The sequence below is a fragment of the Ruditapes philippinarum genome, unplaced genomic scaffold (assembly GCF_026571515.1).
Source record: "Ruditapes philippinarum isolate M1 unplaced genomic scaffold, ASM2657151v2 ctg609_1_1_1_1, whole genome shotgun sequence".
NCBI classification, from domain to species: Eukaryota; Metazoa; Mollusca; class Bivalvia; order Venerida; family Veneridae; genus Ruditapes; species Ruditapes philippinarum.
Genome location: NW_026853899.1, coordinates 182795 through 254883, shown reverse-complemented (window position 1 = coordinate 254883; position 72089 = coordinate 182795). Strand labels below are relative to the sequence as shown.

The following is a 72089-nucleotide window of genomic DNA, read 5'->3' as shown; positions in this document are numbered from 1 at the left end:
CGAAATACTCGTAAAATTAATAAAAGTGTAACAAGAGTTGCTTGATTTATTAGAATGAGGGATTCATCTTAATATTGTACCAAGTCATTTTCTAGCAGAATAATAATTAGAGTTATATTTTTTATTTAACCAAAATTGTTTGAAATATACACACATTGTCTCATTTAACAATCACACTTCTGTTGATAAGGATGTAATTGTTTATTGCATTGTGAACCAACACAAATCTCTTGATGGAAATATACTGATATTGTCTAATTTAACCAACACTCTTCCATTGATTACGAAATATTAGTTTTTTAGATTTTGTTGAACCAACACAGTACATGTTGTCCATTAATAAACAATGAGATATATATTGTATAAATATTAAATAAAACATGGCTGAATATTTATAGCCCGGCTTATGGTACAATAGCTTGGGGGAATATGCTGGTTGCGGGTGACAGTCAATCAGAACATAATAAAGGTCTATGAGATTTTATTATTTAAGGCTACATTGAGATATAAAAATATCGTTTCTACACAAATGAAACAAAAAACAATGAACTGATCAGACGTTATCTGATTGAGATCATTAACTTGCTCTCATTTTATGATATATCTTAATTGCAACAACGTGCAATGCTTGATTAAAAGAACATATTATATTTTTGTTGAATACTGAATCAAAATCGAAAATGGATGTTATAACCATTAGAAAATTACCTAGTTTCAAGTTGAGTGTCCGTACCACCGCTATATTATACCTCAGTGTGAGGTAGTTTATTAAAAAGCAAAAGCAAAATTTTGCTCCATAAACGACATTAAATGTATCGGTTGTTGTTAAATAAATAACATTCATTTACCGCATAGTTAAAAATAATCACTGCAAGAACAAGAAAAATCAAAATTTTATTGATACAATGATATTTTATATATCAGAGGTTTCCTTTGTAACCAAACGGTAGGAAACAAGTCATTTTATACATAAAAAATATATTTAAGCTGTTCATGCTCACATGGACTAAATGTCAATAAATGATTCACATTGACGTCATCTTGACTCCGATTATGTAAATCGCATGCGTATATTATACGGATTATTACCAAACCATTAGATAATCTTCGGGCTAAATTACATAAAGATCATTTTACATTTAACCTTATCTATGATATGCATACTATTAAAGGAAAATATAGTAAATTATGGATTTTTTCTGATATTATTTCCATTTGTAGTAGAAAATTTGAAAAGTATTTAATGCAAAAAATGGATATCACCTATTTTAAAATGACGAAATTTGATCCAAATTTTTTTTACTACCGAAACTTTTTCATTCCCAAGACCCCGGTATTTTAAGCTTAGTAAAATAACTCGAGGTTCTCGTGCATTGACTTCGTTGCGAATACTCTGAATGAAACTATGCATAGAATATTTCATCAAATTCGGTGACTGATATCTGTACACAAACAGGGAAACAACTCCAAATATATAAATCCTAATAATGACTTATTTCTAATGAATTATTTACTTATCCATGTATGTTTTTGTTAAAAATCTAAAATTGTGAATCATATTTTTTGATAAAATGTAAAAAAAAAGATGTTAATCAAAATTTTTAAAAAGTACTTTGATTATTTGCTGCAGCCGCAAGATAAATATTGCCCCATGTTTACATACTTCCAATCCGATTGTTTGTGCAGAAAGACAATTGTGTCTTTGTTTTTAATTTAAAACCAATATATGTTTCATCTGATTTTTTGAGACATTTTAATTTTCCTTAGAAATGTCTCTGAACGTTATGATAAAGTCGAAATCAACATTTACATTAATTTTACTATGATCAACCTATCTTATATAAAGGCTTGGTTTTACCAAGTGTAATATTAAATCTGTTTTTTTAATGATTTTTATATTGGTTTCTATTAAACAGAGTAAACTCTATTATTCAACTGCAATTTAAATTGTTATCGTTTTGTAAGATGTTCAATGTACTATCAAGATGAATTGATATTACAAATAATATCATCAGGTACTTTGTGTTACTTATAAATTATTTGTGTAAAGTTAACTGCTTTAAAATGAAAGACAATTTAATAACAACAGTTATTTGAAGTTACCCTTATACATTACATGGCACATTACACCATAACGTCAGTCTTTTTTAACGAACCTTACATTTTAACACTTACCCAGCTCAATATCTTAAAATTTATTATTCCATCTTTCAATTTTGACAAAGCGATAAATCACTTTAAGGAAATCTTTCAAAATAAGTAGTGACTTAATAGCAGACAGTGTTGACCCAGATCAGACGGGACGGATGGACTGGCTGATCTTGGCTTGCACTGGTCACTGGGTACAAACAGTTACCAAACAGCAGAATTAGGCTCAATCAAACCGAGCCTCCAACATTTTCAATTCTGACGTGTTGGGCTTTCTTTAGAGTTTCTGTTTTGCTCTATCTTAATACATAAAATGGATACAGTATCAGAAAGTGACATACGCACTTTTCACTTGAAGTGAGAAGATTTAATCAATATTATTCAGAGCATAATATACACTATCTAGTTACATATCAATGTGATGTAATGCATTTGTTTGTTTTATGTGAAATAGAGAGTAATAAGAATCCCTAAAGGACAATTCAAATGAAAACATTATTCCTCATTTGTTCAAAATGATGACCTAGAAAAACATTCACTCACAATCATCAATTAACTTGAATGAAAACACCTGCTTAGTATCAGATTACGCATACATGTAATAATTTCTTTCCGGCATTAAGTAGCACTATAAGTCTTGTATTTTCTTGAAAATTGGTTAAAGATTTGATTTTGACTTCTTGTTTTTGGCAATTGAACGAATAATTTCCATAATTATGTTGAAGTTTTTATTTTATTTTTTGCAACGTTATGCTCAACCGTCAGATTTACAACGAATTCCTTTACAAACATAGTTTCCTATGGTCATAATTACTGTAACATGTTAAGTCCACTTGTTCCCCAAGAGATTTAAAAACATATTTGCTGAAAGATAAATGAATAGCTGTTTCTTTAAAGACTTTTACATGTTATTTTTCATGTTTTTAACTTGGTTATATTTGGTCATTATCTATAATATGGTTTTACAAAATCAACTGCGCTCACAAAATGCTTCAATTCAAAAGTCATATCGAAATTCTCACGAATGATCTTGGAAAATAAACATTGTCATGGGAATACAATAGCATCTTACTGGGCATTTTAAATAGAGAACAAAACATCTTCTCAAAAACCTTCTTGTACTTCTTGTCGCAACAATCGCATTAATAGTTCTATTCTTTTTTGTAATAATTATACCCGTTGTATCAACATCCTAAAGATCTTTTTTACCGAAATTCTTTTACATTCCTTGCCTATATCATTTTTGGTCCCTTTGAAACCATAGAGCTATCTCCTTAGCGACATGACTACCTCCTTTACGACAGAGCTGTCTCCCAGAACAAATATACTATATTTTCTTTATTAACTAATGTTTTGATCTGATTTCAATCTTACCGGTATTTCATTTCTAGACCTAATATCTTCTTGAAAAATATTTGTTTTTAATCTGATCCGCTGTTTAGATGAAAATTGGAGGAAAATTAATTTGTTTGATGATAAAACGCTGAATTCGCTAACTGGGAAACGCCGCCACAACTACATTGTAAACACAATTAAAACATCTTTACGCTTTCTGGAAACTTTAATTAAATCTACATGGCATAGCATTCTCCGAATTTCGATATTTGGTGCAGAGTTTACAAAATATATAAAAAATGAAAACACGTGACACTTGATTTTAGCGACATGCACCAGCTCGGAAGTAGTGATAGAGCAATTTACCGTATACCTCCAAAAGAGGTAGCTCTATCATTTACCAGACGTGATTTTAACAGAATTGTTATATGTGCAAACATATTGTATTGATTTGTCACATGTTCCGATATTCGTCCATTATAACGGAAAAGATGTGATAAGTAGAGCTGAAGTCCTATTACTTTTTAACCACCCTCTTTTAAATTTCCCAATATGTCGTTTTTTTCTAGAAAAAAAGGATTTATGTATTATAAATAAAACATTATGTAATTTCTGCTATTTACAGCTTTCATGGCCATTTTAAAATATTATTTATTTTTGCGTTGAAAAATTTTTTAAAAATATAAATTGAATTAAAAATATTCTCTTTTAAAGTTTTCCGTGGTTTTTTTCATTTGCAATGTATCCACAAATATTCTACAGACATATTATTATGCAAAGCATGAAGACAACTTATTAATCATTTTCTACTTGCATTTAGCCTACATATAGCTTAAACAACATCAAATGTTACTTTATGCGTCATTTAGAATAAGTAATGTTCATGGTTATAATATAAGGTTGAATCTCGACGATTTGTCTAAAGAATTTTAAATTGCATGATTTAACATTTGAAGCCACTTGCTGTGATTCCTTAAAATTCCATTACATTTAAGGTTTCAAAATTTTAAAGTAATTACTAAACACTTTTGAATACGTTTTGTCCTATTTGCCTGGTTCGCCTTAATGGAAGTTTTGTTGGATGCTCAGTGTCGCAGAAGGTTTGTGGCCTGATGATTATACAGCGAACTCGACCAGATTGACTTACTTAAGCGACAGATATCCCTCCGAGAACATTTAAAGTATTTTTCTTTTGAAGACACTGCAAATCGCTATTACTTTAGTAATTATGAAAAAGAGAAAGATGTCAAGCTATATTGCCAGTGAGAGTCTTTATAGAAATTTTAAAAGAACATCACCGTTTTCAGGCTTTTGACAAATGACAAGAAAGGCTTTTTTTTATCTAAATCAGCTTTTACCTTGTAAAATGTGGAAATAGCCTGAATTTTTAGGCAGTCAATGTTACCAACGGACGATAGCCCGCTCTAAAAACAAATTGTATGCCTTTATAAATGGTCTCCATGCATGGATATAATACTGTCTACTTACCATTTTGATATTATACACATTTAAAATTCTATTTTCATCAACTCAATTCCGGTTGGGAAGGGCTGTTGCTAATGTTGTAATCACTTGTAGTGCGAACCCTTTGCACTATACTTATATGTTCATTTGTTCTGGTGCAATGAAATGTTATTAAACTAAAAAATATCCATTTTATAACAGGTTCTTGTGAAAAAAGCGTTATTAAATTCATCAAAATCTTTTTCAGAAGTACGTGCATTGGTTAATTGCGGTTATTGCATTATCATTATAACTAAATACAAATATAACGGTTAATCATTTCAAAGTCACTCTGTTTATATCATGTTAACAATACTGTTATCGAACATGTGCTCAAATCAAGGTTTGGCAGTGTAAGTTAATTTTTTGAAACTCTTTCAAAGTCACCAAACTGAATAATGAAGGTTCCATTATTGCCGCCGTATGAACACGTCTATAGATGTTTCGAAATTTAAAATTTCACAATCATATGTTTTAATATTGAATTCTGCTTAAGCTGGTGCTAGGCATCGTAGTCGGTACCTTGTATTTACCAATACCGTCCATAAACAAGCTCAATCAAACTAATCCTGTTCAATGCTGACACTTTGGGGCATTCTTTAGGGTTCCATGTTTTCTCTGATTAATAGAGATTTCATTGTTTTAACCGAACATTTCATGATCAGAAAGTCAGTTCATCTTTACTGTGTCAGTTAGAACAATGACAGGAGAATTGACATTAACAACATGTTTAACCTTAATCATCTAATACAAAGTGATTTAATCAAGTCAAAGGAATTTAGACAAATGCGAACAGGGATAACGAATCCCAGATCTATAATTTTTATACCTAGCCAAGTTTCCTAACCATACTAACGTGAGAACAGAACGCTTGTTAAAAACAAACGAGTATTGTGAAATAGACAAACCAGGATGTCCATTATCAGATTTTAAAAAGATTACAGTCTGAAAAAAATTTCGGGGTGTGTTTCTTCAATAGGTCAAAACTAATTAACAACTATCTAGCGGCAATATTGACATAAGTATTTCAACGAGCCAGACCTCAGCTTGGCCGCACTTTATACTGTCTATATCACTAACTCGTGACAGTTCCTAGATAGATTGTAGCAAGGTAAAAAGCGGTATCTATTATATATGAATATTTTGTTTGCATTAATATACATTTGATATTACTATTGTGCCCGCTTAAATTGAAGTATGGCCTTTTTGTTTTGTTTGTATGTTTTACTCTTTTTCTGGCGGGGGGAGGGGTAGTGTAAATTTATAAATCTACTGAAATATTCAAATGTTTATATAATCTTATTTTGATTTTTTATTTAAGGCTATACTGAGGAATAATAATTCCAATTATATACACAGTAAAAATATAAAACAATGAACTGATCAGACGTTATCTGATTTAAATAATTGACTTGCTCAATGCAACGAACGCTTTTTAGCTGTTGTATGTTAAATACGGCTTAAGTTGGTGCTAGGGGGCGTGGACGATAGCTTGCATTTCACAGTACCGTCAATGAACAGGCTCAATCAAAGCAAGCCTGCAACATTTTCAATTTTACCGTGTTGGGCTTTCTTTAGGGATTCTTATTTTCTCTATTTCATTATATTATATATCGTAGTTGCATTAACATGCAATGATTGATTATAAGAGCATTTCATATTTTTGTCGAATACTCAATCAAAATCGAAAATGTTAAGTGTTCACACCACCACTATACTATGCCTCAGTGCTAGGTGTGCTAAGTTTTTTATTCAAAAGCAATAGTAAAGATTTTAAGATAAAATTTCGCTGCAATATAACTTGTCTTTTAAACAATATGAAATGTATAACTTATCGTTATATATATTACATACATTTACCACATAGTTAAAAATAGTCACTGCAAGAACAAAAAAAAATCAAAATTTCTATTGATACAATAATATTTTATACATCAGAGGTTTCCTTTGTAACCAAAAGGTGGGAAACAAGTCATTTTATACATAAAAATTATATTTAAGCTGTTCATACTCACATTGACTAAATGTCAATATATGATTCTAATTGACGTCATCTTGACTCCGATTATGTAAATCGCATGCGTATATTATACGGATTATTACCGAACCATTAGATAATCTTCGGGCTAAATTACATAAAGATCATTTTACATTTAACCTTATCGATGATATGCATACTATTAAATGATAATACAGTAAAGTTATGAGATATTTCTGATATTATTCTACCATTTGTAAGTAGATAATTGCTAAGTCTTTAATGCAAAAATCGGATATTCAACTGTAGTATAAGACGAAATATTGACTACCACATTTTGACGTACTCGAAACATATTTCATATCCAATGATGTTGTAAGATGTAAGCTATATTAAATAGCTCGGAGCACTCGTGCGATGATAACGTTGAGAATACCCTGAATGAGACTATGCATGGAATATTTCATCGAATTCGGTGAAGGATATCTCTACTCAAAAGGGGAAACAACTCCAAATGTATAAATCCTAACTATGACTTATTTCTATTGATTTTTTTTACTTATACATGTAGATCTATGTTTTTGCTAAATATCGAAAATTGTGAAGATTATTTTTTAGACAAAATATAAAAAAGATGTCAATCAAAATAAAAAAGTACTTAGATTTATATGCTGCAACCGCATGATAAATAGTGCTCCATGTTAACTTTGATTTCCAATCCCATTCTTTGTGCAGAAAGACAATTGTTTCTTTGTTCTTGATTTAAAACCCATACTTGTTTCATATGATTTCTTGTGACATTTTAATTTTCCTTTGATAAAGTCGAAATCAACATCTATATTAGTTATACTATGGTAAACCTATTCTATTTAAATCTGTGTTATTTAATTGGTTTCTATTCGGCAGAGTAAATCTATCATTCAACTGCAATATATACTGTTATTATTCTGTAAGATGTTCAATGTACGTAGATGAATGGATTTTACAATAATTTCATCAGGGACTTTCCATTACTTATACCATTATATGTGTAAAGTTAACTGCTTTAAAATGGAAGTAATGGGAATATAATAACAACAGTAATTTGAAGTTACACCTGTACATAACATGGCACATTACACCCTAACGTCAGTCCTTTTTAACGAACCTTACATTTTAACACTTATCCCGCTGAATATCTTAAATTAACTTTTCCATCTTTCTTTCAATTTTGAGTAGATCACTTTTAGGAAATCTATCAAAATACGTAAACTAGCAGACAATGTTGACCATGATCAGATAAGACGGGTGTACTTGCTGGTCTTGGAGTGCACTGATCGCTCGGTACAAACAGTTGCCGAAAAGCAGAATTAGGCTCAATCAAACCAAGACTCCAACATTTTATATTCTGACGTGTTGGGCTTTCTGTAAGGGTTCTGAATTTCTCTATCTTAATACATAGAATGGATACAGTATCAGAAAGAGACATTGGCACTATATCATAGGAAGTGAGAAGATTCAATCAATATTATTCACAGCATATAATACACTATCTAATTACATATCAATGTGATGTAATGTATTTGTTTGTTTTTATGCGAAATAGGGAGAAAAGAGAAAAAAGAATCACTTAAGGACACTTCAAGTAAAAATATATTGCTTCGTCATATGTTCTAAATGATGACATAGAAAAACATTCAGTCACAATCGTAAGTTAACGTGAAGGAAATGACTGCCTAGTATCAGAATATGCTTGCATTGAATAATTTTTCTCATAGGCTTTGGATAGTTTCCATACTGCTGATGAAAGCTAGAATCAAAAATATTCTGTCTTCATTAGGACGCATAAAATATGAAAAAGTAAATTTGTTTAATGGAGATGTAGACTTATTTAACAAATCCCAAAAAATTTAAAGTAAATTATTTTGAAGGATTAAGACAGAGATACAGGCATAGTATAATACAATTGTCATGCTACTACAATGTTTTAGAAGTCGTTATTTGAAATTCATTTTAAACGAAAAAAAAAAGGAATAAATATCTTGCTCTTTTGTGTATATAACTCGCACAAAGAAGGCCTCGTAACAAAAATTGCGTTAAATTTTATGTCCAATTAAAATGTTTCATACATGCTTTAAGTCATGAAATAAGATATTTGTTACAGATTTACAGTTTTGTTACAGAACAAAATATTTGAAACCCTTTTTTTAGGGGGAATTTTATAAGTTTTATTAAAGACTAATAAATAATTAATATTTTTTAAAAAATGAAATAAATTGATAAGGTTCAAAAAATGTTTTAATGACCAAAATCTAAAGAGTTGCTGTCCTTTGATCGAATATTTTAACGATAAGTTCACTAGATGATAAATGTGCGCAATAAATAACATAACTTTTAGTTTTAAATTTTTTTTTAGAAAGGAAAAAGACAGGGAATAATTAGATATAGGAGAGAAGAGATCTACCTAATTCAATTAAATAACATTAGTCCTTTATTATCGATATAAGAAGCTGTACTATATTCGTGATTTTCATTAAAATTATGTTTAAAAATTAAATTTGACTTTAATAGATTGGATATTATATGTAGTTTTTATTTTTGGAAAATTTTATAAAAAGAGTCAGATTGAAACGAAGATCCTTGAAAATAGGGTTTCTTTTCGGTCATTATTACTGTAAAATGCTAAGTCCTCTGATTTCCTAAGAGAACTAAACACAAAATTCGCTGAAAGATTAATTAATAGCTGTTGCTTTTTTTTGTTGTTTTTTTTTTCCTCATATTTTTATGTCATGATACTTTAATATAGACACATAATCATAGAGGAGAGAATGTCAAAGCATTTTGTCCGCGCAGTTGATTTTGTAGAACCGTAATATAGATAATAACCACATTTAAACAAGTTAAAACAACCAATAAAATATTGTAAACTAGTCCTGGTATTCACAAATCGCGTTATGTTGAAAATATATTATGCAATGTATGCAAAAAAAGAACAAAGTCTGGCGTCTTTATTTTCCATAAAATTTAGAATATTTATTATTATCATTATCTTTATTATTATGTATTTATGATTATGTATTTATTATTATTATTATTTTTATTATTATAATTATTATTATTATTATTATTATTATGCGATCGTAGTTATTTTTTACAAATTGTGCGTGATGTGATTTTTTGAAAAACATGGTAACATGGTGCTTGTTCAGAGCATCTAAAATGTTTAAAGAAGTTTCAGTTTTCATAATTAGCTCGACTATTCGAAGAATATGAGAGCTATTGTAGTCGCCCCGGCGTCGGCGTCGGCGTCAGCGTCCGCGTCGGCGTCTGCGTTGGTTAAAGTTTTTTGTAAATTCAAATATCTCAATTATTGCTTGAGATATTCAATTGAAACTTACAATACTTATTTATAGTAACAAATATATATCAGATTGACAAAGTTGGATAACTCTGCTACAATATTGACAGAATTATGCCCCTTTTTAACTTAGAAATTTTGGTTAAAGTTTTTTTGTAAATTCAAATATCTCAATTATTGCTTGAGATATTCAATTGAAACTTACAATTACTTATTTATAGTAACAATATACATCAGATTGACAAGTTTGATAACTCTGCCTACAATATTTACAGAATTATGCCCCTTTTTAACTTTGAAATTTTTGGTTAAAGTTTTGTAAATTCAAATATCTCAATTATTGCTTGAGATATTCTATTGAAACTTACAATACTTATTTATAGTAAACAATGCTCATCATATTGACAAGTTGAATAACTCTGCCTATAATATTTACAGAATATGCCCCTTTATAACTTAAGAAATTTGGTTAAAGTTTTTGTAAATTCAAATATCTCAATTATTGCTTGAGGATATTTCAATTGAAATTAACAATACTTTTTTATAGTAACAATGTACATCAGTTTGCAAAATTGCATATATCTGACTGCAATATTTGCAGAATTATTTGCCCCTTTGAAACTCTAAGAATTTTGGTTAAAGGTTAAAGTTCTTCAAAGATATTTACTAACCTTACACATGTGCTTAGGGTCATAATTGGAGAGTCAAAGTTCTATGTCACTGACCAAGTTCCATAACTCTACTCGCATTTAGGCTGATTCATCTCCCCTTTTCTACTTAGTCTATTGGTTAATGTTTACATGCAAGTATTACATATCTCAATAACTATTAAAGATATGTATTTAAAACTTCACATATGCATTTAGAATCATAATTGTAGGTCACTGACCAAGATCCATAATTCTATCTTGCATTTAGGCTGATTTTTCTCCCCTTTTTCAACTTAAAAATTTATAGTAAAATTTTGCTTGTCATAACTACTGAAGAGTTTGTGCCTTTTTGGGGACATTTTTATGCATTCATAATAATAAAGCAGTGATTTACTTGATAAAACATCTTTATAACAAGCCTGTGTACCTTTTCAGTCAATTTTATGTATTCATAGGTAACTAGCATTATTATACTCAATAAACACTCTTGTGACAACATTTTGAATAGTCGAGCCAATACTGTCCTCCGACAGTTCTTGTTTGCTGTCTTGTTTTCTCAATATACTCCACTAAACGTGGTGGCGTTATTTCCAAATATGACATTATTCAAACATGAAATGGCTAAATAATCAAGTTTTGAAAAGCAGTGATCATAGCGTTAAATTAAAAAATAACTGGAAATATATGCTATCTTTAGATTTTGCTAACAGATTGGCGATACTCCTTCCGCTTCATACGAACAGATACAATTAACAAATGCCAATTAATCAACTAGCAGGGCACTCGTTTTTATCTGGTGCAAGCACTTAAAGGAAAGCTAATACGGCTCACAAGGAAGAAAGCGGAAAATTGGCAGGGCGTTAGTGACGCCAGTTGCAAAAGCTTTACGAAGGGATCGACGCTCATTTGTTTGCAAACTGATTGGCATGTTCGATAAATGCATCGGGTCTCTTTCAATTCCGACCATGGAACTGAATATGAGACATGTGTTTAAAACGCTAATTTATTATTAGATCTGCATGAATGTGTGAAGGTAATAATGATACATGCTAATTATCAGTATTGTTATCCTATATTGTGTTCAAAAATGACAGCCTTTGTTCAAGAGAACAGACTTCTTTTCAATTGATAAATATTTTTAATTTTACTGCAAATGATCATATTGTTTTAAGAACCTACGACGACGTGTGTAAATAAATTAATACTGTAAATTGCTATTTCATTTATATTTGAAATCTTTACCCGTTTATTATCCCCCGCCGAAAGGCGGCGGGGATATTGAAATAGTCTCTGTCCGTCCGTCCTTCCGCCCAACATGTTTGTCCGAAGCATATCTCAAAAAGTATTTAAGGTATCAACATGAAACGTCATAGGTGGATAGATCATATTGTGGAGGAGTGCAGTGCACAAGCATGATAACTCTTCCTGCATAATTTTTCAGTTCCTGCCCTTTGTTATTTTTCATACTTAATTTTTCACCTGAGTGGAGCATAACTCTAAAAGTCTTTGAGATGTCAACATGAAACTTCATAATTGGATAGATCTTATTGAGGAGGAATGCTTTGCGTAAGAATAATAAATCTACCCTTTATGAGTTTTGAGTTACTGCCCTTTGTTATTTTTCATATTTTTTGTCCGGAGCTTATCTCAAAAAGTGTTAAAGGTATCAACTTGAAACTTCAAAGGTGGATAGATCTCATTGAGGAGGAATGCAGCACACAAGAATGATAACCTACCCTGCATTATTTTTCAGTTATTGCCCTTTTTTTATTTTTTAGCCACCAGTATCCACATACGTTTCAAATCTGTAATCACTTCAGCCATCAGTTTTCATTCCCAAAAGACCTCTTAAAGTTGAAATATTCTGCTCTGCTACATATACATTCTCCAATGAGCAAACACATCCGGCGGGGGATGGCCATGTTAACATGACTCTTGTTGCCCTGGTTACAAAAAATACGAGAAACAAACAGAGATTGCCCACTCCCAGACTATTTCATTTTAGAGAGTAGAACAAGAATGTGATCACTTTCATTCTCACTTTATTTCGTAAAAGGAGGCCTGGTTATAGTTTCTTGATTTCAGAGACCTGAAGTACTTTGGCGAATACATCCAGAAAGAATGGCCGCTTGTTAAATTTTGTTTTGTGATGGTACCATTTTCACAGAATCGTATTGAATCTTCACTGTATATAGAGGACATGTTCCGATTTTCGTCATTTATAAATAAAAAAGATGTGAAATTACTTTTTAACAACCGTCTTATATAATTGCCAACATATCTGTTTTGTTTCTAGCAGAATAAGGATTCTATGTATATGCTACAGGGAATATGTGTAACCAGGGATTTCACGTAATCCCTGAAATTTAGGGATTTTATTTAATCCCCAGCTACGTAAAATTCTGTCAAAGAATACATGTAAACCCTGGAATTTTCTAGGGATTTCACGTACTCTCAATTTTTACCACAAAATTATCATATTTTAAATGTAAAATATGATTCATTGTTTTGTAAAGTATTACTAGTTAAATGTTTTAATTTGATATTTTGATATGCGTATGCAATTAAAGTATTATAGCTTGGGTTTCCAAAGCATCGGTATAATCCTTTTTGTTTGTTTTGCCTACAAATGGGAGATCGTATTATACACTAAGATAATTGCTGTTGGTTTGAATTCACAGATTGAACCTCTGTTAATGTGCACACACGGGGAAAAAACCATGGATTCTAATGAAGTCAAATTTATTGATGAATTGAATAAGAGGCATGGTAAAAAAAAGAAAAATTGTTGCTACCCAAACTAAAACTCGATAATAAACATCATCGACTGAATGTCTTCGATACTTTATGTCAATTGAAGAGACATTCGACATCGTGAAAAAGTGTCTTTCTGCACTTAACAATGCTGGACGTGACAAAATACTAAAAGAACTGAAAAAGTAGTACATTAACATAACTCAAAACTCAGTAAAACTATTCAAGATCAGTTTGAGGAATGTCAATTAAGACAGCGCAATCCAAACAAGAGTGTTGTAGTAAGGCCCATTGTTAGTAAAGACTTCAACTCAGGTGGCCATTTGCATAAAACTTTTGTTGTAAATAATTAGAGTTTTAATAGAGTTGTTTACTTGATGGCTATTGAATGTAAGAATTTCATCGCTAATCAACATGATCTGTACGTATCAGCAATCGGGTCACGGAATTTGTGTAAAAATGAAATAATATTTTAGGGATTCCATGTAATTCCTAGCGAAATTAGGGATTTCACTTACGGTATTCCCTAAAATCACTAGGGATTACGTGAATTACCTGATTATGTTAGGGATTACGTGAAACCCCTGGTAACACACATTCCCTGTTACATATACATTATGAACATTTTGTGATTTCTGCTGATATTACATGCTTTCAGCTGGTTCATTTAATAAATATTATGTTACTATTTTGAACGTTGTCGAACGTTTCGTTATTATATATATGAATTTAAAGTCATTCTGCTATAAAATTACATCAAGCTTTGCAGTGGTTTCTTTATACATTTGCAATGTATCTACAATTATTTAACAGACAAAACATTATGTCATTAATCACTTTTCTATTTGCATTTCATTTCGTCATGTTGCAGCGTTTGGATACGGCGTTATAGCTTAAACAACATCAAATGTTACTTTATGCGTCATTTAGAAGGTAATAATATAAGATAGAATCACGACGATTTCTCTAAAGAATTTTAAATTGCATGATTTAACATTTGAAGCCACATGCTGTGATTTGAAAATTTTATTTTCCTTAAAATTCCATTAAATTCAAGGTTGCAAAAATTTAAAGTAATTACTAAAAGATTGCATAACAAGAATCATTCAATGCCGTACTTTGTTCAATTAAAATGGTATTATGGTGATTTCGTTGTTGCCGTATTTTGTTCGACATGTCATTATGTTTGCACGTAACACCATTACCCCATCTCGTTATTACATCATCTCCCTGAACACCGACGGCTTTTAATAACAGTGTGATGTTTGTTTGTCATATTCCCTTACAGATACTTTCCTTTGGTACATTACGTAATAGTTTCAACATGTGTCTATTTACAGAAAAGTCACAGAGCAGAGGAGCATTAACACATTTAAGTATCTTTAGGCATATTCGACTGGTAAACCTTTATAGGTATTTCGTCGAATGCTTATTGTCGCGAAAGGATGGTGGCCTGATGTCATTTGCTGAAGCTTATATAGCAAACTGGGCCAGATAATAGACACATTACTATCTTCTGTGATAGATATCCCTCTTATATTAGTCCGAAATTACATGATTTATCAATAAACGTTTTTGATGTGGGTATAGGAATAAAGAAAAGCAGTATCCCTAAAGAAAGCCCAACATGGCAAAATTGAAAATGTTGTAGGCTCGGCTTAATTGAGCCAGTTCACTGGATAGTGCAAATTACCGTCCAAGCCCCCTAGCACCGACTCAAGCAGAATACAACATTTAAACATGAAATGGCAAAATTTTGAATTTAGAAACATCCGCAGATTATCTGGAAGCCTATAGCATGTTTGAAATAGTCCTTAAATTGTATCGTCTATAACTGTGTCAGATTCAACACCTTTTTATTTTCTCCATAAAGCCTGTAATTGTACCACAATCAGAACCTTTAACGCCTATGTAAATGCATTCAATATAATAGTTAAGTGTTATCACTGCGACACATCTTACATCTTCACCACTCTCATTAAATGTATATTGGCAGTGTAATATAATATTCTACCGTGGCACTACTTGCTCCTTAAAAAAATGTTACATTTTGTGTGATAAACAATTACGAAACCAGCAATAGTTACCATTAGTAACCCCCAAGGGCTACTCTAAACATAATTGTTAGTATTTCTTATCAAGGAAAGTGCAAAGAATACAGAAATTATTTCTTGCTAGGGAAACAACAGTTCTTTTCAAAGGCATAATCACCCTCAGAAATAAGTACAATATGCCTTGTGAACAAATTGCAAACCCGTGTAGCTATGGATTTTGGCCGGTTACTTGCTCACCTTACAGGGGTGAACCCCATATGAATCTCAAAATTAAGCATCGGTACAAAAATGTATGTGCATTTCCGCTGATGTGAAGTACAACACCATATGTTGGTTTATAGGTTTATCAATGGCTAAGATTTCAACTTTTATAACATTTATGTAAAATTTAAAGCCATTTTAAGAAATTACAAATCGTTAAAACTTCAGTTATTATATAAAAGAGAAAGATGGTCATGCTATATTGCCAGTGAGTGTCGTTTTGGAAATTGTCAGAACACTAAAATTTTCAGGCTTTTGCGAAATAACGAAAACAGCTTTTTTTTATATCTTAATCAGCTTTTACCTTGTATAATGTGAAAATCATTTATCGCACGGGACCTTGATTCTCAAAGTATAACGTGCGATGTCTTAAAATATGATAACCTATGTTGGATTGAACATTTATTTGGATAAGTGAACTAGTGAATCTTTCATTTTTATGCAGTCAGTGTTGCCCGCTCTTAAGAAATTGTATGCCTTTATAAATGGTTATTATAGTGTCCGCTAACCATATTATACACATTTTAAATTCTACTTTTATCAAATCAATACAGCTTGGGAAGGGCTGTTGCTGATGTTGTTAAAACTTGTAGCCCAAACCACTTGCCATATATTTATATGTAGATTTGTTTTGGTGCAATGAAATATAATCAAACTAACTCAGTACAGCTCATTATCCTATCCATTTTATAACATAGCAGGTACTTGTGAAAAAAGCTTTATTGAATTCATCAAAAGTTTATTCAGAAGTACATGTATTGGTTTATTGTGGCTATTGCATCATCATTATAACTAAATACTTATATAACAGTTATGCATTGCCATGTAACTCTATTTGTATCATATTAACAACACTGTTATCACACTTCTGCTGAAATCAAGGTTTGACAAGTCTATTTTTTAAAGTGAACAAACCGAATAATGAAGATTCCATGATTACCGCCGTTTGAACACGTCTATTGGTATTTTTAAATACAAACTTTCACCATCATATGTTTAAATATTGAATAGAGTTTAAGCCGATGCTAGGGATCTTGAACGGCAACTTGCAGTTACCATTACCGTCCATGAACAGTGTCAATAAAACCGGGTCTGGAACATGTTCAATTTTCCGGTTTAGGGTATTCTTTAGGATTCCGTTTTTCTCCATTTTATAGATACTTTATTTTCATACAGTAAAATATACATACATTTCATGATCAGAAAGTCATAGCCTCTTTCCTGTGTCAGTTAGAACAATGACACGAAAATTGGCATGTTAACACCAAATGTAACCTTAAATCATCTAGTACACAGTGATTTAATCAAGTCAAAGGAATTTAGACATATGCGAACAAGGATAACGAATCCCAGATCTATAATTTTCATGCCAAGCTAAGTTATCATTATTATACATGAGTTAACAACAAACGAGTATTGTGAAATAGACAAACCAGGATGTTCATTATCAGATTTTAAAAGATTACAGTCTGAAAGAATTTTTGGGGTGTGTTTCTAAAATAAGTCAAAGATAATTAATAACTATTTAGCGGCAATATTTACATTCATATACCACTTGTAACGAGTCAGACCAACACTAACTTAAGCTCAGCTTGGCCCCACTTTATATTGTCAATATCAGTAAAAACTGACAGTTCCTAAATAGATCGAAATTCTAGCAGGGTAAAATATCTATATAATTTTATTATGTATATTCTGTTTGCGTTAATATACATTTGTTATTTTTCTTGTGCTCGCTTAAATCAAAGTATTTTATTTATCTTCTTTCTTTTTCCCATTTATTTAATAATAAAGAAAAATTAAAACCGGCTCTGATGAACATAATTATTATTTTATATTAAATGCAATGTCGGCAAGCAGTGATATTACATGTAAATCATTCGCTTTTTCGTTCGTTCTTGATCTGTTAACTAATTACTATACATTGTTTGTGCCAATAAAATGAATTTCTTATAACAATCTTTTGTTCATCACTCCTCATCTACAGAAATTAAAATGTATATGATTTCATGGGATCTCATTTCAATCTTGATGCATTCCAGGAGGCACTCCGTAAAATATAAATAAAACGTATAAGTGCTAGGGATATGACTTAGATTAGGAAAGTTGTTAATAAATCAAAAATGAAATTACTTTCACTTTTATGTAGTATGTTTAGTCAACTGCTGTCAACTGTGATGCGCGTGACGTAAAGCTCGACTGTCAATTAATGTAGTGGCGTTTCCAATACGAATGTACACGTACTTGCACTATTTATAATCATTATTTCAAGAAATGAAGACCAAATTCACATTAAATGTCTCAGCTTTACTGTAATTTTTTTAACGGATATGACCGTTGCATTCATACTGCGTGTTTTTTATAACAATAACTGTTTCACTACAATTACATCGCGTGAGAAAATATGACACCAGTATGACATCAGTGACATCAATGAATTGTATGACAATTAATGACTCATGATTCATGTACAATGTAATACATTTGATACAAACGCATGATTTGTATACAACAGCTTTTTTTATTAATAGAGTTATCGTATGTGTACAAAACCATAACATTTAATTAAGTATTCACTTCTTACATTTAAAGACCCATTAAGTTTCTTAAAAATGATATACTATCATTTTTTCAAAAGCTTTTATTTTGGTGTATTTTAACAGTTTTGAAATAGTTCTTATTTGCCAATGCTTCAATTTCAATTCATCATTTGCTTCCATTAGTATAGAAGAAGTGATTTAGTATTTTGTATGTCAGTCGAAATACCACGTTTCCCTAATTCAATGACAAATTATTTCACTTCCGGTGTTACTCTGTCTATCTAATAAACTACCATCATTGCAGCATTATAAAACAAATGCTTGCTTTTTCTAAAGAAGAGTATATTTATTTATTTTGATTTACTGTCTAAATGCAGTTTTTCCACTCAGGTACTTGAATAAATGCAGTTCTAGAAAATATGATGACGGTTTTACAACATTACAACGAATAACATAATAGAAATTCTTAAGTCGTATACAAACTAATAACATTAAAGCGTGTTACTTCAAGTGACGTCAATACTTTTTTATCATTATTCTACTTTATTATTGCTGACTTATATTATAGTATATTGATATATATTTACATTAGTATTATATGTCGTAAAGACACAAATAATCTGTTTTAATAACATATAGGTATAAATATTAAAAGACTAACTGTATAAAAAGTACATTTTCGTTGATATTTGATTAAATATGTTGGTTTAAAATATCAATATCTGATAGTTTCCAGTCTTTTTTTTTCTGTTTTGCAAAGCAAGTGCATATTTCACAAAAAACAGACGACAACAACAACAAAAACAACAAACAAACGAAAAAACAAACGTGAAAACATGCAAAGATATGGAAACTTGCTGTCCTTTTTATTCTCGGTAGTGTAGTGCTATAAAAAAGAAACATAAAATAAACAAATTTAGAAGATTAAGAGTTCTGTTTAAACAAAAAATGCAGATTGAATAATAAAAATTGTCAAACAGGTCAAATGAAATAAATGCTATACAATATCAAAGCTATCTGATTATACTGGTTGCTTGTAATTAAATTTTATTACCGCATTTTACAAGCATTTATAGTGTACATAATTTATAGTAAAGGATCTCGTGCGTCAATTACACTTATTTGTGAAGTGGTTCAGGGGTGTTATTGCTTAGTGCTACAGCTATGTCAGTTTTACAAGGGGATTTGAACATCAAACACAATATAGAGGTATCAATAATGAAATGTTAAGATCCAATCTGATTGTTGAAAAGTTTAAAGAAAGGCCTGCATAAATAGATGTATTGTATCTATGAAACATCTCGGAACAGATAGGACGTAACGAAATGCTTAAGGCATTAAGGTGATTGTGCATAAAACTAATTTTTCATCTTTAATTTATCATTCATCGACAAGCGGTTCTGAATGCGCGTCTGTGTTCTATCTGTATAAAAGGTTAGACCTGGAGATTTTTTTTCCAATCGCTACACTATAACATTCTCTTACAGAGAGAGTGAGAGTGATAGAGGGGATGTATTAGAAGGGGAGTTATTAAAGATTTCATAGAGATAAAGGAAGGAATTCTTCACGGTTATATGTATTGATGTTTATAAAGCTGCAGCGAGAGGATCTAAAACATTCGTAACAATATCCAAACTGTTTAGAGTGTTAACTTGGGGAAATTACAAATTAACGTTATATCTTGCAATCGTTTTTACTCATGCGCTGCGTTTGTATGCAGCGAAAATAAATTGTTCATTTGATAAATGAATTGTTCCTAGCCAGTGTGTAAATGTAAAATGTACGAGGATTTAACAGACCACAAAGTTATCTTGTTTTATCAGTTTTGTGGCGAATAAAAAAACGTTAATGAAACACAGTGTGAGCTCATTGATTTTTCTAGGATATTACTCGTAAAAACCTTTGTTTGACACACACTGAAAAATAACACAGGTATATATAAATATACTCTATTTTGCATTATGTTTAAACAGTGTAGTTTTGTATTCATAACTTAGTTCAACACGCTCGTGATAAAACTTACCAGTGTTCATTCACTATATAAAAAATAATGTGTGTTTAATAAGATAGATCAATCACGTCACGGTTATTCTATTCTGGAGTTTACCTGATTTATTATCTACATCAAAACAGAAATTTGAAACTATTCCGAATATCGTAGTATTTATCACGGAAGTGCATGTAATGTTATAGCGTATAACAAGTTATATATCACGTTTTAAACCTGTATAAAATGCTTACATTGTTTTAATACATTACTAACAACCTTCAGGTTTAAATAATTGTCCATAACATATTTATAGGTATGGGATTTATTCTAATGTACTATATTGAGTTTACAGCTATTTAAAATCGATTTTGTTTGCTTCGTTTCGGTTAATTGCCTATTCAAATATACTATCTATAGAAATACGGTTTACTAGTTGTAGTTCGTCAAACTGGAGCCTACACAGCACCGCGGAAGGCCGCGTAGACCGTATCCACCGAGGCTTCTTTTTAAAAGATCCCAAAGTAAAGGGACAAATGTTGGAATGGCGGAGGGGGCTCATGATAGGGACCCCCTCCCCCCGGACACAAGGGAGGAGTACGATAAAACAGAGAAATGGCTAGACGAGCACCCGGATTTTGTGCATGATTATTTTGCGCGAAAAGCGAAAAGGAGTATGGTGGATGGATGGCTTATATCTCACGCAATCAAACACACCGCCGGACTACTTCAGTCCGACGGTAATTCGTCGGCGGGGTCAAAAAATAATTCCAAAAGTAATTCCGGGGCTAATACACCTGTTCGCAAAATATCGGCACAAGAGTTTGAAAAAGGAGGAATTCTTAATCCTATGATAAGCAGTGTTGATGGTGTCCCTACGTTCCTAAGTCCGTCGCCGACGGCTCAGTCTCCTTCCCAAGGACGGTTGCAGAGCAGATCACGAAGTGAACTTAAAGAGCTCGACGAAAAGGAACTCATGTATGAGTTAGTAATGGATATATGCAATGATTTGGATGTAACGAATCTGTGTTTCAAGATATTAAACAACTGTTGTACACTGTTGAACGCTGACAGATGCTCCATGTTCCTAGTGCAGGGCAAGGGTACAAATGAAAAATACCTAGTTGCTAAATTATTTGATGTGAATGGCCAGACCTCCCTTGAGGAAATATCTAATGTGAAAGAGGAAATTCGAGTACCCTGGGGTACGGGTATTATAGGAAACGTAGCAAAGACTGGAGAGGTGCTCAATATCCCGGATGCATATAAGGTGAGCTTATTATCTTAGTACTTGAACTTCTCATTCACAAAAACGTATTATATTTTCATTAGACAAAAAATGCAAGTCATACACAATAAAACGATGAAGGAAAATTGAACGACTCTGATAAGACAAAGACAAAAATGTCATGACTGATATAAAACAAATAGATTTTTACGTAAAAAGTGTTTTAAAACCACCATTTATCAACATTTGACATCTAAACGAATTATTTAGGCTTATTATACAAATTCCCTTGAAGCAGAAAATAGCATTGTGATGTTGGCCTATTTCATTACATTTTCCGCTCCAATTTTCTTATTAACACTAGCAATTCTATAGAAGGCTTCCTTTTATTCTAAAATGCCTACGAGAAAAGAGAAGACAGATTTTCCATTTTATTAGACAGGTCAGTAATTACACCGCGTAATAACTGGGCAATATTTGTACTATTACAGCTGTCTTTACCTAAGTTTTTTGCCAATGATAATTTAAGATTTCACCATAAAAGTAGATTGATATATTACATCAATTTCCGTTCTAGATATAGGGTGAATGTAAATAGGAGACTGATCCTAGGTGATTTATATTGGTCTCTTTCATACTGTTTATCTAGATAGACCCTTAATCCATGTAAACATTAGTTCTCAAACTAAACAAATTAATATAAAAATCTAGATCAAGCAAAGACTTTGGTGTATTTTAAGCTGAATGCTTTAACTAAAAATACATGATTTATGATAAGTTTCTTACGATACCAGCGTTAAATAAAACTTCCTTCTTATATCAAAGCAGATGACCTCAAAATTAATTTCTTTTTTTATTTTGTTATCGAATTTGACATAGATTTCGCTCAAAATATGTCATTTCGTCCCAATATTTTATCATATACATAAATACATGACGGAAAGTAGCTTAATCGCACCTGATACTAGTATTCTGTTAGGGAAAAAAATAGAGATAAAGTATGATGTTTTATTATTAATCATCTATATATGGCCTTTCTAATTAGATTGAGTTTTATGATTTACAGAATATATTAAATTCATATGTTTCATTTTTATTCTACCACACCTTAACTAGAAACATTCAATATTGTATGGTTTTGCGGCAGATATTATGCGGATTAAATTACACGCACACCGGATTTTTATGATATTTAATCTGGAGTAGATATTTTATAACACAGGCTAAGGATTAATTTTATGACGTACGAACGGTGCCCTAAAAGTGAAATATATATGTACATGTATAAGAACGATATTTGAATATATTTACCCCTCGCTGTTAGCATATAGATTTAAGCACAGAAAACCGCTTAAGGTAATTTAAAATAAATCCTTTACCAGTAGTTTGAGAAAAGGTTTTGTAATGAAATGTAACAGACTGTAAATTTAACATCTTACTCACTATTTAGCGACTAAAAATGATTAATATCTGTGTGTGTTTTAAATATTATCAAGTAACAAATATATGTTCACTTCATTTTTCGCAAAGCTATATCTCAAACATGAAATATGAGACAGATGTATTCAAATATCTTAAGCATGTATATATGATAAATGTATCTCCTTATGATGAATAGTTTTTTGCTCACTTTAGCCTTCCTTTTGCCACGCTAAGATCAAAAGAACAGTCAATGACTTAAAACGGTAAACCTCCCTTCAATGCTGGACGAGTGTGTTAATGACCTATAATGTTTAAAAAATTGTTTATATTTTACTATCTTCATTTATCTAAGTCTTGCTGAATAAGTATTGCACACATATTTGATGAATTTAAAGCACCCTTAGTGCTATTTTTGGCTGTACGTGATTTAAGATAACTGCTATAACTGTGCGCGTGCGCGTTATTTTAGTTCGCGTGCCATGTTTATTCTTAATGCTGCTGTTTTGTTTTCCTCTTTGCAATATAAAGAAAATGAAGAGTCATACTCTTTAATTATAGTACTCAGATTTGATTGGTTGGTCGCGCTTACGTAAACGAACCACTTTAAAGACCCCCAGCAATGTTTACACGGATTACTCGCCCATGTCCCCTACATTGTCTTAATATACCCTTACTATTTACAGAACGCATTCTTCAGATATGATATCAAGATAGTAGACGATAGCGTCCTTCAAACCGACACTTTATTTATCAAGCATGTCAGCATATTTAAGCGGGTAGCAGCAAAAACAAGCTTCTGTATAAATATTCATATTTCACATCGATTCCCACTCATAACAATTCACAATCAATGAAGTAAAATGACCTTTTGATGTTGTAGATTAAACCGCGTTTGTTAAGCTGACGTTTCCGCTCTGTGTTTCGACCTGAAATTGTATCATCGCTTTTTGTAACAAGAATACCGCGCTTTCATCGTGCAATTAATATTAATTTAGTTGATTGGTGTGCAATGTTGTTGTATTGATCTAAACATATAGCGTTTAAGGGCATCACCGTATTTTAAGTAATACAATATTTTCCTGAGCATGTTTAGTTAAATAATATCAATATATTCTGAATATTTTAATCATATTGATTTTTTTAATTTTTAATTCTGCAAATCGCAAATTAACTTATGTCGTGATATTATTTGACTTATGTTTACAAAATCAATATCAGTTTGAAGCCAGGATATTTTTTACCACAAAAGCTTCAGCAGTTAAATTTAAAAAAGAACTATGAAAAGATTCAAAATCGAATAAATGTTATTTTGTGTGTCAATTTACATTGGAACCTAAACATATAATCTGTCCAGACAGATGAAAGAAACTGTAAATTGTTAAAATTGTTAATACATGTAAAACCATCATCGATTTTACAAAGTTTTCAAATATTCTTACAACTAATGCCTTTCCCACAAAAGAACACATAGAGAGATATAATATAAGCATTATATAATTTCTATTGCATAATTTAATTATAAAGCTATGCACGTGTTGGCTAACGACCCTTTTTTATACAATTTTGATGATGTTTACAAACATGTTAATGATACTGGCTATAAAAAGGAATGATGTTTAACTAAGCTCATCCGGTAATAAGTTCTGTTTTACTTCAACCTGCGTGCCTGTAGTTTGTTACTTTTCATTCATACGTCTATGGTTTTAGACGAAATGAAAATGATATCTTGATAATAAAAACGTTAAGTACTCTTCAAATAGTGTGCCTAGTTTTCATTGATTCTATTCAACAGTTAGATAGGATCATAAATTAAATTATTAGTTTTAAGGTTTAATAAATGTAACGAATATAAAGTACATGAATTCGTGAATATTTCGCTTTAATTACTACTTTGATGTATGCATAAATGAATGAATGAATGAATGAATGAATGAATGGTTGTATGTATGTATGTATGTATGTACGTACGTACGTACGTACGTATTCTTAGCGTTATTAGGTTCCACCTGCCAACTGTATGGCATATGTATAATTTGTTCTAAGAACGTGCTTTTCATACCGATTACTGTCTTTATTATAAAATGAAATTCATCATCATTTAGTTTTCCACTTTAAGTTTATATTATAGTTCAGTTTTTATATTGTCACAACTCCGGTCATCTATTTTCAACAAGTTTGACGTTTGTAAATTAGATGTAAAACGAGCATACATTTATTTCTGCAGAATTTAAATTACGCATGTAATTATTCTCTCAATTTAAAGTATTTCTGTCTCAGATACAGTTTAAACTATGCTACTTATTTGTTGTATATGTATTTATACACTACAACACTTTCCTTTAAAAACACCATGAATTTTCAAAACTAAGTGCGTAGTGATAAATGATCGTTCATTATATACAATGTACGTATACCTTAAAAATACGCTTACGAAAAATGTATTCATTTTCAACATTTTTGTAAATGTGTTATTTCTTTTTTCAAAACTATACATTACTAAATAGTGTATTGCATATTACACACAATGAAAACTTTACACTTTTTTCCACATACCAAGTCACAAATATATAATTACGTTATTGCGACAAGGCGTTGATGTATGTCAAATTTTAATGGCATTATTAAACCAGCTAGATAATGATAGATAACGTGTCAGGTTACCTCTTTACTTATAAAATAACAAGATGTATATCTCGTCGCTGACATATTTCAATAATTTACGTAAAATATAAACACATGTATGCGGAAGATTTGTGTATTTATTTAAGTGAATTTATATGTTCCGTTAACCAACGAAAATGGAATTGAAATTTATTTCGTGTTATTTTAAGACAAATTTACTATATGCGTTAAACTTATAATTTATGTCAGTTCAATTAAAATACAAATTTAAATCGTAGTATGTTACGATGAAAATCATTTAATTGACAATACATACATGTCTGTTTTCACAAATGTTTTACTGGAGATGTATTTGACGAATAGTAAGCAGCAATAAGATAAATAAACAATGCGTCATTATTGGACATTCAGATTACTGTCTGATGTATTGAGACCATCAGATTGTTATCACAAAGATCTTAAGAGATCGATATTTTAACCTATTTAAATTTCATTGACAAATTCTTTCAGCAGAGCCGGCTTATCTCCATAAAGACACGTTAAGGACATGTCATGACCACTAATTCGTTTTTATCAAACATTAGCATGTAGCCCGGTGTAAACAAAATTTCATATCATCAAATCCTCTTTTATTACTGTCACTCTTGTAATTCAAGTAAAATGATGTCAGTGGTACAATAAAATGACAAACAGCTTTACCTCTTAAAGATTTGATTACCATTGCAGAAATGAAAAAAAGCTGTATTACACATGGTGTTTTAACGTATTACAACAATTACTTATTTACATGGTACAAGGCTTTATTCACGTTTGGGATGCCGGGGGGGGGGGCAAAATTGGGGTAGGGGAGTAAGCAGCGCGCTTTAAAACGAAGGGAGGGTCTAAACTCTGTTTATTTTTTAAATATCTTTTTTTCATATACGAGTATTGCATAAAACGATAACAACATTTTAAAACAGATTGTTTAAGACTTTAATATTTAAAAAATACACAAAAACAAACAAAAGAAGACACACACGCGTCCGCGCACGGACACAATATAAACAAAAATATTAAAATAAAATAATGATAAAAAGTAGTAATAAAAATAACACTTATAAATCACATACGTAATTTTTTACCCTTTTTCTTCAAAATTGCACAAAAAATATGATCATTTATGATAACATTACGTAAGAGATAAACATCCGAGACTGTTTTTAAAAGGTAATTTAGATTAATTGGCTCCTCATTTATAGGGAAGAAACAATGCGAGCAATCATTACACACTATTTTCATTAAATTCGAATTATCTGCGCGTCATGGTAACGGTTGTGATTTTAATTATTTAGAGATTTGAAATTCTTGTGATCTAATCTATCAGATAATTGTATCATGACGTCAATGAAATATCACGCGAGACTTGAAACGCTTAAGGCGATTTTGAACGCAGATGGAGACTTGGACAGCCTTCCTAATAATCTGGTAATATCAATGGTTTGTTGATTCGAATCAATCGCTTGAATGTATAAACGCGATTTGGCAGACACTCATTAACGAAATAATAATACAATCAATGTTTTTCATAAGCTATATGTTTTACATTTAAGCCTTAAGCATTATTTGGTGAAAAAAGATCTCGTTAGTATATATATTAGAAGGATTACAGGATCATTATAAACTAAAATGAAACCTTGTTACATAAAATGTACTTATACAGTTTGGTTATTAATTTATGGTTGTGTTTTTCATGTTTATAAAATGTTCTTGTTATAATGAATCAGGCGAAATTGTGTTTGTTTGTTTGTATCTTTCTTTCTTTCTTTCGTTGAATAGCGGACCATACTTTCATATGGAAATCTTAATTCCTTCCAGGAACATTTCACCAAAACTTCTCTTTATTCAGTAATTGAACACTACAACATTACCATCCATAAAAAGCTGTTCATTTGATTGATCTTCAAATGGTACTGCTGTCTTGTTATTGACGTCATCATCATTTGGATTGTCTCTGCCCTAGTTACCCTGTCAGGAAATATAAATAATTGGCCTTATTTGTGCAAATAATGAAAACATGTTTCACTTAGATCGTTTCCGTAGAATACCTCTCCAAATTAGATTCATTGATCAGGGCTTTAATTGGCTGCATTCTTTAGTGTCATAATATTGTTGTCCATACAAACACAGAAGATAGACACCTGAACGAAGCTGTGAAATTGATTTGTTTTGCGTGACCTTATAGTAATGCCCCGTTTAATCAATGTCTCGTCAATAATCGATTACTAATTATTGAAGACATGTGAACTTGGTCCGTCCGGAAGAAGGGTTAATTCCCTAACATTGTCAAAATGTTTTTTAATCAAGTAGCCTTTTTCTTCAGTATATATTCAATTGGCGACGTTTGGACCTATTAGTTTCTGAAAACAACATTAGCAAAACATGCTTTACATAAATCCAATGAATATGGATAATGTTAAATTTAGAATTTCAACGCTATCTTACGATAGCCTTAACCCGTTGCATTTCTTGAATTGACTTGTTCAGCTGCAATGTTTTGGTTGTCCTTCAATAATTATGGTGATATCTAGGTAGTCATCAAACAGTATAGAGCTTGACCAGATTGCACGGATGTCCAGGCTAGCCTGGGTATATAATGGTGACAAAGACCAATCAGTGGTGGTTCCATCTGGGTAAAAGTTAAAATATTAAATGAATTTCTAAAGAAAAACTTACTCTAGCTGTTGAAAAATATTATTTCTCTAGTTGTATAAACATGTGTGGTATTTAAATTTATATCATCTTGTGTCGTGAAATGGAGTACTTTTTTCATTTTAATTTTTGTCTTTATAATTCTTATATATTTTTCTTGCTACACCCAGTTACATACGTTCACCTATAACATATAAAGAATTCCCAACTATCGTTTATATGTTTGTTTATCTCCACCAACCATCTGTATTCAACAAAGAACGTTTTGTTGTGAAATTTGCTTAAAGAGTATTTAGCGTATAAAGTTCAAGAAAACAAAAATTATCAGACTCTTTTATCGGTTTACATTGAAGAAGTATAAATATATGTTCCCAGAAGCTGTTGACCTACATTTGACTTTACTTCATTGTGAACCTTAATGATTTATTGTAACAGGAACAAAATCAGATCATTGTTAATATCATGTTATCATTTGATTTAAGGATGAAACTACATGCATGTTGTAATGAGAAATATTGAGCATGTGCAAAAGCTATGTTCTATGATATTATTTTTATATGATTAAAATAATGTATGGTCTATGCCAATCTAAAATTGCTGATAAAATATAGTCACCAACTTCCTTGTAACTAATTTTTAAAACATCGAATTATTATTTATAAGACCTAGGCTATCTCTTTGTTGTATATCGCAAGGTCAGATCTGCGTCATAAAAAGATGTTCATGAAACATTTCCAGTAAGTAAAGAATAATTGCACTTTTCCAGTCTGGCACGTAAGGTAAATTACTCGTGTATTCAATATCAAGATGGAAACAGATCACCTCCTGAAGACAGGATATACGTTTCCCCCAAATATTTAAATCACTTACGATGTGTCTGGTCTGAACAATAAGAAAATGATGTCAGAAATTCGCATATTGTTTCCAATCAGTTAACTCTAAGACTTCCCTATTGTCCGGTCTCTGACCTTATGTTTTTCATTTTTTCTCCTATGTCTGCTTGTTCCGCCAGTGCGCTAGGAAACTTGAGCTAGTGTTTTCTTGTTCAGAGAAATATTATTTAATTTCATCATATTACAAAATACCTTTTTTATTTCTCAAACTATAAACCGTTAAAACATATGATTCCCGACAAAGCGGCATTTTTCACTGAGGTGATCTTGCTCCTTTTGCACATGAAAATATTATACAATTTTTACCCTAACAAAATCGTTGTTACAAACTTCAATTTCAAGTTCATTTTTTGTCTATTTTATTATTGCAAAAGTTTGTTAATGACCAACATGATGCTAAATGTAGGTTCGGATTTTATGATAAAATCTTTGCGGGTGATACATGTCTAAATTTCGTACTGTGATTACCCTTGAAATATCCGTTCACAAATCTAGGAATTTAAATAACAAACTGAATGAATGAATATAAAATAGAGAAAAACAGAATCAACACGGCAAAATGGAAAATGTTGCAGGCCCAGTTTGATTGAGCCTGTACATGGACGGTATTGGAAAGTGCAAGTTATCGACTGAACAGATGACACCACACTCAACATGCTGTATAGGCACATGTTTTCATAAGATCATAACATCATTTTACTCTGTTCAGGGAAAACCATTTCATAAACAAAATACCAATTGCATACGTTCTATGAATAATTCCTGTATCCTTTGATTAAGGAAATTTATGGTAGCTTACAGTTGTAAAATTGATGAACTTCAAAAGGATAACAATGATTTTCGTAATGTCTATAATCTTTGACAAAAGTTAATTTATTTCAAAAAGTTTTGTTTTGTATGTCAAGGGCGAATGCGATTGTGTACTGCTTGTAGATTGATTTAATTTCAGCCTATTTGTTTTTTTAGCATTTTGATATCAAAATGCACTTACATTGCCACCGGACAATGTGGCATATGAACACTTTACCAAATGAACGTAGTTAGATTTAAAGAAATGCGTTCAAATTTTTATAAATCTTCAAAAGCAGAATAATGGGGTTAATCGGCACGAGTTATATGCTCACCGTATTCTTCACATACTACAAAAAGAGTTTTAAAAAGATATTATTAGCCACCCACATTTGTTAAAAGTTCACGTAAATTTAATCTGTACTTAAATGATATTTATTGTATGAATGCCGTTGTCTGGGATAGCGCAATGAGTATTGAGGACGAAACAAAAGCTTTAAAGGCTACGAATTATTTATGCTGGCGTAAATAGGGCTTGCTGCGAGATACAGTTAAATTCGTGTTAGGAATGTTAAAAAGATGTTATATACTGTCATATAGCCAGAATAAATAATGTTACATATAATGTTTTGATGTCAAAATGTCATTACAAGATTGATCGAATTCCAAATAGAAAAATTCAAACGTGATGTACACGTGAATGTATACAAACAGTTTGGAATTATTTTGCTCTATTTCAGTGCATTTATTTATGCACATTTCAAAATTCACACAAATTATATCATGCCATTAGAATCAAAGGCATTATAACTGTATAGTCGGTGCGTTCTTACATTTATGTATCTTTCCTTCATTTTTTGCATTTTCTTTCATTTATGTATAACTCTTAAAAAACAAAACGTTTGTTCCTGATTAAAATACCATCTGCCTTGCCAGGCTTACTTCCGTTCATTTCTTTTTATATCTTAGGTCATGCAATGAAACGATTTATACCACACGCAGCATTCTTTAATTAATTTGAAAACAAGGTGTGATTTAACTTAGAACCATATGAAAAAGCCTTTCATATAATCATGTTCAAAGCTTGTTCTTTCGTGACATTCTCTATCATGCTGTCTTTTGACTTCTGATACAGAATATAGGAGAACATATTACATTCAATTTACTAACTAAACGTGCTTATTTCATCTTTTTTTAAACTGCCTATGTAATTTTGTAAGAGATTTAGTGAGATGTTTTTAGTAATTATGTTGACTTCAAACGTTGCATTAGGACATACAAATTCTGCTTGATAATTTTAAAGAAGCTCGAATGAGGAGAACATTAAGTCGAAATTCCGGCATGGGACTCTACTGGCTCAGCGGCACTCAAAGATAAAATATGAATGAATATAAAGTAATATATTCAGGATAAAATTAAAAATTACTTTATGCGATCCTGAGCCATATTTAGTTGAAACTTTTAACGTTGGGTTTCACTTCTAGATCATTTTACACAATTAGAATAATTATTCTGATAAAGTAAAGAAAACAAAATTAAACGGATTGAGCGAATGAACTGAAATTTAGCATACAAGTTATTGGGCCATCTTTATTAAATGGTACACTGGTAATTCTAACAGATATATTGATCCCAGTCTCGTCATGTCTTAAACTATCAGTAAAGTCCCTTTAACCCCTACCTACTGAATTAATTGTACAAAGAAATGTTCAGCTCCCTTGAAATTGTTATGATCTATTATTTATCACTATATAATGTGGAGAAAACTTAACATCACTAGCAACCAGTATAAAACATGTTGGTGAAGCTGGTTTGAACTTAAAATTCCACCAGGTTAAATGTTAAAAAGATGTTTTTGTGTTTCAAAAAAAAGAAGAAAATATTAATAATGTTTTATATTAGCACCTGATCTTTCGTTTTCCCGCATAATATGATACAGCATCGGGTTTGGAAATACAATTTATCAGAATTGAATGACAAAATAGAAGAAAATTAATTATAAAAATTCAATAGAATATGGTTGTTGACTAAACTGTATTCTTTGAATATTTTCATAGAATATTTCATCTTTTCACCAGATATTGAATATTGTCCATCATTTCTACATCACCATTGTTTTTCTGTGCAAATACAAGGTGTTTTATATGTAAATTATTTCTCCCGGGTGGGCTATTTCAATTAATGCCGATTATCTGTCATAAACGGAACATCTAGATATCATAAATATTTGATGTTTCTATTGTTGATCGATATAGTATGTGAATGTCACATAAATGAATGGCTCCATTAGATGATATGTGAAAATATACCAGATAAGACACAGTGTCGGGCAACCAACAGTATATTTGATATAACTTAAAACGCTCAAAGGTCAAAATTGACTTTTTATAAGCAAATGTATTGTTGTAAAGATATGCCCTAAAAGTACGATTATTATATTTGAAATATTTATTCCACGTATTTGCATCAGTATTAAACGCTTGGTAGTCAATGTTTTATTACATGTACAATCTTTATCTATAGTATTTCCCTTTTCATTTCGAATAATTATTGAATATATACATTTATTGTATTAGCTGCCAGTTGTAAATTTCCATTTCTGCTATTAAGTATTTTGAAACAGCATGTATTTAATGAACCAATTAAATGGAAATAGACTTAAAGAACTATACAGTGACCAGTGTATTGTTTGAAATATACCTCATTTAGTGCTATGTCATTCACAAAGGATTGGTTTGTAACATCACTAAATGGCTATTATTTGAACTTTATGCAGCAGATTATTATGAATAATAATTGTATTAGTTAATTCATCGTCTATAAAACTATGGTAATTTGTATTCATTGGAGAATACTAGCGACGTTAATACACAATTATAACCAGTTCATGGTCCTAGATTAAGTCACGGTTTCAAATAACACGCACTAACCTCATTTAGAGACACAGAATAACTTAATAAGACATGGTTAATTCATTTTCAATAAACCGTTACATAATTCCGACTACCGTAATAATTTGGTACGTTAAATATGTACAAGGTTATTACCAACTTTCTACACAGCTCTTCTTGTATCTTGTATATTGACCGATCAAAATAATTTGAAATTATTGTCATCGTGAATATCATACAACAATTATGGACTGTAACTGTTATTTAATATACATGTATATAACCTAGCTTTATTTTATATGTTAGAGATGGTCATGATATCATAAACACAATAATTTCAAACATATTTCTTAGAATTCAATGTGACTTTTATAGACTGTATGTTCCAAAAATGGACGCGTTTTTTACATGTAATATCACGTGGTTAATGAAATAGATATTATTTATGGAACATATATTTTGGCCGTCGAGAATAGTTTTGTAGGAATGATACTTTTTAAAATGGCATTGAAATTTCATTGTACATTTCTATGTACAACAAAGTCACGTTAATATATTGTGGAAAGGGAGAACAAGCTTCTATCATCACTCCGTCTGATTATTTTTGCCTGAATATACCTCTCTAATATTGAGCATATTCCACAGTTCAAATAATGATGTTTATCTAAAGGTGTTCTGTTTGAACAAATCAATTTTAAAGCTGCTTTTGATGTTTGGACATCAAGCAAGTTCCGTTAAGTGTTTTCTATATTACTGATAGCTTCTGGAATAACCAGGAATAGTAATCATATCAAAACCAATATGTTTACTTTTGTGCTACCTCTCTATGTAAATTTGCCACTTCCAAACGCTGAAAATGTCACAAATATTGCTGACAATGTAAATCAAATATTTATTACAATATGAAAACCCATTTAAATATTGGACAGGTAAATAAAATCATGAATATAAAGTTTGCACACAGTAACTAGGTGCCGTAAATGTTTGATATATGTCCACAGTGACGTCATAGTACATTGATACTGACACTTGAATATGTGTTGATGAAGCTATTCATTGCAATAAACAGGGGCATGTGTAAACATTTGAGATCATGACTCTAAATTTAGAAACATATAACGGTCAAGTGCAATTGTGTGTGTTTGTCTTGTTCGTTATATTATAGTTAGTAATTTATGCGTGGGAAAAAAATATCTGTTCTATAAGTTTGCATATTAAATTTACAATATTAATTTTATGAATTTCATTTATTACTCACTTTATATATTCGGGAGTATTGGCAAAGATGATTTTTCACACAATATGCTTTAAACTTTGTTATAATATTTGTTACATGTTTCAGTATTTTCATGGAACCAACTGAACGCCTGTTTAGGTACACAATAGATAAATATTTATCAAGTCAGAATTATACATCATAATTATAGGCATATAAAATGATACATTATCTCTTTATTAAGATCTTATGTTTTTAATATCAATATTTTTCTAAAATTGATTGTCCTAAAACTATTTTACGACAATTGATATTTTTATATATGTTTGCTTTCTCAACTCAGCAGTTTTTTGAAGAAAATATTTTGACACAAACACCATATGTATATAGCATCGAATAATAATAATAATAATAATAATAATAATAATAATAATGATAATAATAATAATAATGATAATAATAATAATAATAATAGTGATGATGACGATGATGATGATGATAATAATGATAATTCTAATAATAAAATGATAATAACAATGATAATAATAATAATGATAAAAATGGTAATGATGATGATATAATAAAAGTAATTATAATGAAATAAAAGTATGCTTTCTAGCACAATAACTTGTAATATATGATGGAACATTCTAGTTAAAACATCTTCAAGTATGATAGATGATCAACACAATATACGACAGAATTTGATAAGAACAAATTACCATGGGCGTAAGACATCTTATGGAAATAATTTACATCATCCCTGTCATAATGAATACTGTTAAACAATCCATGTTCATAATTTTCTCTCATGTGCATGTAAATACACGAGAAAAATAGTATTATGATGTATTAACGTATTATCTTTTCTTTATATAAATTTCAGGATTCTCGCTTCAACGCTGACATAGATATACGTATGGGGTATAAAACACAAAGCATATTATCTATGCCAATTAAAGACAACGAAGGGGAAGTGATAGGTGTTGCCCAAGCTATCAACAAGGTTACAAACAGAAACCAACCTTTTACCGAACATGATGAAAAGGTTTGTAAAATTCTTTAAGACACATTATGCCTTAGAAATACATATTTATTTAATTATTTAGAAATGTCAAACATGTGTTAAACAATATTTTTTAGCTCACCTGAGCTTGCTCAGGGTGAGCTTTTAGGATCGGTGAATGTCCGTCGTCCGTCATCCGTCGTCCGTCCGGCCGTCCACAATTGCTTGTGAACACTCTAGCGGTCGCATTTTTGCCTCAATCATCATCAAACTTGGTCAGGATGCTTATCTAGTTGAAAGCTCGGATGAGTTCGAACATGGGTCATCTCGGATGAAAAACTAGGTCACAAGAGCTAAAAATAGAAAAACCTTGTGAACACTCTAGAGGTCACATTTTTGACCCAATCATCATCAAACTTGGTCAGGATGTTTGTCTAGGTGATAGCTCGGATGAGTTCGAACATGGGTCATCTCGGATGAAAAAGTAGGTCACCGGAGCTAAAAATAGAAAAACCTTGTGAACACTCTAGTGGTCACATTTTTGAACCAATCTTCATCAAACTTGGTCAGAATGCTTGTCTAGTCAATTGCTTGGATGAGTTCGAACATGGGTCATCTCTGATGAAAAACTAGGTCACAGGAGCTAAAAATAGAAAAACCTTGTGAACACTCTAGTGGTCACATTTTTGACCCAATCATCATCAAACTTTGTCAGGATGCTTGTTTAGATAATAGCTCAGATGAGTTCGAATATGGGTCATCTCGGATGAAAAACTAGGTCACCGGAGCTATAAATAGAAAAACCTTGTTAACACTTTAGCGGTCACATTTTTGCATCAATCATCATCAAACTTGATCAAAATGCTTGTCTAGGTGATAGCTCGGATGAGTTCGAACATATCTTCCCCATTGCCTCTAGTTTTTATTTCTTTGATTACTCCCCACCCCCTCCCCCGGTCTCCTGTCCCCTTCCCCTTAGTGGGCCTATTTTTATTTTCTTTGAATTCCTAATCAGTTACAAATTAATTATCATTTAATGATTAACCTGTCCGTGCTCTGTCTTTGCCCTGTCCTGTTTTTGTTTGGGGTCCCCCTGGGCTCCTTGCCATTGGTTCTTGTTGCTGGGTCATGTGGGGGTTGCGTTCATTGAACGCCGCCTTTCCTTGTTGATCTTGTTTATCATATTTTATGGGTCATCTCGGATGAAAAACTAGGTCACAGGAGCTAAAAATAGAAAAACCTTGTTAACACTCTAGTGGTCACAATTTTGACTCAATTGTCATCAAACTTGGTCAGGAAACTTGAATAGGTCATTGCTTGGAATAAATCGAACATGGGACATCTCGGATGAAAAACTAGGTCACATGAGCTAAAAATAGAAAAATCTTGTTAACACTCTAGTGGCTACTGTTGTGATCCAAATATTCTGTTAATTGGTCTGAAAGTTTTTTTTGATGATTTCTAAGTCAAGATCAAACATGGGTCATCTTGGATGAAAAACTAGGTCACACCGCCCAAATATGGAAAAACCTTGTTAACATTCTAGTGGTCACATTTTCGACTCGATTATCATCAAACTTGGTCAGGATGCTTGTCTAGGTAATTGCTTGGATTAGTTCGAAATCGCATGTGAAACTAGGTCACCGGAGCTAAAAATAGAAAAATCTTGTTAACACTCTAGTTGCTACTGTTTTGATCCAAGTATCCTGGAAATTGGTCTGAAAGTTTGTTTTGATGATTTCTAGGTCAAGTTTGAATATGTGTCACCTGGGTAAAAAACTAGGTCGCACTGCTCAAATATGGATAATCCTTGTTAACACTGTAGTGGTCACATTTTTGACTCACCTGTCATGAGACTTGGTCAGAATGCTTGTCTAGGTAATTGTTTGGATGAGTTTGATAATTCAGGTGAGCGATCTAGGGCCATCATGGCCCTCTTGTTTTATAACTGATGAAGAGCATGTTAGATGTTAAACAGCTGCAGAAAGTAGCGTTGAATGTGCAATAATGTGTAAAGGTAGCAAAATGTTAACAAAGTAGTATTTTGACTTCTATACAAAATATTAATTCTCTATAATTATATCAATTGCCAACAGGGCAAAAGAAGCAAAGATAGTACATCTATATGACAATTGAGTATTATTATTTTTTTTCGAAACTGCAACAATATACCAAAAATAGAATTTTTGAAAAATAAAAATATTGGCATTTCTGAGGCATAATGAACCTTTAAATCTTATTTTTGATATAAGAAGATGAACATGCACACATCTGGAGACAGTCTGTTAAATTGTTCTACTTGTTATCATAGAAACAACATTAACACGTGTTTTATAGCTACGTAATTAATATAAAATTTGATATATTGCTAGATAGAAATTATAGGAAGATCAAACCTTTTTAATTAGCAAAATATTGCCTGATAATGATAAAGCAAACGCGCCCTTTTTCACATGTAATTCTTCTTAAAAATACACATGAAATAGATTAAAGATCATAATGAAGAAATAATTTTAGAGAAATGTAAATGACTTTGATCATTCAAAGGGGCGTTTCAATAAAGCATATGCAATATCAATATGGCAAGAGGAAAACGTTAGGCGTCATGCTTATATACAGCTGAATATCAAAGTGTAGGAACCTCAACATACAAAATAAGAAAAACGTGACCTACCAATAAATTATTATCTTTATCAACATCATGTCTTGATTTATTGCTTGTTTATTACAGGTGTTTGCCTCTTACCTAGCTTTTTGTGGTATTGGTTTGAAAAATGCTCAACTTTATGAACGATCTCTCTTGGAAAACCGACGAAGCCAGGTAAAAAATATATACAATGTATATTTTGTATGTGTTACAAGAAATACGCTTTGTTTTGTAGTGGTGTTTTGGGTCAAGAAATGGTTTTATAGCATTCCTTGCAAACAAAACATTTCTGAAAATGTATTCTTAACAAGTTTTTAATTTTCGCTTGCCTTGAAGAATACTAACATGTAGCGTGTTGAACAGTTTGATGCAGGTAGAACTTATTATATTAATGCCAGTTTTAAACCGGAGTACCAAGATATATTCTTCAAATCTTCGCTCTTTGTTATAGACAAAATTTTCTATGATATATTGTGTAGCAATTTATTACATGATAAAAAAAACTTACCAAGCGCACAATTGTTCTACCCCTCACCAACTGATCTACTTGCATTCAGTTAATGGTTGTGTTTTTATGTAAGTCAATATTTACAAATTAAACGTTGCAACAGTTTAAAATTACAGTAGGGTAAACAATGCAAATCCTTTACTTAGATTTCGTCCGACAATACTTGTATCAACCATCTAGTTCCATATAAATGTACAAGCCTGTGTTGAAATTTTATCTCGGATGACATTTTATTTTAAAAAAATCGCTCAAACTACAATGTGTAGTAGTTTTAAATGTTAACATTCTCAGAACATTGAGTTTGTTCATGACCTAGAAAATTACATTTATAGAGCACTTTAAAATTATATCCATTGGTTCATGGAAATGTTGAAAGGCTTAATATTTTACAGGTTTTGTTAGACCTTGCTCGTGTCATATTTGAAGAACAGAGTAATGTTGCTAACCTTATACAGAAGATTATGATGCATACACAGTCATTGCTACAGTGTGAGAGGTGTCAGGTCATGTTGATTGATGAATCAAGCAAGGTATTGTAATATATAGAATATTATTGTATCTTTAGACTTCGGTAGTTATTATTTTTCATCAATATTTACACTGCACTGCTTAAAATGTATGATACATATTGTAGATTGAAATTATAATAATATGAGTTTTATGTACGGAAATACTGTATAAACTTCGATATTTTCATCACAAGACAATATATTGAGAAATATTGATGAAGCAAAATGCATATTTTCATTTTCCGTATTTTCACTGTAAAAAGAATAGTTTTCACTGCAGTGAAACATAATTTCCGTATTTTTACTGTTGTCTTGCAACACGACTTTCTTTTAAATTCAGCCAAAACACAAAACTTTTGAATCAAAAGTTAAAAAAGTATATGATAAACATAAAATCTATTTTTTGTTTTATAAATTCGGGAATTATTATCATCTCGTGGCTTGTAAATTATCACATTTCATACCACTAGATGATAGTAAATCCTTTTTTATGGCAAAAGTTGAATATCCTTTATATCTTAATTTGAAAATAGGAGATGATAATACAATATATAAATAACATGTATCATGGCTTAGATTTGTGGTTGTTATAGAATCAGGGTTAACTTGACATTATTTCGAAAATGATTAGTTTGGGATAATGAAAAAGAGTGCTGAGGTAATTTATTTCTAAATAGTTGTCCATTTGGGTTCAAAATATTGATTTCTAAAAGTTATACATTATGCAGCCAAACTAGATTGAAGAATACTTTTGTTAACCCTTTCTATTGTAAATGCATGCAATCTTTTATTGTGGTCATGCATAGCTTAAAATTATCCCGACACTATGGAATATTACTGTAAACAGGCACATGACCTTTCTTCCATATCAATCAAGGAGTTTTTAGTATCATTTTTTATGAATTAAATTTACAATGTTGTCATCCATAAGAAGTCATACATCGAATGAAAGTATCTTTAAAAAATCGTGCCAGTCTGTGGTAAAAAAATAATAATGACAGATTTTGTAAAATACTTGGACTGTCTTTGTTTTATATTTTGTTTTGCTTCAGTAATGGCATTTTATTTTTTTTTATTTTTTGTCAACATTTAACATAAGTATTGCAAATTACATTAAAACATTTTTTTTGCAATTTATGAACTTTAACGATCTATAAAAATTTGTTTGCAACGCAGCCAACCGTGTTTAATAAAAAGTGTTAGGAAGAAAAATAAAATGATTTATGGAAATATAACACATAACTTGACGATGGCCTTCGACAAAAGATAACTTTCTTTTATTTTCTTTAATAATTTAACAGTAAGTGGTGTTTTTGTATGGAATGATGTTCTTGAAAAGTCTGTATAAAATATACACAACATAATTATATAAAGATTGTATCTGTTAGAAGCTTTCGTCCTTGTATAAGATGATTCTCATCAATACAAACACCACATGGGACCAGCTGCCATAAATGAGAAAGATAAATGACACCATTAAGTGTTATTGCTTTCAAATATAGCTCTAGTATTGCATATATCGAAGCCACTCCGATGCCAATAAATAGAAGTTTCATGTAAAACGCTTAAACATAGCCGATATTAAACAATCGAGACAATTTACAAACCAATATTAAATGAATAAGACAGTTTTTCTTTTCTGGGAAATATCCAGTTTCTTTCTGTTTTTAGTCTCTTAATAAATTGGTATTGGTTTGTTCACATTTTAATATCTTAAGGAGCGTCCTTTGGCAAACATATTTATACCTTTTCGCTCGGATTATAGAAAATATTGTCTTATTCCATTGTCATGTAATTTTACTGTGATTAAAACATCCGAGGCATCACCCTTTCTCCAGATATTTAGTATACTGTGTTCACAAATATGAATGTTAAGTCGGTCATATATTGTAGTTGTAGGCATAACCTTTTTATAGAACGTATAACAAGTTTATATATGTATATATATTAATGCATTTTTCAGAATAATAAGCGTAAGCCAAGGAGAGCCTCTAAAACGGTGATTGTTTATAGTGGTATATGTCCTCCGTTCATAAATCCTCTAACATGCACATACATCTCTAATACACATAGAATTATAACTCTAATTTATGTTAATCCCTTCCGAAAACACATAACGACGTGCTCAGATATCTTCCTTTAAGCTGTAAAGGGTTTTAGGTTTTTGTTAAAGCTGTTAAAAGGATGCTGACTTTATGGGCAATCGAGAAATATATGAAAGCGGAAACTATTGTCTATGGTTTCATTCTTTTTTTAAGTAAAATATGCAAGGATGCTCTTGTTATCCAGGCATCTGTGTGTCAGTAGTTAAATCTTAATAGGTGAACTTGCAGTTTTTATTTAGTTTTCATTTTTTGTTACATGTAGTAGATGATTAACACATTTCGTTCTGATAGATTTAGTAAAAAATAGTTATAGTGATTTGTTTATAGAAATCGCGGTTTTTTTTTGTTTGAGTTTTAATGAATTAAACGTTAAACTCATTATTTTGTTATAAAAAGTAGACATATTCAAACATCGCAAAAAAAATGACACGCTAACGTAGTTTGCCAATCAAGAGTGTTTAGAGTGTTTATTTGTTTTGTTAAAAGAGCGTGTATAGAATGATTTAACATAAGAGTTGTCAACTAATTTCAATGTAAATTATAATTAGCCATCATCATAGGATTTGTTTTCAACAGATAATCTTTTTTAAGAACAATAAATTCCCAGAATGATGGGGCACTTGTCCATAGAACTACCGTTACCAAAATCAACGTCTCTCCTATTGCACAGCTTAGCATCATCTAACAATATTCAAACAACATTACTGTTTGTTCATTTTATCAATGCATCATTGAATCTAAATAAATATTTGTTAAAAAATAATTATCAGAAATACATTGCGTCTTCTCTTACATGCTTACAACACAAACTTGGTTATATATACAATTATGTATATCACAGTATGGTATGCCAGTTTGAGTTTTTGAGTATAAGGTATCAGGCACTCTCAAAAAGATCAATTCTCCCAAACCTTTTTAAACCCCAAAGTCCTATGAGTTCATCACTTTCCATTGCTTTACCTGCAACGCATCATTTCCAAGTATTTGTATTAAATACATAATCATTATATAATATACACCTAGTTATTGAAGAGCTTTGATATTTTAATCTTTATTATACCTCAAATCAATCGTCTAACCATGTAATTCCATTTTTTGTGCTTTTTTTCTAATAGAATTAATAATCAAAATGACCTTATAATTAGGAAATGTATATTGTTAACATACATGTTTTATATAATCTGCTAGATATTAATAAAAACACAGGTTACTTTGACAAGAACTCAGCCCTGCTTATTTCCTATTTCAGAGAGGTTATACAGGAAATATAAGACTTAAATGAATGCTCTTTGACTGGCTTATAAAATATTTACTGCATCCTTAATTACGGTTTGTGACGTTGTAGCCGCTTTGATGTTTATCTTTATTCAAGACGCTGAGATGTTCATTGGTTATTAAGTATTTGATGTGTTTGGCAAACTAACTATGATTTTCTATTGACATTTATTACTGTGAGAAAATAATTCAACATTGATCTGGCTTACATTTCTTTTCTAGATGGTAAGAACAAATGCAATAAAAATAGAAATATTGTAATAATGTGCTCTTTTTTTTCTCATCAAAATTCATTCTTTACAATAAACAACACGTAAATAGGGCGGAAATAATGAGAGAAAAAAGCTGACTTTATCTTGTTTGCTTTCAGGGTATTTTTTCTCAGGTATACGATCTTGCAACTGATGATTTTGATAACAGTGAGACGTACACACGAGAAGGGTATGTACTAGTATCTAACGTGTTTGTCTCTTATATGTTTCAAGTTTACATACGTTACGTTTGTCTCTTATATGTTTCAAGTCTACATACGTTATGTTTAAAATTAAGAAAAGATAAAAGAACAGTCCTCAGTAATATGATCCATTCTGGAATTGTATGGGATAAGGTACATTTACATGTATTATGATTTCTGTAATGTCAAGCATTTCTGTAAAGATAATTTACAGTCAAAACATGGCATTCCAAATTGCATAAATTAGGTTTTATCACCTAAATGTATAAAAGTAAAGGACATAAATCGTCGCCCTTTACAAGTCATTCGAATTAATTACACACAATGTCCTTCAATTTTGATATGATTTAGAGAAACTAATAGTGAACAGCATGGATCCTGATCAGACTGCGCGGAGGCGCAGGCTGGTCTGGATCCATGCTGGTCGCAAACGCATTACGTTGGTTTTGTCGTGACACGGCTCATATGATTCATCGTCAGCTCACATTCCATGTTTCTGTTCGCTGTTTTAGTTTGTTCTAATTGTTGTAGATTATTCATATGTTGTATGATGAAAAAACGAATCAATTAAACTGATATTTTGTTACAGTCCTAACATAACAATTCGGACATTCAGGTAGTTCTTTTTTATCGGATGATAATAATATCCATGTATTTGTGCAACATTTTTCTTTTATTCTTATTATATTCGCATTCCGCTCCTCCAGTCTCTAATCTGTTTTTGTTTTTAATACTGTTTTATAACAGAGCACATGTGTGATTTGAAAGTACTTTCAGCACACTATGTTTTTGCTATATCGGTTGTCATACGTACGGCGTTTTGCTGTATTAAAACGATTTTTATGTAATAATCCTCACGATTAATCTACTGAGAGTCATCACACGTTTAAAATATACGAGTTAAAGTTTAGGTCAAATAAGTACATCATTATTTAAATGTTAGTAAAGTTATTGAAATCTCTATAAGAACATTTTATAAGATTTTTGTTTTTTAAAGATTTAGTAAGTACATTCTTTTCTTCAATTTTGCACATTTATGTATTTCTCATTAATATTGTATCTAATTTAAATGTTTTCGCACATTCTTATTATTTGTGCATATCTGCATATCAGCTAAAGTAAAATGAGTGTTGCATTGTATTACCATACTTAAATATTTGTATTAAAATGATTTAAGTTATTTCAAACAGGATTAATAACACAACATTGGATGACACTAAGACATAATTGATATTTGAACAACATAACATGCACATTTGAAAGTTCAATATTGCACATTCCTATAAGTCTTGGCATCTTTTATTAATATATATTGATTAACTATTCAAAAACAATAAATGAATGTTTCATTATAGAAGGATACAACGATAAAGTCATGTTAATATTCATTTTCCCTTGAACATTCCGTTTTGCTTTCATTGTCTTGATCTGTCACTATTGTTCAGACATACTGTATAATGTTATGTCTGAAGTTCGTATTAAATGTTAATATGATGAAGATTAAAATTATTGACTAACACATATCTAATGTTACTATAACAATGCTCCTACGAATACATTGTTCACTGCAACAACTTTTTGTATTTATTTCTAAACTGAGAATAGTTCTTACACTGTAACAGTTAAATGTTTACAAGTATTAAGGTCATTTACATCAAATGTTCAAATCTTATTTAATCATTACCGTTTATTACTAAAGTGCTTCATATTGTGTTCTGACAAGCGCCTATTATTTAAACTGCCAGATATCTAATCCGACTAAGTGCGTGGTTTGTGTGTAAAATAATATATTTTGACAGGTCCGAGCCAACGAGAAATTCAAATCTATAAAACATTTCTGATAGAAGAATAAGATTTTGTTATCAGCTAATGGAACGCCTCGATTCTATTACGATAAGGAAAAATCATGACATTAAGATTATTTTAAAATGTTTATAAAATATATAAATTGCAAAAAAATAAATTTTTGAAATTAGTTTTTTCCTTTTTTTCCAGACCAACGGAACCTCGATTTCCTATACAAATCGGAATTACGGGACATGTGGCATCAACTGGCGAGGTTTGATTAATTTGTTTATGCTGTAGATTTTTACGTCAAATTATTTACATATTATTGAAAATATAAAACAATATTACACTTTAGCCGTTGTAGAATAATAAGTTGTCTCAGAAGAGAAGCCTAATATCGCTTTTATTGTATTGATGGTACAAACTGCAAGGACACGGTCCTAAAATGTTTGTCTGTATTCATTTTCAAAAAAAATGTTACGTCAAATTAACAAAATATATGTTATTGTTTAAAGTTTCACTTTCTCATTACGGGATTGGCATGCTCGTACGCTTGCTCTCATCGTTTGATTATTATGCTGTTTTATGTCATCCTGTTCTTGTTTTATTCCCCTGCAAAGTGGTCAGATGACCTTTACAATGTCTGTATCACTTTCAGGAAAATCGATGAGCATGTTTTGTACTTGTATTTTCATAAATACAATGTTTTTTGTTTCAGCCGTTGAATATACCAGATGCTTACAAAGACCAGAGATTTGATCCAACGGTAATATTTCTTTATTACATATGCTTTTGTCACGTCGTAATTCGTGTGAATTGAGGCCGCCACACAAGCACTTTTATCAGTAATTGCAATTATCTTTGTCTAACGGATGCATGTCTGCAGACGATCTTTCTTCTATGTTATAATATGGATTCCTAACAAGAACAAAGAAACTTCATACGCAATTGTATTTGTTTTTATCTTTTGAATTCATTTGAAAAAAGTTCCAACAAAACTCAAGTTATCATTCTTTTCTTTTTGCGAAGCAAACTAATTACATGTAACAATAAGATCATGTTATATAGAATATTCTATTTACTTTTATGACATAATAACTTATTAGTGTTATCTGTGTTATTTAAGGCGGATGTGCAGACAGGTTTCAAAACAAAGTCAATTCTATGTATGCCGATCAAGAATGCAGAGGGTCGTGTGATGGGCGTTAGTCAACTCATAAATAAAAAAGACGGAACACCTTTCACTAAAAACGATGAGAATCTCTTTGAGGTATAATGAAAATGTTCAAACAGAATTTATAAAACAAGAAGTATTATTTGAATATATATTCTATTCTGTCATAGTTAACCTGGTAAAACTGTTGCTGGATAATTGCTGAGTGTTCTTTGCGTAACACACAAACTATTTATTCAGTTTACTCAGTTGTAGTGACATTATACTAAGTGTAAATTGCAATTTAACATTTTGCCATAATTGTTTTCAATTTTATACTTTAATACGCAAAACTATTTCTTAAAACTACATAATCCAAGGTAATCTAAAAATTAAAATTTTACGCATCAAATTGTAAAACAGTAGTTTATTCTTTTTTATATTTCAAATATTTTTTACAGTTTTGTCTTTGTCGTTATCAATTTTTGTTTGCTAATCACCATTTTTACAATGTCAATCTTTTTAAATATAAAGCTTATTCAACTCGAAGGAAATAAGCATACTCGTCACTTATAGTTTCTGCAGTGAGACTTGCGTCGTAGGCCCAGTATAGACTTACTTTGGAATTAAGAATACCAGCTAATCCGGGGGTACAAACAAACTTTTTAACAGTTATAGCTTCGAAATTAAGCGCAACAGATTGACTTATCTATTGTGACCGATGGTGCACCGTGCAGCTATAACACGGTAAAAGTTTGTTTGTACCTGGGGGAGTAGCTTTGAAAAATCCACACTTGCCTAGTTCCATCTGTTGACAACGAATAGCTTCCGTTTAAGAGGATAACAAATAAAATTGCAATCTATATAGGAATAAGGAATGGGAAAACATGCATTTTTCTGCTTTTATATCAACCTAAATGCCATTAACAAACCTCCATAATGAAGCATTACAAATGAAACACGAACTTATTGTCATCAGTATATTCCTTTCTATATCTTTGTCGGGCGGGCTCGCAACATAACACTTATTTAATTTTCAATATCCATCATATATTCTGTCATCATGAAATGATATAACCCGTCTTGCAATAATTGTACCGGAAGAGACTGTGAAAGCAAACGGTTTACAGCCGAGAAAATATATAAACAGATTTTCACTATTAACTGTTATCCATATAATATGTTATGATGGCAGAAAGTTTGGAAAATTTAGTATGTTTATGAACATAGCATGCCGTCTTTAAAAAGGGTTCGAATAATGATTTCATCGTAAAGACTTTTCAAAATAAGCTTTCACGCTTGTTATTGGTGGCAGATTTGTATGATAAAGATGATTTCTTTTTTGTCATAATTATTCTGTTATTTTTGCAGGCATTTGCAATATTTTGTGGAATGGGAATTTATAATACTCATATGTATGAAACTGCAGTAAGGGCCAGTGCAAAACAACGGGTAGCTATAGAAGTGTTATCCTATCACGTATCAGCACCGTCGGACGAATGTGCAAAAGTTAAGGTAAACATATCTATCAGTTCTACGGGTGTTGAATTTTGATTTACAACTTTTAAGAGATGTCATTATTTAAATAAATTCAAGACACAGATGTCCATACTGCATGGATGACCCGGCTCTGTAGGGAAAAATGTGGGTTATTACTGTCATTGTCAGTAAAGACCTTAATCGATGTTGCATATAAAATAAGGATGTACTGAAATACTCTTCATTGATATAGCGCTCACATGAACATTAGCGTATACTATCTATCACAACCATTTTAAGGTTAAAACATCAAGCACATTGAAACCTGTATTATTTAAAAAAAAACATAAAACCGGCTGGCTATTTAATCAAAGTGCATTCATACAGGAACTTCAAACCATGTGTGTGTTTGAGTCTACCAAACTTATTTATGGTCAGAAGGTTAGAGGTAAAGCTCATGATGACCTTTGTTAATTCTGTTTCATGAGTTTGCGATAATAGTAAATAACTTCAATTATGACATTGACACTTGTGTGGATGCATAAATATTTGTTAGGCAAATTTTCACGTTAAATGTGACCAGCTTTATATTTCTGTTTATTATCAATCACACAGAAAAAGGGATATTTTATAGCTTATACCTTTTAAACTGAATGTAATTATTTTTATTTACACATAGAACAATGCATTGTTACTTTTTGTTAGTATTTCAGAACGACATATTTGTTATGTTTTTTCAGAATTCCGTTATACCCACCTGCCAGGACTACCGTTTGCTTGACTACGATTTTAATGACTTGGCATTAGACGACGACGATACTATACGAGCTAGCATTCGTATGTTCATAGACCTTGACCTTCTAGAGAGGTTCAGAATAAATTATGATGTATGTATGCTAAATTGTATTAATGTATTGTGCTTTTCGCTCGCATTTGATATAATCATATAGAATATTAAGTTGTCTCACCTTTATGTTAACCGAAAGGGCGGAGTCCTGATGACATGGATAAATTACGACGGTGTAGCATGAAGTGTTTTATACTGCTTTTCATCCAAACACTTCACTTAATAAATGTAAGGGAGTAATAAGTTTTATTTCAATTCTATCAAAATATTATGTTGTCTCATATTTACGAGCCAAGTTGGCGCTACTATATTTCTAGTCATGAATCCGGACACGTACGCTGAGAAATTAATATAACTGCGCAGCATTAATGCACTCAATACTCACGTACTGTCTTAGAATTATGCGTTGTTCATTTATTATAGAGTTAAATGAGAAACATTCACTACTTTTTAGCTCACCTGTCACAAAGTGACAGGGTGAGCTTTTGTGATCGCTTTTCGTCCGGCGTCCGTCCGTCCGTCGTCCGTCCGTCGTCCGTCCGTAAACTTTTGCTTTAAATGACATCTCCTCATAAACCACTGAGCCAATTTCATCCAAACTTCACAGGAATGTTCCTTTGGTGGTCACCTTTAAAAATTGTTCAAAGAATTTAATTCCATGCAGAACTCTGGTTGCCATGGCAACCGAAAGAAAAATCTTTAAATATCTTCTTTTAAACAACCCTAAGAGCTAGAGCTTAGATATTTGGCATGAAACATCTTCTAATGAGTGTCTACCAAGTTTGTTCAAATAAAAGCCCTGGGGTCAAAATTGGCCCCGCCCCGAGGGGTCATAGATTTTCCCTATATGCATATAGTAAAAACTTAAAGAATCTTCTTTTAAAGAACCGTAAGAGCTAGAGCTAAGATATTTGGCATGGAACATCTTCTAGTGAGTGTCTACCAAGTTTGTTCAAATAAAAGCCCTGGGGTCAAAATTGGCCCCGCCCCAGGGGGTCATTGATTTTCCCTATATGCATATAGTAAAAACTTAAAAAATCTTCTTTTAATGAACTTTAAGAGCTAGAGCTTAGATATTTGGCATGAAACATCTTCTAGTGAATGTCTACCAAGTTTGTTCAAATAAAAGCCCAGGGGTCAAAATTGGCCCCGCCCCAGGGGGTCATTGATTTTCCCTATATGCATATAGTAAAAACTTAAAAATCTTCTTTTAAAGAACCCAAAGAGCTAGAGCTTAGATATTTGGCATAAAACATCTTCTAGTGAATGTCTACCAAGTTTGTTCAAATAAAAGCCCTGGGGTCAAAATTGGCCCCGCCCTGGGGGGTCATTGATTTTCCCTATATGCATATAGTAAAAACTTAAAAAATCTTCTTTTAAAGAACCGTCACAGCAAGAGCTTAGATATTTGGCATAAAACATCTTATAGTGAATGTCTACCAAGTTTGTTCAAATAAAAGCCCTGGGGTCAAAATTGGCCCCGCCCCAGGGGGTCATTGATTTTTCCTATATGCATATAGTAAAAACTTAAAAAATCTTCTTTTAAAGAACTGTAAGAGCTAGAGCTTAGATATTTGGCATGAAACATCTTCTAGTGAATGTCTACCAAGTTTGTTCAAATAAAAGCCCTGGGGTCCAAATTTGGCCCCGCCCCAGGGGGTCATTTATTTTCCCTAAATGCATATAGTAAAAACTTAAAAAATCTTCTTTTAAAGAACTGAAAGCGCTAGAGCTAAGATATTTGGCATGAAACATCTTCTAGTGAATGTCTACCAAGTTTGTTCAAATAAAAGCCCTGGGGTCTAAATTGGCCCGGCCCCGGGGGGTCATTGATTTGCCCTATATGCATATAGTAAAAACTTAAAAAATCTTCTTTTAAAGAACTGTAAGAGCTAGAGCTTAGATATTTGGCATGAAACATCTTCTAGTGAATGTCTACCAAGTTTGTTCAAATAAAAGCCATGGGGACTAAATTGGCCCCGCCCCAGGGGGTCATTGATTTTCCCTATATGCATATAGTAAAAACTTAAAAAATCTTCTTTTAAAGAACCGTCACAGCAAGAGCTTAGATATTTGGCATAAAACATCTTATAGTGAATGTCTACCAAGTTTGTTCAAATAAAAGCCCTGGGGTCAAAATTGGCCCCGCCCCAGGGGGTCATTGATTTTTCCTATATGCATATAGTAAAAACTTAAAAAATCTTCTTTTAAAGAACTGTAAGAGCTAGAGCTTAGATATTTGGCATGAAACATCTTCTAGTGAATGTCTACCAAGTTTGTTCAAATAAAAGCCCTGGGGTCCAAATTTGGCCCCGCCCCAGGGGGTCATTTATTTTCCCTAAATGCATATAGTAAAAACTTAAAAAATCTTCTTTTAAAGAACTGAAAGCGCTAGAGCTAAGATATTTGGCATGAAACATCTTCTAGTGAATGTCTACCAAGTTTGTTCAAATAAAAGCCCTGGGGTCTAAATTGGCCCGGCCCGGGGGGACATTGATTTGACCTATATGCATATAGTAAAAACTTAAAAAATCTTCTTTTAAAGAACTGTAAGAGCTAAAGCTTAGATATTTGGCATGAAACATCTTCTAGTTAATGTCTACCAAGTTTGTTCAAATAAAAGCCCTGGGGTCAAAATTGGCCCCGCCCCAGGGGGTCATTGATTTTCCCTATATGCATATAGTAAAAACTTAAAAATTCTTCTTTTAAAGAACCCAAAGAGCTAGAGCTAAGATATTTAGCATGAGACATGTTCTAATGGGTGTCTACCAAGTATGTTCAAATAAAAGCCCTGGGGTCAAAACTGGCCCCGCCCGGGGGTCATTGATTTTCCTTATATGTGTATAGCAAAAACTTAAAAATCTTCTTTGAAAAAACCCAAATAGCTAGAGTTTAGATATTAAGCATGAAACATCTTTAAGTAAATATCTACAAAGTTTGTTCAAATAAAAGCCCAGGGGTCAAAACTGGCCCTGCCCGAGGGGTGTCATTGTTTTTAACTATATGTGTATAGTAAAAACTTAAAAAATCTTCTTTTAAAAAACCTAATGAGCTAGAACTTAGATGTTTTGCATGAAACATCTTCTTATGGGTGTCTACCAAGTCTGTTCAAATAAACAAATAAAAGTACTTGGGTAAAATTGGGCCGGGGGGGGGGGGGCTATATACAGGTGAGCGACCTCAGGGCCATCATGGCCCTCTTGTTTATAAATATCAACTTAATTAAAATAAATGTTTTAATTAAATGAAAATCACTGCTTATACATATTAACATATAAACCTAATACATATGAGAATGTAAAAATAACAACAAATCGATCTATATTTTCTTAAACTTTCTCGCTTAATAAACAATATAATTATTACATTGAACTCAACAAAATTTGGTAGGATTTAGTTCAGCAATATTTACGTCAAACACAATGTATACATTTATGTTTTCAGACTCTATGCAGATGGTTATTATCTGTGAAAAAGAATTATCGAAATGTTACATATCACAATTGGCGACACGCATTTAATGTAGCACAAACCATGTTCTGTTGCCTCAAAGTGAGTATCGTTTTTTTCCTAATTACTTGCTTATCCTGATTAACTTAAAATACGAGTAACTTTTGAATGGCCAGGTCCTTGTATGAATGTGTTCTTTCATAATCCAAACGATAAATATGTATCATTTAAACAAAAGCGTTCGTTAAGAAAATATAAGACAATTGTTCGGATATCAAATCATATACTGGGAAATAAACAGGTCATTTATAAATGAAATATATCATTTTCATTAATGGATGTCTATTAATAATATATTTTCGTTGTCAGATTAAATATGAAAATCAAGAAAGATGATATTTTTCTTATATTTGCATATTAGAAAGGTCAACTAGGGAACGTTTTGAGCGACGTAGAAAGTCTTGCTCTTGTTGTCGGATGTCTATGCCATGACCTTGACCACAGAGGCACAAATAATCAATTTCAAATCAAGTAAGTGCTTCATTTATTCAGTATTTATGCCCCCTAGCTTATTGTAATTTAACAATCCTTCCTTATGTCAACCATAACTTGACTTATCCTCGACGTTGTAACGGAATTAGGGTCAGTGGGTAACGTCACTGGTTATCAACAAGATGTTTACACTTTTGTCAAACAGCCTTGAATTGTTGACTGATGTGTTGCATATTTAATAGGTTATATCTTGGAGTATCCCATTTATCGTGGGGTAAGGCGTCATTGGGTGAGATGTTAATGTACATTACATATACTTTTATTGGATATCATATCGTAATAAATTTACATTTGAAATGTCCCAAATCATAACTGACTGAATGGGTAAACCATTTTGGCAATATGATTTCTTGGCCAAGGGCAAACACAGGTACTTGTTTCAGTTTAAAATGAAGTGTTAACTCGATGGAATGGATATTAAAGCATGTTTTAAAGAAATGGCATAATGCATAACCGTATACTTTTCCAAGCTTAAATTGATTTTTATAACATGTAACATGTAAAATTACTAATTGCTTGACATAGATTTTTTTGCAATATTTTGCACTCTTAATCCTCACTTTTTGCAAGCACTAAACAGTATTTTCCATGCATTTATAATTAAGATATTATATAATACGAGTATTTCACAGTCATTTTTCATCATAAGTAGTCATTGTACGTATTCGGTGTTATTTTAATGTTCGGTAAATATCTCTTTGATGTTGTACAAGATCAGATATGTATTTTCAGAACAATGTCTGCGTTGGCGGAACTTTACTCTACCTCAACCTTAGAACACCATCATTTTGACCAGTGTATCATGATATTAAGTACGGAGGTAAGTTGTGTTAATTATTGTTCTATACCGTGATATTGTAATGCAAATAAAGCATACAGTTAATGATCGCATTGTGAAAAAAACGCTCCGTGTTCTAAACAGTAAAAGATGAACATGTGCGTTTGCGACCAGCATGGATCCAGACAGTCTGATCAGGATCCGCGCAGTCTGATTAGGATCCACGCTGTTTTTATATCAGTTTCTGTACTTAAAATAGGGTTTGTAAGCGAAAAGCATGGACCCTGATCAGACTTCGCGGATGCGCAGACTGGTCTTGGTCCATGCTGGTCTCAAACGCACTATGTTGGTTTTGTCATGGCGGGGCTCATTAATGTTGTTTTTTTCTTCAGGGCAATGAAATATTATCGGGATTATCTCAGGAAGAATATGAATCGGTTATTGGTCTACTTGAATGTGCAATACTCTCAACAGATCTGGCATTATATTTTAAGTAAGTAAATATACATCATTATTTCATATCACATAAACATCGAGTCGTCAATGCATCTTACTTTTTCGGATAGAGTGTCCTTATTTCATTAATCTAGAATTAATGGTTTCAGTTCGGATGATGCGTCAACGAATTAAACGAATTAAAGTTATGATCTCTAAAAACATATGTGAAGGACATATGCCAGTTATCCTAAATGATATATTTAAGTTGCATTTATAATTTCATAAATATGTTTATAAATTAGACATAGAGGTGAGTTCTTCCGGCTTGTTGAAGACGAGACAACGGATTGGGATACGGATGAACATCGTGACCTATTGAGATCTATGATGATGACAGCGTCTGATGTTTCTGCTATCACAAAACCATGGGAGGTTCAGAAGAGGGTATATACTTGACATATAAATATCATTGTCTGTTTTATAAAGTCAGTTTATGCACATGGAATTATTTTAGAGTCTTTGATAAATAAACTTTGAAATGCACTTGCAGTTTTCTGTTAATTTGTAATAACATTACAAATATTAAATTGTGTCAATGTTTTACTATATGATTGAGGGAATACAATCAAAGGTTTAAACGCAAATCATTTTAAGGTATAAGGAAAGGATAATTAAATGTATATCTAATATTTTTAAGACAAATCCGTTACTTAGCCATACAGATATGCTCTACATGGTTGCAAGTTTTTAGAGCCGTTAAATGTTCAAGCTTTATTCTGTCTATTTATTATTTAACTGTACTTAACATCAATTCAGTTCTCACTTTGAAATATGTGAAATTGATATGTATGTTGTCAATCCGTTTTAAATAATTGAATTCTAAATCTTGTAAAGAAAAGCTGAACAAATATTTCTTTTAACTCTTACCACGCTAAGTAGCGTCAGATGTTTCTTAAGTGAATAACGAACATGCAAACCATGGCCCGACAGCACGGTTGTGCCGGTAAATCCTGGTTTGTACTGCATGCGTAGATCCAGTTGCCACTGGCTATAAACATAGCAGGCTTAATGGTAATTAACAATAAATCAGAGGCCCATTGATGATAATTTGATGACACAGTGCTAGGTGGATGTCCAAAAACATTCAAATAAATGAAACTGTCCTGACAAAGTTCAAAGTAAACATATTTATTAACATAAGGAAAATCTATATTTTGTATTTCAGGTTGCAGATCTTATTGCCAGTGAATTCTTTGAGCAAGGTGATTTAGAGAAAACACAGTTGAAAATTAAACCAATAGTACGTATGTTATCTATTTGATGTATTTTCTTTATATCTAAAGAGGGGCGTGGCCGAGTGGTTTCGGTCGTTGACTTCAAACCTGCCTCTCACCCCTGTAGGGCCGAACCGCGCAAATGTCGTCGGACTCTACATGTGACAAAACAATCCTGCTAGCTTACGAAACGCACGTGGTTCTGCTATGGTGCCCGTCTGTGTTTGCACCAGAAATAATGATAATGTACAGAGGGGTGCCTGAGGTCTTCCTCGGACAGTTAAGCCAAAAAAAAAATCACCATTTGACCTATACTGTGTTCTTGCGACGTTAAATGCAACCAAAAATATATCAAAAGCCAAGTTTAATAATGCATTAATTATTAATTTCTAATGATAGCTTTTGCTTATAAATAATTGTTTTTGTAAATACTAGGGTTGTACATGATTAGGATTATTGTGTTGTTCTAAACGAAAGGTTGACTTTGCAACAAGCGTTTTGTTTGTAGTTTTCATTTATGTTACCTTTGGTGTTTTCTTAGGAAATGATGGATAGAGATCAGAAGGACAAACTACCGGTTATGCAAGTCAGTTTTATTGATGCTATATGCTTGCCCATATATAAGGTACTTTTTTTTAACATATTCGTAAAATTAAAGATAACATTTCAAAAAGAAAATGGAAACTAAATAGAACATCCAATACTTCAATATTGAAAATCTTACAGGCCGGTAAAAGAGATTCGATTCAATGAATATGGTTAGCATTATTAAGTTATGATCTTCAGGGGCATTCTCCCCCCTATTTTCTATGTTTCAAAACCACAAAGCATTGTATGTCTAAATGAAAAAAAAAAGTTTCACCGGATAAATAAATATGAAATGATATTGATGCCGACATGTCTTTTTTAGGCAATTGTCAAAGTATCACCTAATTTGCAACCGCTGCTGGATGGATGTCAGAGAAATAGAGACAATTGGGAAAAACTGGCAAAGAGCATGGATAAAGCACAGGTTGATGAACGCGAACAAGAAACTGTCAAGCCGCACAGCTGACATAAACCGAAATGTGTGCTAGTGTAACGCACCCTGAGCACATAACAGTCATTCAAGGATAAATTATTGTTATCCAGGAACATTCATTAATTGAAATAAGATGATATTAAAAATTAACATTGGGGCAATGTGTAAATCTTTGAAAGATTATGTTATGTCAATACATTTTTGTTTGTTTACAGATGTGGATATAAGAAGTGAGTTGTGTTTTCAGATACTGTCTGATATTGTGTTGCAAAATGACATTGCAAACCATACGAGTCCCAACTCGTTCACCGTGGAACGGTTGTGAATTAAAGTGATGTAACGATCGATTTGTCTTTACACATATTTGTTAAATTTCAGCTACTGTAGAACATTACTTTCAAAGCATGACTCTGTGATAAACAAATAGACACCAAAGGAGATTTGAGACGGTTAAAGAAATATTGATTTTGAATTAGTTTTTATTTGCGTTTAGACAGAAGAAAATTCAACACTTATGTGATTTTCCCGTGTAGTCTTAACAGTAAATGTACGTAATTATGTCTTAATACTATCACTTTTTTTCACGTTATGATTGATATTCAGTAGCGTCGTAAATAGGGTTTGTGCTTCAAATTATTGAAACTTGTGGATGCTTGCTTTATCTGTGATAAAATTATGAAGAAATCCATGTTATTGGTGTAAGTTTTATTGTTGTATATGTATCACTGTAATATGTTATACTTGTATTTTTAACAGATATTTTCTTTATCTATTCACAAACCAATTGTAATTTGTTTTAAATCTATTAGTGTTTATTTGTTGACAATTACAACTTTAGCGAAAAAGGTAAACAATAGCTTTCATTATACTTTTAAATTCTTCCCAACTGTGTGATTCAGATAACGTTGTACTGCAAAAAAGCCAATAGTGTTAATCGAGCAGGATCTCCGTGATCGAGTGGTTAAGGGCACTGACTTCGATCCACTTGATCATCACCGCCTTCAGTTTGAGTCACGTCAGCCACTCGTTCCTGAAATAATGCACAATTGATCACATGAGGTCTTGTTCTACCAGAAAAAAACTACACATTGCAATTAACCCTACAGTTTTTATAAGCACAAAAAGTGAATTCATCTGTCTGTAAAATTTATTTTAATATAGTATGTGATGATAATTAATTGCTTCAAATTCTTCCTATATCTAAATTTGTACAGGTTTTTCTTAATAAATGCTCCGAAGTGTTAGTCGATTTTACCATTGTTAGGTAGGGCGATATTATTTTTTGTATACAATTTAAATACTCAAGTTGCTCCCGCATTTTTATGTATTATAAATGTATTAACAATTTTTCATTGTTATTAGATAAACAACCCGTTTATGAAAGTCTTATGACGTCTTTTATATTGCAAAAAAAATATGAGTTGATACTGAAGTTATTATTAATATAAGAGTGTCAGTTTTTTAACATATATATTTCTAGTTTACATATTTTAACTGCGCCCACCACTTTCTTCGTTTACATATTTATTATAGACAAAAACTAATACCGCATTGCTTTAATAGTGAGGAAATGGTGATTTTTTTTTCTTGTGTTAATTTTCAGATGATTCAAGATGCAAACAATGGGTGCTTTCCAACTATCTGTTATTCAATCGATCTGTTTTGTGATACTTTGTGTATTAAGTGTCAATATGTAATGTTTTAATATTTTATACAAATATTTCTGTTAAGATCGAAGACTGTTCAACTCTTATTAAACATCAAATACAACTATATGCTTGTTTTTTTATACTTCTCCATAAACAATGGACATTGAATTGTAAAGTAAACATTTGTGTAGATTCGAACAATATATGTTAATCATTTAACTAGCAGTGTGAATGTATAGTGCAATATTCGACGAGAGGTAACAACAGAAAACTTAATGCTATAAATTATGTGTGTCTTTTCATTAAGATTGATTTATTACGGCTTGATCTTAGGGTATCATCTCTATCTTTTCTAAATCACCATGACCACCTAGTACTTCAAGTGCACACCAGGGATACACGTTTTTACATTTAAAGCGAAAACAATGATCCATTGTATAGCTTGTCATTGATTTGCCACCGTCGAATATTTTCACAAGCAGGACTTTTTGTCTCAGTTACATCAAAATCCCTGATCAATAACATAAAAGTTGTAAACCTTTCTTCTATGATTTTTCATTTCATAAACTTGTACTACCTCACTTTATGCTAATAGAAGTTTTCGATGCGGTATGGCCAGTATTCATCGATGTGCCATTATTTTTACTGTTTATAACCCTTAGCTACATAAACTTTGCTAGTTGCATGACATGTTCCGATTTGACAAAACCCGATATTAAGAAATTATCTAAATATTCACGCCTGATTTAAAACATATTGCAATTCATAACTTACGAATCGTTTAATGTGCTGCATGGACAGATTTGTTTGCATGCAAAACATAATCTGAGCATTCGCTGTTGAAATAAAAGCACGTTTTATTGCAAATTCGTACACAATATATAATGCATATCATGAAATAGCGCTTTTTCAATAAGGTTGACAAAGAAAAATATAACGCTCTGGTTTCTTTTTTTTCTTTGCATTAGAATAAAATGTTGTACTGACGAGATTTTGCTAAAGGTCGTTGAACATGTATTAACTAGAATTCGAATGCCCTGATAACTGACCAATCCACATCTTTTTCTTGTGAAACATTCAATAACAGTTCTCGAAAAAAGTTCTCTTTGAAAATATAAGATAAACATGTTTTGACTCCAATCAAAGCAGATATATTTGAAATTCTACACACCTTAGGTGGTCACAGTATGAATATAAAGATAAGTGTCATTAAAAAAACTGGCATTTTTTTTTTAAGAAAAGACTTGAACAACTTCACTTGACCTGTAATAGGAAATGCACCTTCCCGTACACTGTTTTTTTGTTTGTTTTTTGTTTGTTTTTTTTTCCATTATTTTATTCAAATTAAACACAGTTTGTAAGAATTTCATAGATTTCATTAAATTTCTGTTATTAGAATATTTTACTCAAGGGTGACCATAGTAGATCTTTATAATTTTTCTTTCCTATTCTAATCTTTTATTCTTGTGAAAATGTCTGATTGTTTGATGATGAACACAAGCGTGTATTATTGAATATCAAACAAAATTAGTTCTATGTTTAGACAATTAATATAAATATATGCCTGCATGTATTAAATAATTTTGTGGGAAAATTCTATTTTATTTCAATTATTTTAAAGTAAAGGAAATTAAATATGATTTAACCACTGTGTTATTTTCGTTTCTTTACTTAATTGGCCCATGTTATGTAGTAAAGTATAATCCAAAATAGGTAATCAATGTGTTTTTTAAAAAAATAATCAGAAAAAATATATCATAGCCATAAGTATCTTATAAGCTGTAATAAATATAAAAATACAAAGAATTACTTTAAGATCAACACCGTACGTACGATATGATCGTTATCATAGTAATGTATCGTGTGTGTGTGTGTTGGGTTTATTTACCCTCGCCACCGGTTTAAAACCATATGGGCGAGCATACTAGTATGCTTCATTTATTACAGGGAAAACACTTTATTTAGTTAATATCTGCATATGTGACTAGTGAGTACAATATTTCCTGCCCCAAAAATGCAAAATAATTGCATTGGATGGGGCCGGAAAACGGTGGGATTATATCCCACACTAAGATTTAAAAGCTGTATTTAAAATTTAAACTTAAATTAAAAAGAGGGGGGGGAGACGCTTATACGCGTACGCCTTCATAATATAATAATGTATTGTTATGGTTTTTAAGCATTTATATAGCCTAACTTAAAGTCTGAGTAAAGGTTGTTTAGCAAATAAAAGATAGGTAAGATTGACTTTGATTTCAAAGATATTAAGATATTTGAGGGGAAATCTTCATTTATAAAGTTTGAAGTGCACTCAGAATGTGAGTTTCGTTTTAAGATTGTTTAAAAAGATAGCTCAATGGCATTTCCTGTATTAAAATGCGATCGGTAGTGTTACTTTCATTCCAATATCTCTCACAGGTTCTAGACGTTTCACTAAGAGCTGCGGAAATCTAACATCATTTTGGACGGTTGTATCTTATATAAGAAAAATGCTGATATTTTGTTTCAGGCAACTATTGAACATTAGCTAATGGACTAAAATTTTATTATTGTTTCCTGTCATTAAAAGACGTTGATGAGAATTATTTCATATACTGCTTATTTTATAAAAAGTCACTTGAAAGATATTAAGAACAAAAATATGGTAACCATGGAAACTGAAATACAATATATTGTACAACATATGGTAAGTGTAGTATCTCCATTAATGAATATTATACGTTTTGATTATCTACCTGTATGATCAAATATAATCAATTATTTAACATTTTTTCCCTGTTATTGTTTCCCTGTTACTATCAATTACTTATAATAAAAATATTTTTACTTTAAAAATTTGATATTCTTTGTCATTGGACTGACATGTCAAACCAACAGTTCACAAGGATAATACACGCTCTTGGAATAGCACACTTCCACCATTTCCTTTTGTGGTATGTTTTAAACACATTGGTAATTTACTCGAACAAAATATTGTCATTTTACTCAAGGTCAAAGAAAAGAGAAATGCGATATAAACGAGGTAAATCTTGTTGTTGTTTCATTCATCAGAATAAAGATTACGTCTGATTGAGACAAAATTATAATGTAAATTTCAAAGACGGATGTCACGGGGGAATGTTTGCATCTACGTCATGTACTTCTCTTGGGAAATTAGCAATTATTGGAACTTATTCCACGTAATTGACAAACGTTTAACCTTAAACTGTGCTTAATTTACTTCTAGCCAGTTAAAATATCGATTTGTCAAATCGGTTTGTCTTGGAATGACGAATTGATGATCACGTGTCTGTTTATACATGTCATATATGTGTATACATGTTTATATATTGGTCATACTTAATATCTCAAGAGAAATAATATTTATCTTTGTTTGTTCACGATTTGAGCCGCGTCACGACGAAACTAACATAGTGCGTTTGCGACAAGCATGGATCCAGACCAGCCTGCGCATCCGCGCAGTCTGATCAGGATCCACGCTGTTCGCTATCAGTTTCTCTACTTGTAAAAGGGTATGTAAGCGAACAGCATGGATCCTGATCAGACTGCGCGGGATGCACAGGCTGGTCTGGATCCATGCTGGTCGCAAACGCACTATGTTGGTTTTGTCGTGGCGCGGCTCATTTCTGTTATAACTGGTTTTTGAACGCATTGATTATTATAAATTGAGTTCACAGAAACTATAATTGATTTGTTTTCTCTAAAGTTTACAGGAAGACATTTAGCATTGAGGTTAGATACTAACAGTGCCTATTATACATATGAGTCGCGTCACGACAAAACCAACATAGTGGGTTTGCGACCAGCATCGATCCAGACCAGCCTGCGCATCCGCGCAGGCTGATAAGGATCCATGCTGTTCGCTGTCAGTTTCTCTACTTGTAATAGGGTTGGTAAGCGAACAGCATGGATCCTGATCAGACTGCGCGGATGCGCAGGCTGATCTGGATCCATGCTGGTCGCAAACGCATTGTATTGGTTTTGTCATGGCGCGGCTCATATAAAGGTTTGTGTCTCGTGGGATATCAATGCCTGGTTCGATTTAGATTGTGATCCAGTTAGACGAAGATTTGTTTTATATAACCTTAAACCGTTCCCATAGCATTTGAAATAAATGTTTAGTTTTTGCTACGCTCCTTTAGATTTATATACAAATCTAATCTTATTTTGAGTGAAACAATTTCATAGAAATGTAAAAAAGGGTTTGCACGGTCTGTGAAGTTCTAGAATGTATTTACACATCTGCGTCTTGATATAAAATTAATGTCCATAACTTAATAAATTTTTATTCATCAAAATGCACTAAATCGCTTCCTGCTGTTTTAAGAATTGATTTTTTAATGATTATCACTATTATTTTAACCTTATTAAGCAACACAAAATGTAAGTAGGATTCCTGTACAACAAAACACTGTGTTCTGTCATTAAATTGAAGTAAGATAAAATAAAATCTATCCGGTCAATCCACCTTTATTGAAACTGAACATTTAGTCATTTTATATCATACAATTTGGTAATTACGGCAACGTTTCAACCTCTGTGTATCACCATTTTTATTTCTTCTAAACCGCCAGGATCAACTTGTTTTTCTAAAATTTCGAACCAGTCACACTAGAGCTTTAAACAGGAGACGATGCTACATTTGTAAAGCTTACAATGCATATTCCACTTTTAAACATGCCCTTCTTGCATGTCGTGATCTTACAAAGGCTCGTGATAATTTTTATCGGGTAAATTCGCGATTAGAACATTTTACCCCCACCTGATTAATTACTTATGGGTAATGTATTGTATTTTATGAACATGTACAAACTGACTTAAAAGACTTAAACAAGTATAGTATACGACGATGAATGTTAAGTATTATGTCAGTGCGCCGTTCAACACGAACAAATAGACACAAAATATATATTAGAACTGTAATAACCTAAATTTTGCCGGTAACATATTTAAGTTCGATTTCAGAAAACTCTTTTAACTTTTTTAGATCTTTAGAAATGATCTAAATATTGTCTCCTGATTAATATACTTTACATTTGATAACTTATTAATCTTTAATGTGCTACATGAACAGATTTGTTTGTATGCGAGACATAATCCGAGAAGGTGACATAAGCTGTTGAGATTCTAAATCAAAACATGTATTTATCGTCATTGGTACCCAAAATCGAGAAGAATAGCATTTTACAATTTTGCCATGTTGGGCTTTCCTAAGGGATTCTGTTTTTCTCTATTTCATTGTCACATCCGTGTTATTTGTGCCGTGTAGCGGCTGTAAAAAGTCTCCCCGTACATTTAATCAATGATGTTATATTTTCGATCCTTGAAGATCGTTCAGCACGACATTATTGTTGTGTATACATTTTAGATGGTATTTTTAGTTTCTTGTATTTGGCCTTTTTTAACTTGGATGGTTCCAGTATTCCTACTTGAATACTGTATAATCACCCTTAGGATATGATGCCTGTTTTTTAAATTTGTCTGTTGACGTCTTGTCTGTGATATGCAGGCTTCATAACCTCAGATCCCCTTTCAAAATTCCATTTTATTTAGTTCCGCCCATTGTTTTCTCGTTTAGGGCACACGCATTCTTTTACTTGGGGACCATACACCGCTTTTCATGGAATGACACTTTTGTGTCACATTGAAGGTTCCATGATAACCGCCGTATGAACACATCTGCGGATGTTTCTAAATTCAAAATTTCACCTTATTTGTGCTAAAATGTTGAATTCTGCTTAAGCCAGTGCTAGGGGGCGTGGGTAGTAACTTGCATTTTCCAGTACCGTCCATGAACAGGCTCAATCAAACCGAGCCTGCAGCATTTTACAATTTTGCCGTGTTGGGCTTTCTTTAGGGATTCTGTTTTTCTCTACAAAACATTTTAAAGTTTTTACCTACACAACGTTATTTCTAGTCAGTCAACGTGTTTAAAACGTATTTATTTTAAAGCACATATAATTTACTACAAACATCGTATATCTCATTAAAAGTAGCTCGTAATGACACTATTTTCTAATAATAGTTTCTTTTTAATATATAGAAACAGCTAGTATAAAATGGGACGAGCATATGATGAGAAAAAGAGGATGCCATAGCAATGCTTAAAACGGCAACATTGCAATTGTTGCAAGCTCTATTTAATTTTAACCTACTGGAAATTCTTGAAATTTAATACTTGTGAATCGGTAAAGTCAATTACTATAACAAGTATGTCGAGTTCAAGATACACACTTATATTTGTTTCTCGGACATTCTTCATCAGTAGAAAGGAGAGACTACTAAAACCAATCAGGTGTTAAAGAAATGATAAAAAGGGACGATTAAAAGAAATTCACTAAAACTTACGTGTTTATTGTACAGTCAAAAATGGTAACTATCTCATTAAAACATTTTCCGTAACCGCAGTGGCAATATTTCTGCTTGTATTAGATTTTAATTGATTCTACGAGTAAACATAATAAGATCTTGCACAACATGCTTTTAAACTTTTAACAAAATGCACTTAGCCTTGAAATTTTCATTATTGAATCAATTAAATTATTTGTGTCTGGAAAGTTTAAATATCTCAGGGGAGCGGTTGTGTCAATGTTGCATCAGCATGCAATCTGAAATTGCTTTCCTGTTACTGAACATCATTTAGAGTCTTCCGCATGAGTAAAAAAGAGTCTAAAACATTGTTCTTGCTTACATTAAGATCTATTCAAGCCTGTTGTTTCTGTTTTATCTTCCGTATGCATTGAACATTTGATACTTCATGGGACCCTCTGTCAAACAAGCAGGCGAAAGAAGGAATGTAGTAGAACCTAGCTTGAGTGATTACTACTTTCATAATAAAATCAAATAATTGCAATCTCTACCAAATTGTTATAGAGAAAAGCCATATGATTTTGTGATTGTAATGTTAGTAAAAAGCATTTCCCATAAAATTAACAGCTATGACATGCTAAATCGCGCTCATATATGTTTCTACACCCTACTTTGAATAATGTTTTGTTCTGGGTAACAATTATGTATGTAATAGGCTTATCATCAAACCCAAAAGTCTATCACGTCAACAAACTAAAAAAGTCAATATTCGGGAAATAAGACAAACAAAAGCACGATTTGCTGATACAATGTGTTTATCATCATGATAAATCAAAGTATTTCAACAAATATACAATTATAAACCAAAACGCATCGTTACTTATGCTTATATAGATTAGAGACTGTAAGTTATTGCCAATAGACTTTTATTCTTGGTTGTGGTGGAAACTAGTCTTTGGAATTAACTTGTCACAAAAACAGTTTGCATGATATATACCTAGAGAATGTTCCTTCTCTTTTGTCACATTTCACTTCTGTATATTATAAAAAAGTCACAAAGCTTTTAAGGAAAAGACGTTACTATACAAAGCTATCAAATTTTATGTCAATCATTATAAACATTCCTCGCCAAATGTTTCAAAAGTGTATTATTTGTACATGTTCATATTGCGTGACATGAAATAAGGTAGATCAATATTCTTGCACAACCTGTCCCGAAAATATGAACAGTTTTTTTTATTGATACAATTTGGTCTCAATGATAAAATTAGTTTTTGGTTCATTTCTAAACACTGTTGATTGTTCTTTTGTTTTACTTTTCATAGCTTCATATTTAAAATAAATAAAATTCTTTTTAAAATTTTTTTATACGCTTATATTTAAATGGGTTAAAAACTGAATTGTTTTTTTTCCCACTCATATTTAAATTTTTTGGGGGGGAAAAATTGGGCAGGGGTCTGATACAAACAGGGGTATAATACATGTAAATTTTGTCTCTCTTTTTTAATCAGAAATCATTTTGTAAACAACTTCGGGAAATTAACCCTTGGAAAATTAGGATTGTTCCCAATTAAAGACAAAAATATTGTCTAGAGCCTAGGCAGTTTCCTTACTCATATCCAATAAATGAAATACTAAACAAATTAAAGTCATTTTTGCTAAATGTATTTAAGAGTCTAAATAATTTAAAAACTTATCTAGAAATAAACTTTTTCTTTAAAGTAAAAAATGTTCGGCCCATTCTTTGAAATTCATTAATTTAATAAGCATAAAAGCTTCCTTGGTGTATAAATTCCTGGTTTTTTTTTTTTTTGTGGCTTTACGCGCGCACTTAACAATCAATGGTCAATGGCCCGGGAACAACTATATTTCGGTTTAACCTTGGGTTAAAACTTAAAGGCACACTACATGCCCAACACCAATCTCAATATGCTAAGCTAAGATCAACCACTCCATAATCTGAACTATCATGTATCCCCTAAAGCAATCAGGATAAACTTACGATCACGCTTGGGTAAACGGTGGCGTCAACCATTAAAGACAACCACTCAACCTCTAGGGGAATACTATAGTGATGATCACAATTATTTTAAATATAATTAGTCATGAAAAACAACATAAAATGTAAGTGTGATTAATTGAAATGAAATAAAGTTTCTTCAAATCTTATAACGATACAAATCAAAAATGCATAATTTCATCGTCATTTTATGCCTTTATTCCATAACCCTTAAACATTTTTATCAACATCGTCAAATCTTTAAATTCCCATTCATTTCTTTATATAATCAGAAATTAAATTTACAGACAGAAAAATTTTCCTTTTTAAAATGTATATGAAAAATTTTAAAAAACATAAAACAAATATTTTTGATAAAGTCATTACCCACCCGGGGTAAAATGAAAAAAAGGAATTCAAAATAAGTGCTTTTTGATAAAAACCCTTTTAATATAAAAAAAATATTCATTTTTAAATTAACAACGCAGATCAAAACAAAATTTTGAATAAACCACTAAATTTTCCTTTTACTTCATTTCATAAAAAGATCGGACATTTTTTTTAAAATTTAGGAAATTTTTAATTTTTTATCCTAAACTTTTTGCAATATGAACTGTTTGGAATAAAATTTTTTGAAGAAAAATTTTAAAACAAAAATAGGCATAAGTCATTACCAATTTTGACATTTTAAGGCATTTAATAATAAAAATTTCGAAATTAACTAGGGTTTACATTTCCCCAATTTTCACAAAGATGGAAATCATCAAATACTTTTTTTTAAAAAGGCTAAAAAAATTAAAATTTTGTTTCCCTCAAATCACCACGCTTTTTTTGTAAACGTCAAATACAAGCACCCCGAAAAAACCCCGTTTGGGGAACCCAAATTTTGGCATCTTTACTTGAACAAAAAATAAGCAACGAAAAAATTAATTGATAGTTCAATATTTTAAAACCTCATGTCAATTTTAAATCAAACCGGGTTCAATTCTTTGTAATTTTTTTGATAAAGCTTCCGGGGGGTCACTTTTTTTTAAATTTTTGATATGTTTTTTCTCAGACCTTTTCAAAAACGGGGCAAGAGGGGTAAAAAGGTTTTATTTTGGCAAAAAAAAAAAGTTTTATTTATTAGATTTGCTAAAATAAATTTAAAGGTACACGCAGGTATTCCTATTACATTTAGGGAATATGTAAAAATTTACCTAAAATGAAAATTTATAGCACTTTTATAAACTCTTTCTTTACACTTTTCTGCTAACCACAATTTTACCCAAAAATATAAATTTTTACAAATGAAAAAAATTTTAAATTTTAAAAAAAGGGTAAACAAAAAATAAAGAAAAAAACATTAAATCGAATAAAAAATTGTCGACACACTTTCACACATAAAACAGATACTTTTTCCGGAACAAATCATAAATCTCCGAAAAACGGAAAAAAGTCTAAGAAAATAAATCCTTTTTTCTAAATATAAGTTTTTGAAAATTCAGAAAAATTTATTTTTCATAAACATTGGAAAAATGTTCTTTTGTTGCCGTCTATTTCGGTGTAAAATATAGCATAAAGTGCACAAAATATCATTGCAAATGAATAGATATTAAAGAAACAATTCAGGATGATTACATGTAACAGCACTTGTCATAAACTGGCGTGTATATATTTAGGTAGATGATTCAATAATCATTCACGTTTGAAGGAAATATGAGCTGCTTTAAATTTCCAACTAGAAATTACATTGAACATATTCAGATGTTGATCTTTAAAGAAGTTATTGAGCCACCATTTTGATGAAAGTCAATGTTACAGTGCATGTTTCGACATGTTCCATTAAATAGAAAGTCAATTGATACTGTTGTAAGTGGTTATGGATATCAGATGTTAGATTTTTGTAAAGGAAATAATTTATTTATTTTAATGGTCGAGTAGAGCCAGACTATACAAATACTAAAACTACATGTAGAAACGCAAGTGTTTTGGATTATTTTTTATCGACCTCATATGTTTTTAAGTATATTGATGAGTTAGAAGTGCATGAATTTTGTGATTTATTTTCTGATGTTCATTGTGCTGTGTCATTAACTCTCAAATGTAAAAAAAATGTACAAACTTATAGTACTTATCATACAAATAAATATGTAAAAGAGATAAATACTGATCCTATTACAAAGCTGTGGGACTCTGAAAAATCAGAGGTGTTTACAGAAAACTTTAATATTTTGAAAATTGCAGAAATTGAAAATAGAATAGACAATTTAGCTTTTAATGAAATTTTATCGGTAAATGATTTAAACGAAATTGTTTCAGATATTGGAAAACTTTTTGATGATAGCTCAAGAAAGTCTTTTGGAACAATGAAACCCAAAAGATATAAACATGTTAATAAAATGTACCTACCCTTGGTTTTATACTTTTTGTTTAAATGCCAGAAATATTTATCACAAAACAAGAAAAGCGTACAATAGGTACAAAACAGAACATTTTAGACAGCTTCTTAAAACGGTAAGTAAAAATTATAAAAAAGCAATGCATAACGCTCAGCAACGACATACTCATTGAAAGAATTGAAAAATTAAAGTCATTAAAAACAAATAATCCAAAAATTTACTGGAAAGTTAGTTACCCTAAAGTAAAGGCGTCAGAAACAAATGCAAGTCTAGATTACTTCTTTGAACGTTTTTAAGAATTGAATTCTGATGATCTTGAAAATGGAAATGATTGTCCTGTCTTTGTCGAAAACAATGATATTTTAAATGAGGAAATTAACTCGAAAATTAGTGAAGCTGAAATCCGTAAAGCTATTAAAACCCTTAAAAATAATAAAGCCCCAGGTATTGACAATATAATAAATGAACAGATAGTATCACCATCCAATACCATGATTTCATTATATTGTAAATTGTTTAATGTTATTTTTGACACTGGGTTAATTCCAGAATCATGGACTATTGGTGTAATAAAACCAATTTATAAAAATAAAGGTAATCCTTCTCTACCTTAAAATTACAGGCCTATTTCACTTTTGAACTGTTTTGGCAAAATATTACATGCATTTTGAATAACAGATTAAATATATGTGCAGAAAACGCAAAACTTATAAAAACATCTCAGACAGGTTTCATCACTAGTGATAACTTATTTATACTCAAAAGCCTAATAGATATAGTGCAGTCTAATAGTAAGAAACTTTATTGCCGTTTTATAGATTTTAAACAAGCGTTTGACTCCGTTTGGAGGAACGGTCTATGGTATAAATTACGAAAAGAAAAAAATAATGGGAAATGTTTTAATGTTATCTATAACTTGTATAGTAATATTAAGTCAAAAGTAGTAACAAGTAAAGGTTCTACTAACTTTTTTGATTGTCATGTTGGTGTTAGACAGGGCGAAAATTTGTCCTCTTTTTTATTAAGTATATTTTTAAATGACTTTGAAGATTATTTATGTGATAAAAATGTAAATGGATTTTGTAGAAATTGGTATGTGTAAAATTTGCAAATGTACTTGAAAATATTTGTTCCTTTATATGCAGATGATACTGTAATGTTTGCAAAATCTGAAAAAGATTTACAAAATGCATTAAATACTTTCATATTGTTATCATTGAAAATTAAAAATAAATGTTGATAAAACAAAAGTACTTATATTTAGTAAAGGTAACCTAAGACGAGACTTGAAACTTGATATTGGCAAAAACCAAGTAGAAATTATTAAAGAATACCTTGGCATTTATTTTACTAAAAGTGGGTCGTTTATTTCAACGAAGAAATACATAGCAGACCAAGAAATAAAGCATTGTTTTCACTTTTGAAAAAAAATTAAACATTTAAATTTACCATACGAATTACTGATTGATCTTTTTGATAAACTGGTAAAGTCAGTTTTACTTTATGGATGTGAAATCTGGGGGTTTGGAAATGTTGATATTATTGAAAAAGTTCAATTTAATTTTTTTCAAATATATTTTTAAACTTAAAAAATCAACACCTTCATACATGGTATATGGTGAACTTGGAATTTTCCCAGTTCGTATTGATATATACCAAAGAGTTATATCCTTTTGGACGAAACTAATAAATTGTTCGAGTGAAAATATCGACAAACTATCTGGTAAGGTTTACAGCATGTTATATGAAATGAATACTTTAAACAATGTTAAGTCCCAGTGGATCGAAAATGTAAGAAATTTGTTATGTTCTTCCGGTTTTTCTGGAGTATGGTACTGTCAGGGTTTCTTAAATAAGAAATTGCTGATTGGGTCATTTTGCCGAAAGTTAAAAGATAATTTTATACAGAAAAGGCGCTCTGATATACAATTAACATCAAACACGAATATTTACAAATGTATTAAAACTTTTTGTTTGGTAGAAATGCTTATATCAAGATTTTGTCATCTAGACGAAGCTTATCAATTATTCGTTTTTTTACTAGAAATCATAGGCTACCTGTGGAAACAGGAAGATGGCAGGGTATACCTTCTTCTGAAAGAAAATGTTCCTTTTGTAATGATGATGTAGGTGACGAATTTCATTATTTGTTCAAATGTCAAAAGTTTTTTGAGGAAAGAAAAAAGTATTTAAAACGGTATTTTTATGTTAATCCCAATTTTTTTTTAAATTAGAAGAATTGTTTAGTAGTGAAAATAAAAGTTTACTGAATAAACTTAATATTTTTATCGAAATCATATCTAAAAATTTGTAACACTGATATGCCTGGATTGCTTGTTTACTTGAAAAATATATTTATTTGCTATATGTATGTTTATTTGTAATGTTACATGTATGATTTGGATTTGTTTGTCATTCTCTATTTATATAGCACTTGTTAATATGCCGCCATTATTCACTGTAATTCTTATAAAACGATGCTTATGTTGTTTACTTGATGTGAACCTAAGAGGGAAATAAAAGTTTGAAAAGTATACAAAAAGCAAGTCTTAACATTTTCATTATTTTGGTATATACATTTGTACTAGTGACCTACACCTATTCTAGTGGCGACCTTTGTCCAACATTGAAGTAATTAATTGACTTTAAACCTTTATGTGTAATATATATCGCAATATTAACTTTCAACAACCATAACTAATATTTGAAAGTACATATATTGCAATTCATTGAATGAAGTTTTTTATCTTTGCCACTGCGAACATAAACAACTGAACCTGCTTCATTTACAAAGGCAATGTTGTATCACATTTGGCTACTTAAAATTAATGATTTCTGTGATTGATGTTGAATGGATCGTGAATATAGCATTTAATCAAATTAAATCAACCTAGAAGTATGTCGCCACGTTTACACGTATTTCATCAGATATCATTTTGCAAAGAGACAGTCGTGGTATCATCATCTTCAGCACAAAGATAAAATGGCCGTGTGTCTTATCCGTATTCTCTCTTGTAAAGAGTATTTGTGAGCAAAAGTGTTATCTTATTTGTACAAATGTGATTTATCAATGATTTCTTGCCAACAAATTGTGCGCAAAACATTATTACAGACATAGTTTAATAGAGGCAGATTAAATAATGTTTAGTTATATATTAAATTTAATTGGTTCTATACTAGAGAAAAAATTAGAGATCTTTTTCATGTAAAGTCATATTGAGAAATGGACCATTATATTAGAAAATTCGTTTGAGTTTGAATACACAGTGCATGTTTTCGACATGAGTCGAGGAGTCTCCACACGTTTATCACAAGAGATAATATGAAAGTGTTTTATTGCTTGCAATGAATTTTTACTGCCAAACATTTTCTTCTTGTATGACATGATCTTGAAATGAAACTCTGACAAAATTTATCGAATATATTCACTTAAAGAACTTTAAGATAAAGTCACTAAGAGAACGTTTTGCCTCAGACACATTTTAGTCCTGATCGATTACTGAACAGAAATGAACATGTTAACTAAGATTTAACTAACGCATCTTTAGTTTAATAATAATAATATTTGGCATGATCAGACCATTTATATGTTGACTGGCTGTTAAAGCAAAACAAACATATATCAACAGTAGGCTTCGGTTTCCAATTATAATCGACCGGGTCGAAAAACCCCATGATTATGACAAATTAGGACCAAAATATGAATATTATGGAACATCTTCTTTTAAGATATCACGGAACCTACTTCGATAATTTGGTATCAATTCGGTGTTTGCTGAGATATTAATCAAATCAGAGAAGATTAAAAGCACCAGGCCGGTTAGATTATTGTTTTCAAGAAAACACCACTTTTAAAAACATTGAATGGTAAACAAAATTTCATAAATATGTTTAACGAGGAAGATTATCCTAATAATGCAACAGAGGATTCTAGATGGATTCTAAGTGTTGTCGATCATTCGTCGTAAATACATGAATTGACACTACGCAATTCCAAATAGCAGCAAATTACAAAAAAAAAATTCAATCGCTCTTAACTACTGGGCCATACACTCAATAACCTGACGCAATTGTCAATAAGATTCATAATATCTTTTTTAGAAGACATGAATAATTTCTGACATTGCTATAAATTTTGTTTACTAAATTGAAAACGCTCAGTATGTTTATA

General features: G+C 31.3%; 1 protein-coding gene across 4 annotated transcripts; it reads left to right on the top strand.

Annotated features, from left to right (window-relative positions):
* Nucleotides 1-19858: 19858 nt before the first annotated feature.
* Nucleotides 19859-57355, top strand: LOC132738298 (dual 3',5'-cyclic-AMP and -GMP phosphodiesterase 11-like). Of its 4 annotated transcripts, XM_060725765.1 has the most exons (21): nt 19859-20492; nt 20984-21817; nt 35183-35344; nt 38034-38123; nt 38850-38987; nt 40930-40965; nt 42717-42787; nt 43390-43416; nt 44796-44859; nt 45307-45354; nt 45715-45858; nt 47113-47256; nt 47961-48107; nt 51512-51619; nt 51939-52048; nt 52802-52889; nt 53240-53340; nt 53588-53729; nt 54511-54585; nt 55101-55184; nt 55470-57355. In XM_060725765.1, exons 2-21 carry the CDS (start codon nt 21092-21094, stop codon nt 55611-55613), a joined length of 2649 nt encoding a protein of 882 aa, XP_060581748.1. In that variant the 5' UTR covers nt 19859-20492; nt 20984-21091; the 3' UTR covers nt 55614-57355. The 4 variants fall into 4 exon arrangements, with proteins under 4 accessions (XP_060581748.1, XP_060581750.1, XP_060581749.1 ...); XM_060725767.1 differs by lacking the exon at nt 40930-40965 and having other exon boundaries at nt 19860-21817; XM_060725766.1 differs by lacking the exon at nt 43390-43416 and having other exon boundaries at nt 19860-21817.
* Nucleotides 57356-72089: the final 14734 nt, after the last annotated feature.

Excerpts from the sequence above, each read along its gene's own strand:
- LOC132738298 (XM_060725765.1), top strand. The coding sequence starts at position 21,092 with ATGGCGGAGGGGGCTCATGATAGGGACCCCCTCCCCCCGGACACAAGG. Across the intron at positions 35,345-38,033 it reads TTACCGAACATGATGAAAAG|GTGTTTGCCTCTTACCTAGC; the intron begins GTTTGTAAAATT and ends TGTTTATTACAG. Across the intron at positions 52,890-53,239 it reads TCATGATATTAAGTACGGAG|GGCAATGAAATATTATCGGG; the intron begins GTAAGTTGTGTT and ends TTTTTTCTTCAG.